The sequence below is a fragment of the Anabrus simplex genome, chromosome X (assembly GCF_040414725.1).
Source record: "Anabrus simplex isolate iqAnaSimp1 chromosome X, ASM4041472v1, whole genome shotgun sequence".
NCBI lineage: Eukaryota > Metazoa > Arthropoda > Insecta > Orthoptera > Tettigoniidae > Anabrus > Anabrus simplex.
In genome coordinates this window covers 34509164-34581252 of record NC_090279.1, presented here as the reverse complement: position 1 = coordinate 34581252, position 72089 = coordinate 34509164, and the positions used below count along the sequence as shown (strand labels likewise).

Below are 72089 nucleotides of genomic sequence, written 5' to 3'. Positions count from 1 at the left end.
GCCAAAACGAGATATCCATGTTGAGACTATGGCGAATGAAACTGCTTCTGCTGTGATGTCAGCTAATGGAACTGCTTCTGGCCATCAGGAGAAACGATCAATAATTGTTAGTAAATAGCGATATCCTTGTGATGGAGGTAGTGGTCCAATTATGTCCACGTTAATGTGACTGAATCTTGCTGCCGTTGGAGGATACTGTCCCACTGCACTGTTGGTGTGTCTCCAGACTTTACTTCGTTGGCAAGGAATACATGCTGATGTCCAGGTCTTTACGTCCTTTCTTAGTGATGGCCAAATGAAGTGCTTTTTTACTAAATTAATGGTTGCTTGAATACCAGGGTGAGCTAGATTGTGTAGCGAGTTGAAAATTGCCTATCGTAGTTGTCGAGGTACATATGGGCGAATCATATCTTCAGTCATGTCGCAAACGAGTTCTTTACCATTGGGCAACATTATTGTTCGAAGTGCAAGTGACGTATTCCTAATGTGTGGAAGTTCTTCTTCACATTGTTGGCTTTCTGCTATTTCTTCCATGGTAACAGTTGGAGGTATAGTGATTGAAGCAATTCGTGAACAAACATCAGCTGCGATGTTCTCCTTTCCAGTAGTGTAACGTATGTCTGTGGTGAACTGTCCGATGAAACTAATGTGTCGTATCTGACGTGGAGAAGCTTTGTCTGAGCGTTGCTTGAACATGAAGGTGAGTGGCTTGTGGTCGGTGTAAATCGGAAAATCACGTCCTTCAAGCATGTACTGAAAGTGCTTCACAGCTGAGTAGGCAGCGAGGAGTTCTCTGTCGTAGGTTGAGTAATTCCTCTCTGCATTTGTCAGTTTCTTGGAGAAGAATGCTAGTGGTTGCAGATTATTGTCTTTGATTTGTTGCAATGATGCGCCAATAGCATAATCTGAGGCATCTACCATTAAAATCAGAAGTAAATTTGAAGATGGATGAGCTAGAAGTGCTGAATCGGCCAAGCTATTTTTTAGGTCATTAAAGGCTTGTCGAAGGTTTTCTGTCCAATTAATTTTTCTGTTGTCATTTTTCTTAGTCCCGTGGAGAAGGTTCAAAAGCTCTGCTTGTTTACTGGCTGAATTTGGCAGTGCTCATCGATAAAAGTTAATGAGGCCAAGAAACCGGCGCAGTTCTTTTACTGTTGTGGGTAACGGATAGTCAACAATGGTTTGTACTCGCTCTGGTAGTGGTCTGATTCCTTCTGCAGATATCACATATCCCAGGAAAGGTACTTCTGTTGAACTGAAAATGCACTTGTTCAGATTGATTCTGATGTTGAACTTACTGAGTCGTTCGAAAAGCATTTGAAGATGCTTCTTGTGCTCTTCTTCATCTTGTGATGCCACTAGGATGTCATCAATATAACAGTACACGAAATCGAGGTCTCTGAGTATACTGTCGATATATCTTTGAAAAGTTTGAGCCGCGTTACGGAGTCCAAATGGGGTGCGCAAAAATTCGAACAAACCAAATGGAGTTATCACTGCTGTCTTAGGCACATCGTCCGGATATACAGGGATGTGATGATAAGCTCTGATCAGATCTATTTTTGAAAATATTCGTTTTCCATGTAGTTGGCTGTTAAAATCTTGAAGGTTAGGAATAGGATACCTGTCAGGCTTGGTGATGTTGTTGAGAGCACGGTAGTCTCCGCAAGGTCTCCAGGATCCGTCTTTCTTGGGAACTAAGTGGAGGGGACTTGCCCAGGCGCTCTTTGATGGCTGGCAGATTTACATATCGATCATTTGTTGGAACTCTGCTTTAGCTGCTTTGAGTTTATCTGATGGTAGTCGTCGTGCCTTTGCTGCTACAGGATGTCATTCTGTGACAATGGTATGATAAACAGAGGTATCTGAGATGTCGAAATGAACGTTTTCATGGAGCAAGTTGGGAAATTTTTTAGAATGTCAGCATGTTTTTGATCTGGTGGCATTAGATAAACTGTTTCTATGCCCGAGACTTTAATCAATGTGCCAGGTGTCTCTGCTGATGTTAATGGGTCAATGAGTCGCCTGTTCTTTAGATCTACGATAAGGTTGTAATGGTGAATGAAGTCGGCTCCAATAATCGGTGATTGCACATCTGCAATTACGAATTTCCATGTGAAATTGCGCCGTAAGCCCAAACTGAGTACTAGTAGACGCTCTCCGTAAATGTTAATACCAGTGCCGTTTGCTGCATAAAGTTTACGATCTGTCTTTTTTGGGCGATCACTATCCGAAGGCGGAATCACAGAAATATCAGCTCCGGTATCGACCAGGAAACGACTTCCGCTACTTCTGTCTGTGAGAAATAGGCGGCGTGAAAAATGACTCCGATCACCTGCCGCCGCTAGTGTGGAGCGTTTTAGTTTGACTGCTTGTTGGAATTCTAGCGGAAGGTGGTTGATATGAGCATGGGCTCTGACATTTCTTTGCCCTGCTGCGATATTTAGAGTGATACCAACATAGTGCTCCATTAGAATTAAAAGACTGGGCTGACGGGGACCTGTCTCGTGATCTTCTTGGTGAAGAACGAGATGATCGTGAGCTACTTCTTGAAGAACTTGACAACGTTTTCAATTCATTGATTGCCAGTGTTAATTCAGTGATCTGCATTTCTAGTCTTGAGATAGGATCGTTACTGACATAATTTATTTTATCGACTGCAATGGTGGGTGGTGCCTGCGCAGTTTGAGCACAAACATTTAACATCGGTTGTGAAATTTCAACGATTTTGTCAGCCATAGTAGTTATGGTGTCCAGATCATCTTTACTCGTAGCTAATATAGAACGTGCGGTAACAGGAAGCCTCTGCATAAATATGGTTTTCAAGAAATCGTCCTTGACTTGCGTAACGGCTAAAGTTCGCATCTCACGCAAGAGCTGAGTTGGCTTCTTATCACCTAATTCTAATTCTGTTAATAATTTCGTCGCTTTCCTATTCTCTGACTCGACAAATTCCTGAATTAGTCGTGCTTTAAGCTCTGTGAACGGAGTGGTAGATAGTAGTCGAGATAAAAAGTCGGAAATTAATTTTACAATATCCGCTTCTAATGACGCAACAACATGATTAAATTTCGTGGTTTCGTTAGTGATACCCAACATAGTAAGCTGTGTTTCAACTTGAAGAAACCATACCTTTATGTTTTTCTTCCAGATGGGCGGAATCTTCACTGAAATGCGAGCAATACCCGCTTCGTTCCATACTGTTGCTGGCGGTGGATTTGTTTCGTTGCTGGCATCGGTCATTTTCACACTTGACTAACCACAAAATGTGTTCCGCGCCGTATTTTAATATCACGTCGTGAGTCACCAATGTAGTTATTGATGATGATTATGTACTTGAATAATAGAACAGGGATGGTGTATTAATGTGTTTAATTAACACTCCAACTATCGTGGGGACGAAAGTAAAAAATGAATAATAATCAGACAGAATAAAGATAATATTAGAAGCACAGAACATCAATATATAAAAGTCTTCGAAACCCTAACAAAGTTCAAGGAGTTTATAACACATATATGAGTTTATACGCATATATTGATAGTAGAGGCCGCCACAATACCAATGAATAATAAAGTGCGGACTCTCACTCCGCGGCGCGTGTAACGGCGGGTTAAGGTTAACCATTGTCACCTCGACCTCAAGAACAGTCCTACGGCCTTCCAGCTGCTTTATTTTGGAAGGTAGCTGTTCCAAATTTTAAGTAATGTATGTGAGACCATTGAAAATCTGCGGGTTGGCCAGTGCAGCCCTAGCTCCTACAATGCTTACACCATCTTCATCAAAACTGTCCACTACCTGCAGAATTTCATAAAATATCACTTACGTAATTTATACAGTGTTATATGTACTACACGTCCTCAAATAACTGCATTAATACACCTAGGATTAACCAATAAATATAAAAGAAGTATATTCCTGGGAAAACTGCTGAAAAATTGTTTGATAACCTGAACCATAAAAGTTATTTTTAGACCGTTAATGCTACATACCTCTCCAATCTTATTGACGTTCTCAGCATAGTATGGGGCAGCATACAACCATGTGCCCCAATGGGTCAGAACAGGTTGAGGTGGAAGGGGGATGTCAGGGAGTGCATTCTTAAAAGCTGATATCTTGGAAGGAGCCTTCAGAAACACGTTCTTCACGCTCGAGATAACTGCATTTACCTCTCGGAATGTGGCTCTCACTTCCTCGGCAAGTCTATGAAGTGCATTAGCCAGGCATGTAACATGTATCACCTTCGAGAAAAACCACTTGTAATGCCTTTCCGGATTTCAGCATATATGAAGCACTGTCAGAGAGAAAAATTAGAAGATTCTCGTCATTATCCTTTCCTAGCCACAAAACTCTTTCAAGAGTAAATAGAGAAACTGAATAAAACATACATGACAGTTTATATACGTTGCGCATTTTTAAATTAGAACTGTATTATATTATTTATTGAATGATCTGGGTGTGAAATACTTACTTACGCAAAGCGTCTCTGAGCTATCATGGCATAATTAGTGGCCTCAATTTCCTTTGCAAGGACTAAGTGTTGTCTCCCAGGCTTGCTGGACGTCAGTTTACAATGACTATATTCGACCACAGCTGTCTGTAGTTTGGTCAACCGAGAGCCCAAAGGGGGAGTCACCCACGTAATCCCTTATGCTTTGTAGCACCTAAAACCCAGTATTTATTAAACTTAATTGTCATAATCCTAATACTCTACACATACATTTTACTGAAGAAACAAACAATACTGAACACCCAGAGTTAAAATAATATTTAAACTTACAGATTGATAAGATGGCTCCAGATAGTTTTTTTCTGAGAGTCGACTGGTCGGTAATAATTCTCTTTGTATGTTTTTTCAAGAAACCCCTGAACTCCTGGTTGTCCAGCTTCCTCCCTGGGATATTCGCTGCGACCAGTGCACGGCAGTGCTCTGTATAGAAGGTTTTCTGAGAATTGTCTTCCATTTGGTGGAGAAATGGCTGCAGGCCTGTTGCTTGTTTTCTTGTCTTCAACATATGTGTAGCAGTATTCTTGTGCTGGTCCAGACAGTATTTCTTTACGCATTTTATCTGAAGGGACAGAAAACAAAACAGAAAATTAACTTTGAGAAATCGTGTGAAAAACATTAGTAGGTCTGCCGTATAGGAAATAAAAGTATTAAGCATTTAATAAACACTGTACTTACTTCTTTTGAACAGACTTGGCAAAATATCACTTTCCCATCCGTAGTGAAATTTGAGTCGCCATTGATTCACTGACGATACATAATAGATCTGCACGATTTGTCCTTCGGCATTTGCTCGAGAAATTATTGCACTTCGTTTACAGAATGGAAAGCACCGCCCGCTATTTCCTCCCTGACACCTTCAACTGTATTAACACCAATGTACGTGGTCCACTCAAAATATGGCTTTAACAAATAGTTTTACGAGTCCTAGAATTCCAAAATTACTTGCAGCTTAACGCAAAACGAGTAAACTGGTTTGTAAACAGCTCTTCCCACCGTGAGCGTTCTCTTTCTCTCTCTCTCTCTCTCTCTCTCTCTCTCTCTCCCACAGCAGGGTGCAGATTCAAGGCCACCCCGCTCCAAGCAGAATCAGAAGATAGAACTCTGTTGTCCACTCTAGTCCCATCTAAGTGCCTGTCTTTGGTAGCTATCTGCAAAATCTACCTGCTTTCTCTGGTCAAGACTTAAATCTTAATATTTTTCATTTTTGGCACTTAACATGCAAATATATTCAAAATAAGCACTAATGCAGGAATTGGGAATTTATTGGCACTATAAAATCCATAAAAAATGCTACGAGAGGAATAGGCAGTTGTGTTTATGTTTCGTAGATCTAGAGAAATCATATGACAGGGTACCGAGGGAAAAGATGTTCGCCATACTGTGGGACTATGGAATTAAAGGTAGATTATTAAAATCATCAAAGGCATTCATGTTGACAATTGGGCTTCAGTGAGAATTGATGGTAGAATGAGTTCTTGGTTCAGGGTACTTACAGGAGTTAGACAAGGCTGTAATATTTCACCTTTGCTGTTCGTAGTTTACATGGATCATCTGCTGAAAGGTATAAAATGGCAGGGAGGGATTCAGTTAGGTGGAAATGTAGTAAGCAGTTTGGTCTATGCTGACGACTTGGTCTTAATGGCAGACTGTGCCGAAAGCCTGCAGTCTAATATCTTGGAACTTGAAAATTGGTGCAATGATTATGGTATGAAAATTAGCCTCTCGAAGACTAAATTGATGTCAGTAGGTAAGAAATTCAACAGAATTGAATGTCAGATTGGTGATACAAAGCTAGAACAGGTCGATAATTTCAAGTATTTAGGTTGTGTGTTCTCCCAGGATGGTAATATTGTAAGTGAGATTGAATCAAGGTGTAGTAAAGCTAATGCAGTGAGCTCGCAGTTGCGATCAGCAGTACTCTGTAAGAAGGAAGTCAGCTCCCAGACGAAACTATCTTTACATCGGTCTGTTTCCAGACCAACTTTGCTTTACGGGAGCGAAAGCTGGGTGGACTCAGGATATCTTATTCATAAGTTAGAAGTAACAGACATGAAAGTAGCGAGAATGGTTGCTGGTACAAACAGGTGGGAACAATGGTAGGAGGGTACTCGGAATGAGGAGATAAAGGCTAATTTAGGAATGAACTCGATGGATGAAGCTGTACGCATACACCGGCTTCGGTGGTGGTGTACTGAAGATGTGGCATCCAGTAAATGGAACAGCAACCCGAAGTGGCAAGAAATTTCTCGGACAGTAAACATAAAACACTTTGTTGGTGTAGCTCTGAAGATGCAGGAGAATGAAACTGCCGTGAAAGTGGGAATCTGGCAACGCTTGTTGCCAACGACTGGAATGGATGTGTTTCTAGAAGCAGTGGCTCAGCTTACCTCGCCTGCCCGTTATGTATAATAGAGAAAGAACTGTTTACAACTCAGCCATGTGTAGATACTTGAAACTGCACTCAACATACAACAGCCACACCCAGAAATCTCCTGAGCTGTACAGTGATTACCTTCCTCATGACGGAACTGCAACGTGAGTAACAATTAGCCAAGTCTACTTCATGGTGTGATGTGATGATTGTTGTTTAAAGGGGCCTAGCATCGAGCTCCTCGGCTCCTAATGGTACGAAATGTAATAACAATTTAAAAGTCCAAAAATGACCAGAATTCAAATCTTGATTGTAAATAATGAGTGGACGAATACGATTGTAGGATAATCAGCGGATCCAACTCACAGTATAAAAAATTAAAAATAGTTCCTAAATCAGTCCCCCGACTTGAATTCAAAAACACGACTATGAGCAATTATTATGAAATTATAAGAATCAGCGGATCCGGTCCGCAATGGCCCACCTTCCCTGAAGCAAACTTATAACAATGGTATATACTGACCAAGAGGCTGCTTCTAAAGCTAATCCCTGAATCGATGTTGCTTTTTGTCTAAAGTGGTCCAAAATCCAGGTCAGGGAGCCCTTATAAATCTACGTAACGCTAGTAAAGCAGAATCACGGTATTTGTTTTAAATCGTAACTACTGAATTATAAGAGGACTTCACCGTCGTGTTCACAATATCACGTTTATTATTATCAACAACACACATACGTCACGGAGTAATGAAGGCAACTATACATATACAAAGAATACATACATATTTCGATGTTGACGTAACCAATGTCAATCCGCGACATCCTCCCCACCCTGGTCTATCTCCAAAGGGATGACCAGCTGCTCTGGCCGAGTAATGAGCGTGTTGTCAGGCTGCCACAGAACGACCGTTCTTGCATGTCCGTCTCTTCCTGGGCGCATCTCTTCTATCCTCGCTTTCTTCCACATGTGGCGAGGTCTGACGTCTTCTTGGAGGAGGACGATGTCTCCGATCTTGGGCAAATGTGTATTGGTCCTTTGATTTTTGACCTCATGGTGACTTCTCAGTTGAAGCAGATACTATTTTTTCCAGCGTCGTGAAAAGTCCCCCAAGAGCTTTTGTTGTAATCTGTATTCCTTTACGAGATTTTTCCTCGTGCTCGGTTCTGGCCCTTCCGGGATGGACGTTAGTTTTCTTCCAACTAAAAAATGGGATGGTGTCAGGAGATCGCCCGTGTCTGTGGCCTGAGTGATTGGTCTGCTATTGAGGGTGGCTTCAACACTTGTCAATACTGTATTGAGACTTTCTTCGTTCAGCTGGGAATGGCCGAGTACCTTCCTTAGACATCTTTTTACAGAGCCAACCATTCTCTCCCAATAGCCTCCCCACCAAGCCGCCCTCGGTGCGATAAACTTCCAACGAATAACATTGTGAGCACAGTGGTGGTGCACCTTGGTGTCTGCCACAATCTTATTGAGTTCTATAAGCTCGTTATGAGCAGTGAGGAAGGTCTGAGCGTTGTCAGAATATATGGTGTGCGGCACACCTCGTCTGCTGACAAACCTCTGCATGGCCATCAAGAATCTATCCGTAGACATATCCGTAGATAGCTCGAGATGGATAGCACAGGTGGTGGCACAAGTGAAAAGAATGATGTACGATTTGTTAACATTGCTGCCACATCTAACTTACAGGGGTCCAGCGAAGTCGATCCCAATCTCAGAGAAGGGTTGTGTCAACTGTAGGCGGTCTGCTGGTAATGGCGCCTCAATCACCACTGGTCTGCTGTTGCGCGCTAATTTGTACGGTAGACAAGAATGCAGAATCTTCTTAGTTATTTGTCGAGCTCGTAGAATCCAGAATTCCTCACGTAGTTCTGCCAGTACTATGCGTACTCCAAGATGGTGAAGTTTGATGTGGGTCTCTTGAATGATTAACTCGGTGAACCTGTGACGGCCGTCCAGAATTGTTGAGTGTTTCTCAGTTTGAGACAAATTTGAGAATTGTAGTCTGCCACCATGTCGGATGATACCTTCATGTAGAAATGGGTTAAACCTAGCAATCTGTGAAGTGCCTGGTAATCGTTCACCATTTCGCAATGCAGCTAGTTCAACAGTGAACCGTTCCTCTTGGACCCGTTTGATCCAGTACGTGCGTGATGCACGTAACTCTTCAGCCGTTAGTGCATTGGGGTATTTTGTATTCTTGCTCAACATACTGACGAAACGAAGTACCCAAGCTGTGACATGTAGCAATTTCCAGTATGAGCTATACCTCGAGATATCCAGTAGGGGTTCCGCTATAGTGATCGTGAGAACTTGTTGCGTCTTCCTGGCTTCTGGCAACTGCGTGCAGGTGGGTGTTGGGTCACGTGGCCATGCGCCTCTGTCTTTGATGAGCCAGCGAGGACCATGCCACCATGTTTCTAAGGAGGCTAGCTGATCTGCGTATACTCCTCGAGTGAGGTGATCTGCAGGGTTCTGATCTCCAGGACAGTGTCTCCATTGACTGGGGTTTACGTGATTATGTATTTCTGTCACGCGGTTGCAGACAAAGGTCTTCCACTTATTCGGATCGTTGCGAATCCACCCAGGTGCAACAGTAGAATCGCTCCACAGCTGAGCCTTCTTGATGTCACAGCCAGTCTCTTGGCAGAAGTAGTGAAGAAGGCGTGTACCAGCAAGTGCGGCTAGCAGCTCTAGTCTTGGTAGAGTTAACTTCTTCACGGGTGCTAGTCTGTTTTTGCTGCAGACAAGTTTTGTGACCGGAGTGTCGTTAAGCGTTGACTTCGTGTAGACGACAGCTCCGTATGCTCTCTCCGAAGCATCGCACAAGACGTGCAGCTCTGGTTCATGTCCTGGTCCTGTAATGCCAACCCACCTGGGAACGGATATGGTTGATAGGTGCTGAAGTTTAGAAGTCCACAAATACCAGTTACGTGCAAGATCTGATGGAAGAACTTCCTCCCATGATAGGCCTCGGAGCCACGTGTCTTCGAATATAAGTTTTGCTACGATCCCCACAGGTGCGAAAAGTCCGAGAGGGTCATATAATCTGGCAGTGGCGCGTAGAATGTTCCTCTTTGTCCCTGGTTTGTCCACCAGGTCTCTTGCTATTTCCCACTTGTCGGTCGAAATGATGTCTTCAGAGGTATCCCGATCGATACCCAGCACACTCGTTACGGATCTCGTTTTCACCCAATCATTGCGCAAGGCTTCCTTCAAGGTCAGTGAATTGGTAGCCCACTTACAGAGTGGGAGTTTGATCTCCATCAAAAGGTCGGTGAGTTCGTGATATAACCTCATCGCGAGGATGTCGTCTGCAACACTTGTTATAAAGTCATCCATAAATGTCGATTTATCGAGAAGACCCGATGCAAATGGATAATTATCTTGACGCAGTGTTGCCAGTTCCCTAAGACTAGCGGAGAGAAGAAATGGGCTCGATGTAAGTCCAAATGACAAACGTTTGAAACGGTAGGCAATGACCTCGTCAGTGAAATTGTACGCATCATCTCCTGTATTCTCGGTGCGATACCACAGAAACCAGGCGAGGTCTCTGTCGTTTTCGTCTAACGCTAACTGCAAAAATGCTTGGTGACCATCACACGCGATAGCCTTCGGGTGGCTCCTGAAACGTAGCAGGGTTCCCAATATTTCAGGGAGCAAGTTAGGACCTATTTCCAGTGTGTCGTTCAGTGAAGGCAAGTCTGGTTCATGTGACGACGCGTCGAAGACAATTCTGTACTTTGTGATGTCACCCCTTTGTTTCTTTACAATGTGGTGTGGCATATAGTAAACATTATAAGGGGTGACGTCCTCGGGTGCAACTTCCACGTGCTCTTGCCTTATGTAGTCCCACATGTGATTGTAGTAGATGTGTTTCAAGTCTTTGTTTCTCTGCAGTTTAGCCTCTAACAGGGAGAATCGTTTTTCAGCGGTGGTGCGATTGTCAGTTAAGGGAATGCCCACCTTTCGAGGTAATGATACAACTCTCCGTCCATGTTCGATGCGGTAAGAGTCGCGAAACTCTTGAAAAATAGTGTTTTCTTTAATGGATAATTTTTGCTCTTGGTTATCCACAATTCCAATAGTTTCTAAGTCCCAGAACCGTCGCACGCTTTCACCAGTTATCTGATCCGTTGTGAGTGAGACATGATGGACCATTATTTGGTTGACCGTAGTGCCAGATCTACTTCCGCTGAGAAGATAGTAGGAAGAAGAACCAGTGATGTTGATACTCTGATAGGTTCTTTCATTGTTACTATCTTCCAGTATGAATCCGCACCTATGAGTACCTCGATCGGGAGATCTTTGTCAAGGTCGTCACTGGGATCAGCCAGCTTCATCTTCCTTAGCCATGCTAGCGCGGTTATGTCTTGGGGTGCAGTTGGTTGAAAAGTGTAGGAGCTGTGACTTTCAAAGGCGGTAATTGATACTTGAGCTCTGGTTGAGTAGCCCATAATGTCGAAACAAACCTTCCGTCTAATATCATACATAGTGGAGGGTGATTCAAACGTGCTTAACCCAAGAGTCTTGCGATCAGTAACATTAAGCTGCAGCGCACCAATCAGAGAATTGTGGATGAAGCTCGATTGACTCCCTGCATCCAGGATATAACGAATTAATCTTTTTCGCCCTGTCGGCCCCTTGATCCATACACGGGCCGTTTGCAGGTGTGTGAAATCGGACGTGATGACCCCTATCTTGCCCACGGAAGTGTGTTGACTGCTGCCCTCGGTACAAATGGATACATGGTGTGACCCTCGACATTTGTTGCAGGATGCCTTCCCCTTCTTAAAACACTGTGTCTTGTTGTGTCCACGGCGTAGGCAAAGAAAGCACCGGTTTGTGGCTTTCAGTCTCTCGGCTCTCACCTGGGGATCCTTCATCTGTTGACAATCCTGACCCCAGTGACCTCGGTTTTCGCAGTACACACAGAATGGGTCTGGTTGAGGTGTCTGCTTCCCCTTTTGTTCGTTTGGTTTTGTGTTTACGTGAAGAGTGGCTGCTGTGGGTAATGAAGAGGTCGTTAATGGGGCGTCACCCCATATCTTTTGAGCGTTAAGAGCTCCTTCCACTTCTTCGTTAAGGAACGCCATTAGTCGAGTCGTGTCCCCTTCTTGCATGCCTAGTCTTTTAGCGTGGACGAGCCAACGGCGACAGATGTCCTCTGGAAAGGCTCGTAATAGTTTGGGTGCTAAAATTCGACCATATGCGTCGACGTCTTCCCCTAGTGCTCTCAATGCTTGTATCCGGCGATGGCATTCAATGTAGGTCGTGTTTAATACTTCGGGGGCCTCCGAGACTGCCACTTCGAGATTTTCCAAGTAATCGAGGTGAGACTGAATAATCCTGTTCTTATCACCATATCGTGCTATCAGAATTTGTTTAGTTTTTTCGTATGTGTCTGCCGTTATAGATATACCGTCTACAAGACGCCTTGGTTCTCCCTCTAAATACCCACGGAGAAACACTTGTTTGTTTACGACGGACACCGACGAATTTTTGTCAATGGAGGACTCGAACTGCTCCCAGAATCCCGGCCATTCTTCTACGTTCCCTGAGAATGACTGCAGTTTAATGGTTGGAAGCCTTATCTCCGCTGTAGTCGTGGTTTGAACAAGGACACTCGGATACGTAGTGGTAGAGTCGGCCTCATTCCTCGCGCTTTTCTGTTGTATAAGGCCCGTGGCCTTTCTAATCGCCCGTTTGGAGTTGTCCAGATATTCTTCACAGGCTGCCACGTCGTCTTCGTACTCCGCGTCATCGAGTAAATCTTGGATACTGTCATTTAACGCATTTAAGGACGCTAACGTTTCCTGTAGACGCTCGCGGATATGCTCTATTTCATCTAAGTCCGTGGATTGATTGAACGAATGAATCTGATTAATAAAACGCGTAGTGTTCGAACGTTGAGTTACTCGTCTACGTTTCAATTTCGTGAGCTGATTCGCTATACTGCCTTCCATAATGTCTCCTGCTAGTAAATTAATTCTTCATTGATCTGGATACTATTACTCCTTGAGATATTCAGACAAAAAATAAACATGTGAAATGATTGCGCTGCTCAACGTTACGTCATACACTATTGTCAATGAAGGGTTGCCAGAGATGTCTTATTAAAAGTTCAAGATCATAGCTTAGTTACTCCCTTTTTACAACAGACGGCGCTAGTGCTCTACTCGAGTGTTGCATGCATAGATCTCTTTGGAATGGAAGCCATTACGGATATTTTGACATAGGTGGGGTTATATTTCTTGTTACGAGTAATATTGAAATTCCTTCGAACTTCTATGCATTAAATGTTCAGAAAAAAATACCAATCTACGGTCAACACTACGTATACTGTAATTGTGTTTCGTCTTATCTGTTGGTTTGAAGTTGTAGCTAGTTCTGCGTTGGTGATCCTTTCTTCTCCTCAGAGATGCGTAGATATGTCGAGATTTAAGTCGCTCAGCATCCGTGTCCGTGGTGTGAAAATCCTCTTCTGTTCTCTCGTGTCGCGTTGAACTCGTAATATTCCCGGAGGTTTCGGCACCAAGATTTGTGTTATAAATCGTAACTACTGAATTATAAGAGAACTTCACCGTCGTGTTCACAATATCACGGTTATTATTATCAACAACACACATACGTCACGGAGTAAAGAAGGCAACTATACATACACAAAGAATACATAGATATTTCGATGTTGACGTAACCAATGTCAATCCGCGACAGTATTCCTCATATAGCGGTACCAATCACAAGTAACGTAGACTTACGGTGTTCCACACATAAAGGCGCCACCCATACCCAACACAAACCCTTGGTGTTCCTCACGTATGGGTACATACCTCAGCGACCCGTACTATAGCGTGGTGTTCCTCACATAAGGGTACAAATCTCAAGGACCCGTAAAACCTCGCGGTGTTCCTCACATAGTGGCTACTAATCACAGTGACCTGTACTATCCCGCGGTCTTCCTCACATAGTGGATACTAATTACAGTGACCCGTACTATCCCGCGGTGTTCCTCACATAGTGGATACTAATTACAGTGACCCGCACTATCCCGTGATATTCCTCACATAGTAGGTACTAATTGTACCGGAGGTACACCCACGCTGTACGTTTAAATGAAGCGCCTTGGAGAATGCTCTCTGTAATATAAAACTTGCAACAACTTGCGCAAGAAGTTTAAACTTTTCTTAACAGATGTCTCTACTATAAACTTAAAGTATGCCCTCTGTTGTGAAGATGAACTATTAAAATTGTAGAGTAACTTGTATGTTAAGGTTTACTAAACTGAAGTGTTTATTCTTTGTCTTGAGCCTGTTAAAGTTTACAGTACTACCATCTCTTCCCGCCAACTGAAGATGTGGGCCAATGAAACATTTTGTACATGTATTTTTCTACTAATCAGAGATTTCCTGGTATTTATTTGATTATGCAATTAGAATTCGGGGTGTGTAGGGCCTTAATCAAGATTTTTCTGGAACTTTCACGTCGGGCATAAATGCTGGTATATTTTCGGACCAGGTTGTCCTATTCAACGCTCCAGTCTAGAGTGTGTGTTGATAAAGGAGGCGAGGGTGCGAGAGGTCCACCAGCAGTTCAAGCTTTACTATGTGATTGTCTTTGAAAGCCAGTTCGAGGGGAAGGTTTCCAATCTTTAGTAATGCAACTTAAATTTTCTAAAATGTAGATTTCAAACTTAAATGTAAATTTCAATCAAACCAAAAGAACTTTGATGAAATCAGGGAACAGAGAGTGAGATACTATCTCGTGTTACCTCTCAACTTGATCTTGAGGTGACTATGATTTTGTAACCTTTAAAATCTATCTTGTAATCTCGGTAACTTAAATATTTTTCTCCATCTCGTCACTTCCGTAGTATAGACTTAGCCTCTGTAACGTACAGCCATAAGCCCAAGTAGGGCATTTAACGTAAAGTCTAAGGAGTGCAAGAGTTCGCCTCCTAACCGTTTTGGTTTTTGGGCCAGTAACTTTAAACTTATGTTTTTACCCAAAGGTTTCGTAGTATGGGTACGTGTTACCTTTGCTGAACTTAGTAATTATCATATTAAAGATATTAGACTGTTGAGCTTTTACGACAGTGAATACTGTGGGACTTTTTTACATGTACGTTGTGCCATTGATAGGCCTGGAAGATGTGAAATTTTGGAAATAGATTCCTAAGGTTAATTTTTTGAGAAACGATGCTCTCCCTTCTGATGTAAAAATTGGGAAATCCGTCGCCTTGACTGTTTGCTGATGTAAAACTTGTAAATAAGGAGCTTCTGGCTCATGATGTACGCAAGCTCTCTATCTATTGTTAATTACTTGGCAAATTATAAAGTTTTAAAAAAGAAATTGAACTACAAAATTTTAAGTGGTGTTCCTCACAGAGTGGGTACTAATCTCAGGGACCCGTACTATCCCGCGGTGTTCCTCACAGAGTGGGTACTAATCTCAGGGACCCGTACTATCCCGAGGTGTTCCTCACAGAGTGGGTACTAATCTCAGGGACCCGCACTATCCCGTGGTGTTCCTCACAGAGTGGGTATAAATCTCAGGGACCCGTACTATCCCGTGGTGTTCCTCACAGAGTGGGTATAAATCTCAGGGACCCGTACTATCCCGTGGTGTTCCTCACAGAGTGGGTATAAATCTCAGGGACCCGTACTATCCCGTGGTGTTCCTCACAGAGTGGGTATAAATCTCAGGGACCCGTACTATCCCGTGGTGTTCCTCACAGAGTGGGTATAAATCTCAGGGACCCGTACCAACCCGTGGTGTTCCTCACAGAGTGGGTATAAATCTCAGGGACCCGTACTATCCCGTGGTGTTCCTCACAGAGTGGGTATAAATCTCAGGGACCCGTACTATCCCGTGGTGTTCCTCACACAGTGGGTACTAAACTCAGGGACCCGTACTACCCAGTGGTGTTCCTCACACATTGGGTACTAAACTCAGGGACCTGTACTATCCAGTGGGGTTCCTCTCACCGAGGGTACTAATCTCAGGGACCCGTACTATCCAGTGGGGTTCCTCTCACCGAGGGTAATAATCGCAGGGACCCGTACTACCCCGTGGTTTTCCTCACAGAGCGGGTATAAATCTCAGGGACCCGTACTATCCAGTGGTGTTCCTCACAGAGTGGGTATAAATCTCAGGGACCCGTACTATCCAGTGGTGTTCCTCACATAGTGGGTACCAATCTCAGGGACCCGTACTATTCAGTGGTGTTCCTCACATAGTGGGTACCAATCTCAGGGACCCGTACTACCCCGTGGGGTTCCTCTCACCGAGGGAAATAATCGCAGGGACCCGTACTACGCCGTGGTGTTCCTCACAGAGTGGGTATAAATCTCAGGGACCCGTACTACCCAGTGGTGTTCCTCACACAGTGGGTACTAAACTCAGGGACCCGTACTACCCCGTAATGTTCCTCACAGAGTGGGTACTAATCTCAGGAACCCGTACTACCCCGTGGTGTTCCTCACACAGTGGGTATAAATCTCAGGGACCCGTACCATCCCGTGGTGTTCCTCACAGAGTGGGTACTAATCTCAGGGACCCGTACTACCCCGTGGTGTTCCTCACAGAGTGGGTACCAATTTCAGGGACCCGTACTACCCAGTGGTGTTCCTCACAGAGTGGGTACTAATCTCAGGGACCCGTACTATATCGTGGTGTTTTTCACATAGTGGGTATAAATCTCAGGGACCCGTACTATCCCGTGGTGTTCCTCACAGAGTGGGTATAAATCTAAGGGACCCGTACTATCCCGTGGTGTTCCTCACACATTGGGTACTAATCTTAGGGACCCCTACTATATCGTAGTGTTCCTCACATAGTGGGTACTAATCTCAGGGACCCCTACTATATCGTAGTGTTCCTCACATAGTGGGTACTAATCTCAGGGACCCCTACTATATCGTGGTGTTCCTCACAGAGTGGGTACCAATCTCAGAGACCCGTACTATCCCGTGGTGTTCCTCACAGAGTGGGTACTAAACTCAGTGACCCGTACTATCCCGTGGTGTTCCTCACACGGTGGGTACAAATCTCAGGGACCCGTACTATCCTGTGGTGTTCCTCAAACAGTGGGTACTAATCTCAGGGCCTGCACTATGCCGTGGTGTTCCTCACATGGTGAGTACTAATCACAGGGACTCGTACTATCCAGTGGTATTCCTCGGAACGCAAGCCCATGGTATTCCTCTCATAGTTGTACAAATCTCATGGCCCCGTATTATCCAGTAGTATTCCTCGGAACGCAGACCTATGATGTCCACAACCAGATGCTGAAACACCCGAGCGAGATTAGCCTCTTTGTTTCTCCCTGGGATCCTCCAAGCGAATCGGGGCAAAGGGTTAGCCTCTGTTATAGTGGTGGGTACTATACATGGGTACTGTAAACACATTGCGATCCTCCAACAGACACACTGTATTCCTCAGTTTGTGGCACTAATCACAAGGATAATGGAACTAAACACATGCAATTTGTTTCTAATTCAGTATCCCTTGGCCTCGTCCCCCAGCCACAGAGGATTGTGTGATTGGTCCGCGAGAGCTATTTTATTTCACTCATGTCGGCCGGCAAATCTGGTAGAGCCCACCTACCCCCCACCTGGGAAGCAGCACCTGGGAGTAACACCTCTCCCCCTGCTACGACAGCGTAGTTGGTTCGTGGTTAATCTGTTGTAATCTGATGTCGTCTATCCCTCCTGGCTTACCGCTCTTCAGCAGTCAATTGCTGCCATGCAGAAGAGCCCCATAAGATGACTAGACTCTAATTCTTCTGACTGTAAAAATTTGAAGTCTGATGGCAAGGTTTACCATTTTCCACGAGCTCGCGGGCAATCTGTTCAGCTGTTACATTCGCATGACCCTCTCTAGCTGTAGGGTCATAACTCAGACGGTTAAGAAACCTCCAGCCTTGCTAGCTACACTTCCTTAGATCAGTCTCCCCAATCGTCCTGTTATTGGATATTGCTTTGAAGATATCTTCACCAGCCTTGATGGCACTGGAGCTCAAAGAATCGTTGTCAAAGAGATTACGATAGTTTCACAATATTTCCCTACTTTCTGTATATTGTGTGCAGCCTCGGGGAATTCAGATACGAGAACAATGCTTCACGATATTTACATAATCATATTATGATTCAGGAAAAAGGCTCTATTTCAGAAAGTTCTTGTCAAGTGAAGCGGTACATTTCTCACAATCAGCTTTCTTAAAATAATACCTTATTCGAATAGGAACTCAGATTTTAACGATTTAAGGATAAGACGTATAGAACTAAGACGAGGCCACAGAACTAGTTGCAAATAGAAGATTGTTGTGGTGTTTAGTAAATTCCCAGTGGGTCGCAGACTGAACGCTGAAAGGAATAACAGTCTGTAATGAAGATATATGAAAAGTAACTCTCTCTGGTCAGATCGTAGCATATATCTGGCATATAGCAGGACGATGCGGGATTGCTTGTCCCACTGATTTCGCTGGTAACTGAGGTATGTGTTTGCTTACGCAAATACTGTAAGTTAATATCTGGATTATATGCATGCCTCCATCTCGCACTGTTGAATGATGCTGGAAGTTTTTTATCATGCAGCAGAATTAGATCACACGTATCTGCCCATTCTACCCCAGCCTCTCCGCTTTTGTCGCTAGTGGGTAGCCCCATGGTGTATTATGATTGTTGAAATCACCAACCACACACATCAGATATAGATGCTGGAAGGCTCCACTAGTCTAAATACAGTACCTGGTGACTAATTAATTGAGATCTACTGTGAGAGTTCCAATGTCATCAGGGGAGATGGTCTCGATGTTGGATAGCACTGATGATGTTCAACCACTAAAAGGATGCCCTTGATTTTTGGACAGCGAAGATTCTAGTTTCGGTGAATTTCCTGAATGCATATTATTAGCGCGTGGAGAAAATTGCGAGGGTATATATTTTTGTTGTCCTTCAGATTCCTTGAATTAAGCCAATAATAGAAGTAAACAAAATGCAAAATATTATTATGCAAACTTGCGTAAAATAAACCAATAAAACCATACATACAGAAGACGACACTGAGCAGAAAATGGGTGCTGATAAGAGATTAAGAAGTCTGCGTATTCCAGTAACTTCTACAACGTATTCCGGTGTATTTTGCTATGTGTAGGGCTGATTTGACCGTGTATGATTTTAGGGGAAGTTTATCACAGTTTCAACTATTAATTTTTGTGCTGAAAAGATACGAGGCGAAATCAGTTGTGTATGCAAATTGGAGAGTTTTTGTCAACTTGTAATATGTAAATGTCAATTATTATAATAGTTATTATTTACTTATTTGGCACATGGCTACATCACTAAAGACAATTAATATTTAAATAATTATCTCATACCGATAACAATAACAATTGATTCCATCCGGTTAGTAAGTTGAGGACAGGGGAGAATATGATTTTAAACTATCTCAGCAGTATAACTAAGGTATTTAGCATTAGAGGTTGCCTCAAAACTTTTTCTGGCATGCTAGTTAATCATAAAATTCATACCAAATGATTGGCCTTCACAGACAGTCTAGTTATTTTATCCAACAATAGGAAAGAATGAATTCAGTCCCTGGAAAACATAATCCTATTATGATTCAGGAAAAGGCTCTATATTCAGAAGGTTCCCGTCAAGTGAAGCGGTACATTTCTCACAATCAGCCATCTTAAAAGGATATCGTATTCGAATAGGAATAAGATTCTATCTAAAACGAATTCATATCTCATACAAGATAACCTGATACATGGAAAGATCCCCCTCGATATTTACACAGACAAAATCTTGTAACTCAGTTTGGTAAAATTACTCAGGTAAATAATTTTAAATACATGGGGAAATCATCTAACCATCTGTATTAAATCATGAGGCAAACAGGGAAAGATATCTATATTACAAGTAGGCCATAGAATCACATGGAAAATGTACAACAAAAAGTCAATATCCTGGAATGCTAAATTAAAAATTTATAACACCATAATTAAGCCTGAAGCATTACAAACATCAGAAACTTTCATCAATGGAGAAAGATATCTAAAATTATTCAAAAAGAAGAAAGAGGAGTCCTCAGGGAAGTTTTTGACCCTGTTTGCATAGAAGGAGTGTGGATGAATAGGAGGTCTCCGGAATTATACCAACATACTGAGAAAATATCAGACACAATTGGAAAGAGGCGACTGAAATTTGATGGCCATATTCATAGAATGGACGATGAAAGACTCACTAGAAAGATATTTAATAATGCCTCCTCAATAATAGTCGAGGATAACTGGAAAATCAAAATATAGAAAAGGCCTTTCAAGAAATCAGCATACCAGATGAAATTATATGGGGGCACGCCTATCTCTAGAATGTTGGTGAACAAACATCATTTTGCTAAAAAGCCAAGATGAGAACACCACTGCATGGACTGAAGAACAGATGAAAAACACAGCAAGGAAAGTAACCCCACTCCTGTGCAAAATAAGTAGAGTCATGCTCCTTAGTTAGGCACATTTTGAAATAATAATAATAATAATAATAATATTAAGCAATGGAATGATTAATAGTTACTATCTGCGTGGTATGCTTTGTTTCGCGAAAGGTCAGTCCGCGATAAATTTGACAGAAGATGATAACACGTGGTTCGGTCTAATGAGGTTTGAGGTCGATGTCTGGAGTCTGGAGTACTGTATTTCCAAGTAAAGTGAGATACTTCGTAACTGTCTATAACTGTCGGTGGTAGATACGTTCCATTTTTCCATGTAGTTATGAAACCATGTGATTCAGTTAGTGAGATATGTTCCTAGTAGATATTCCAGAGGTAACAGTGAAGAATGCGCGAGGGAAAATCGTCAGGACAGAATGTTCTGAAATATGGTAAAGTCCATGGTTTGAACACTGAATTGGATCCTATATCCAGAGAGATCATTTGTTCATCTAATAACACTATGAATAACAGTGACACTCATGTCATATTCTACAGATCCCATTAGACTCGAGTTCATTCGTGATGGCAATGATGTTGACCGATAAATTGTCTGATAATACAAGGATTTGGATGTAGATTTATGCTGTAGTGGCGAGATTTGTTTGCTCACTTGTAAGCCAGTCGAACGCGGCAGGTATAAACCTGTTTGATGAGATAACAGGTGTTCACATTTATATGAGGCGGACCCTGTTTGGAAAAAGGGCGTGCTACCAGATGATTGATGTTAAAATAAAGAGGGAGTTACTTGAATTTCAATTCTATTGCATAGGAAAATGATAAACTGGATTCTCAGTAAGAGTTCTGAACATTTGACCTTTTATTCCAGTTTTGATGTTACCATAACACAGTCATAGTTCATATTCCCACTGAGCATTTAAATAATTATTTTGGTGTCAGAAGGACGTCCTTAAATATTTAGGGTTTCCACTTCTTCATATGTTCTTAGTGCAGATAAGGGGATACGGAACGGTTAAAATGGTCAAAAACGTCAGTTTTTATTTTATGAATCTCTGTAGTCTGCTCTTTAAAATGATGTATAATACATTATAGTTTAACAATTAAAAGTTGCCACAATTTAAATTTAAACTTGCGCTAACAACGGGAAGATCATGTGTGTGGAAAGCTTTAACTGCAGTTTTCTCAGTTTCCAATTTTTTCAAATGTATGTTCCTTTTTCTACGTGACTATTTATCACAGAGCTGTGTAATTTTCATCATTAATTTGTCCTGATTTATATAAATACTGCTTGAGATTTGGCCGTTTTTAGCAAAAAAATATTATTCTATTTATTGACTGTTTAAGAAAAATATGTATCTGAGTCCCCGTAAGTCCAATTACAAAAAGCTCCGTCAGTATGTCAAATAAGGTTTGAATAAAATGTGACATAAATTTCATTTTCACAACTTTATTAGATCCTGAGAAAAAGGAACATGAATAAAACAAATTTAACATTGGTAAGATAGGCAGCTCCGTATCCCTTTAAGGATTGTCGTTGGTATGTCCTCCTGTGGAAACATAGAATGGAGGTTGAAGTGCACAGAATGGATTCTCGGGATTGCTCGGCCATGCTAGGACTGTAAAGTAACGTAGCTAGCCAACTGCCCTTAGATGAGAGGTGAGTATTCTAGTTTGACACAAAGAGTACAGTATTCCATCAGATGTAGTAGCACTGTGCCATTAGTCTATGGGACACCCATGATTTATGGCCATGTTGTTCATAGAGACTTTGAAATACTTTGCATGTTTATATTTTAGCAGGACTATATAAGTGGATATAGTTTAACTCCGTGACCAATAATGTTTAAGGGTCACCCACGAGTTGAGTTTATTTTGGGGTTTGATTGAACATTATAACAAAATAATAGCATCGGTAAAATTGTAGTAGTATAGAATTTTTTTTACAGGTTTTCATAGATTTATTCAAATCACAGACTTCAACCATTTGTTTAGGTTTTTGATATAACTTCATACATTTAATATAAATAATACTATTTTATGTTGTGTAATATTACACCATTGATTCACTGGCACTTGAAGTACTCGAATTTTTGAGGTTCACTTTGGTCATCAGGCACATTCAATTAACTTCAGTGAAGGGTCACTTTGGTCATCAGCCACATTCAATTAATTTCAATGTGGGGTCAGTTTGGCCATCAGGCACATTTCCTTCACCTTAAACATTTACTTTATTGGATGACAGGTAACTTATCCTATGCTGATGGTCAGTTAGTGGACAGCCTAAATTAGAAATGGTCTGGAGATCACTTTCTGATATTTAGGCGATTGAGAAATCGGAAGAATATTGCACAGTTTTTTTATGGAGCTGGGCAAATTGAATCTCATGCTGTTATTTTCCATTTATCCACAAAGTAGTTTTCTGTAAATAGCCCTTCAGGTTTTATTTGTGGTGGATTAATTTCATCCTGAAATCACCAAGCTGCATTGTTATATTAATGTCATTGTCTACAGAAAACTGTTTATGGCCATATTTGTAAGTACACCCGCCATCATATTTCACTATTTTTGATTGAATAAACATAGTCAGATTATGTAAGCTTTTAATTTAAGTAAGTAGGCCTTTCTTGATACCGGATAATCATGTCTGGAAGTGACCAAATTTCATTAACATCTCCTGTGACACAAGAGTTAACGATTCATTCTGAAGACCAGGAACAGGCAAATAACAGTTTGATATGACTCGCTATGTCCCTTCAACACTTGCAACGTTTAGTTGTAAGAGATTTTTAGTGACTTATTTGAGGTTTGATTACAGAAAATTGAGTGGCCATTTCTCTGCCACCCAGTAAATGAAAATGGAGAAACTTTTGCGAGAGTATACAGCAGCTGTCGACATATGAGTCCTTACTTACAGACGCCTCCTGGAAAACTACATGATCTTCATGAATAGGTACGGGCACTGAAGTTGAACTTTCAATTTGCATTCAGAACAGGTAGACAGACAAAATATTATCGTACAAGAGCCGAGGGAGCAAGTACAGTATTGAGCTAATGGTCTACTCATAATTAAAGTAACGCACCAGTGACGTATGTAAAGGGGAGCAAAGGTGTGCTCAGCCTTCAGCAACAATTTCTTTAACTGCATACAATATCTGACATGATTTGGTACTTATTTATTCCCTTGAATTTTTTATTCAACGTTTTAATTTTTTATCCTGCGCCTCTGGTCTTTTACCACTTGCCTTTGTCATATGATTCCTCTCTGTTCACCCGGATTACTCCTTATCCGCGCATTTGGACGGCTCCTCAATGTGTGCTACTGAGTATTCTTCCAGTGATATATGAAAACAGAAAAAGTGTTGTCAATGGCTTAGAACAAGCGGCTGTCATATATCTGTGACTGATGAGGAGATAACTCATGAAACATCCTCTGCTCCTTTTGCACACGGACCTGGGATTGTATTTCCTGAGAATTACATCTCCGAGAAAAAGGCAAAATGGGAAGGGGCACTCTCCGGTGTACATCAAAAGTTGTGCTGAAAATGTGCCGTTCTGGCTGAAGAACTTCTTACTCCTTTGCTGTGTGCGGTCACATATGCCTAGCTATATTTCCAGAATAGGAGAAAGTCTTGTGGAACTCCGGACACTCGTACAGTGTTAATGGTACATAAAGCAAAATAACATTATTATTTAATCCCGTGCGGCTTCATTCCGGCGTGACGTGACGCTCGTGCGCCGTGTGCACCGACAGCTTGGTACTCCGTGCGAACGATTTGCCACAGAACACGGAGCAGTGCGCCATTTCTCCAGTGAGGTTGATATGCGCACGCTAAGTTACATGATTCTTTGAATATTTTATCGCATTAATGATCAGCTGTGTGTCTCGACAATCGGGAGCATTCGGATGTGAAATGAAGGATAGACCCTGGCTGAAGATTCGTTACAGACATTTTAGCAGTATGGCTACTCGTCACTGTGTTGCGGGAATGCAATTCTCCCGGTGAGCAGCTTATTGTAGCAGCGTGGCTACTAGCCCATGTGACCTGCAAGGTTGCATTTCTGGATGAAGAATATCGAACAGACATTGAAACAGTGAGGCTTATCGCCCATGTGAGATGCTAGGGTGCCTTTTTTGATGAAGGATTTGCCACACATTATGCATTATTATGTCGTGTCGCCCGTATGACTCTGCAAATGACGTTGAAAGCGATATTTTCTGGTGAACGACTTTCCACAGACATTGCATCAGTACGACTTCTCACAAATGTGATTGCGCTCGTGAAAAGCTAATTGCCCTTTCTGGTTGAAGGATTTGCCACAGAGATGGCATAAAAGCTGCTTGTCGCCTGTGTAAGTGCGCATGCGACAAACAAGAATAGCTCTCTGGGTGAATGATTTGCCACAGAGATTGCAGGAGTGTTGCATACAGCCTGTCTGAAATCGTAATTGCAATGTTAGGTGTGATTTGCTTATGAATGACTTTTCACATATCTTGCACAAAAACGGCTTCTCTCCTGTGTGTGTTCGCATGTGATATGTAAGATGAGATTTCGTTGTGAGTGACATTTCACAGATGTTACATAAAAACGGCTTCTCACCTCTGTGTGTCGCATTTGCAATATTAACTCCGATTTCCTTGAGAACGACTTTCCACAGATATTGCAGAAGTAACAATCCTCGCCTGTATGTCTGCTCATATGACAAACTAGATCATATTTCCGCCTGAAGGATTTGACACAAACATTGCATCTAAAACAAGTTGTTCCGCCAAGCCGAGGATGATGATCTGTGTTGCTCACATCGGGTCTCGACCTACAACGACAAAATACAAACCACGTGGCCAATAGTTCAACAGCCAACTCCACTACAACTCTCAAACAAAGGAATTGCTACTGAACATTCCTCTCACTGATATCCCATGAAGGAAGCTCGTTACTCATGAACACCACATTCCTCAGAGAAAACCATATCAAAGGTCAAATTCAGAGTGTAGTCTTAAATTTCAAAAGCTCCCAGATGCTACAAGGACGTGGTATATTTTTTCTCTCGAATCAGGATATCACGCGCAAGAAACTTGTGACGATTTACGAACGTGCGAGCTCATTGACAACATCAATTAGAGAATGCATGAGAAGTGATCCAGCCTAAAAGCAAGAAATGCAACCTGTATAATCTACATATTCTCCTACATAAATTACGGCATGGTTTGGAGTTTTCATCTTCTTCAACCACTGTGTGCTTTGTGGCAAGCAAGTAATAATGTTTGTAAATACCCTTGTTGCTGGGGTAGTTTTAGAGAACCAGTATTGTAGATATTAATAAAATTGAGAACATTGTTAGCCGAATCAGCCAGATCTGCTGAACCATGGCTAATCTTTTATGAATGTTACTTTCAGTCATGCAAACATACATATTTCTTTGTACATTGTTGTAATATCGGTGTAGCATTCTATTAATTCACAGTGTGGTTATATCTAATGACATAGCTTTGGCGTGCAATCAACAGACCGCACCTACAAATAGAATGGCTTTGGTAGTAGTGTTTTATTACAATGTTCTGATATCCTGAATTTGAACCCAAATGCAAGATATCATGTCATTGAATATTCTAATAGTGTTCCTTTAACACTACAGCTAGAAGGAGCATAAAAAATCAAGTCTTGAACGAAAATTCAAGAATATAGGACACTGAATTTCACCGTAGTGGATACTGGTGCAATGTGAAAGAAGGAAGGAGATTCATTTTATTTGACAAGTTCACAGACAGTGATTATTTTCAGTGGAATGAAAACATCGTTGGATAGCATCCAAGCTTGTGCCTGTCTCCTCATCACAGATTGGTTATGTATATTTTACGAGGGAAGAGCAAGAAATACAAATTTCATGGTTAAAGGTGAGATCAGGAACATCGGAAAAGTCGATCGCGCAGGCGAAAATACATTGTAACATTAAGTGGCACTTCCCAATTCATGCTGTATGCACTGAATTCACATGGCCCAGTCAAATGCAAGGCTTCCTCACAACCAAAGTAGTGGGAGCTTCAACCATGTGGTGTTACAGCACTCTTAGGAGAAAATAAGTGGAGAAATAAAAGTGGGACGTTGATTCCAGATACGACAGGCTAGACCTCCTTATCATCTAACAAGATATTGATGTTGACACCACGAGACAACAGGGGGAAGAAAACATGTATTGGCATATCACGCCAAGCAATAGGTTCAAATGTCTGCGGCCATTGTTCTTTATGTGATTATGTGATTTTTGTCAGAATTGACTTATCAGGTTCACAATTAGTTTTTCAATAAAATGGTAATTCACTTTGCCCTGATAATAATTCTGCACGAACCAGCTACATTCCTAAACACGTGGCGCATCCCAGGTTGCGGATACGGGTTCCCACCGGCCTCCCGGCAGAATTGAGCGAAATATAATAGCCCTCGCGGACCAAATACGCACAAGGTCCTTAATGGCAACTTTGGCGGACATCGAGACGTTTGGCACGAAGCAGTTGGCAGAAAGGTACTCTAGTTTTTTGGAATTTAATGCAGAATGAAGGTAGTGTTTCTTCTCTAGAAGAGTGGCTACAAAAGGCGCCTGTTCCCCATGTCCGGAGTGGCGTAACTATCTGCTGTCAAGAGCTCTAAAATGCTTCAAGACAAGCCGGCCGTGAAATAATACTGACACATGATTACAGAAATATGTCTCATGGAATCAGAACCATGGTTAGGGCATACTCTTGAAGGGATGCGCATTGCCAGTGTCCAGTCAGAATGAAAAGTATGCAAGGGTTACCGTCCCACGGGATGTGACGGCTAAGCAAGCAAGTACCCCCATTCTGTATGGTATCACTGAACTATGTCTGGATGAAGTAACATATTACAGTAGCCACAGCACTTGAAAGAAGGCATATAGGCATCTGTGAGGTGCAGGAAAAAGATGGAGTGGTGAGAGTCATGCGAAATCGTGTGCGGATACTAATTGATGTAAAACGGAAGTCGAAAAACAAATAACGGCGTTGGCATAGTTATATCAGCAAAATTTGACGGTTCCGTCGCCGAGGTGCAAAAGTATGACAATCGCTTGATGTAACTTGTCTACATTGAAGACAGAAGGAAATCCTAATTTTTCAGTGATACGCTCCAAAACTGGCCAGGGCACGGGAACCAAAGATGCCTTCAGGGCACTGCCTTACCAGAAGACCGCTGACTATCCTATCTTTGCTGGTGATATGACTGGACGTGTCGGACGGAGGAAAGAAGAACACACAGTCCATGGCGCACATAGATATGGAGAGAGGAACGACATTGGCGAACAAATTCCCGATTATGCAGAAAATGATCATCGCGTCACGTACTACAGTGGCTCCCATCCAACTCACATTGACTACATCCTTGTGAGACGAAGGAATCTCAGGCATGTTCTAGAGACAACAGTTGTTCCTTATGAAACGTATGCGATGCAACCACGACCAGTCACCTGCAAGCTGCGGATAACGTCACTAACAGCCCTACACTTCACTGGAAATGGACGAAACGGGATTAAATGGTTGCGCCTGACGAAGGAGGCCAACGTTGTTGCAAGTTACATTGCCTCAAATCACCACAGATGAAATGAGCCAGAATAAAGTTAAAGACGCCGCACGCTCTATTCCTGGAAAACTAAGTCAGGGCGACGACAACGAAGGATTAACTGTGACGCGTGTCTTCGGAATAACGATGTGCTGTACGGTTGAAAGAACAGCTGTACCGCGAGTTTATAGCTCGCTGGAATGCCTACAACGAAGCCGCTAGTAAAGTGAAGGAGATCGTTGCTGTAAGCAGGTCTACATGTGAAACTTGACACGCACGAAATCGAGCGGAATATTTAACAGCTAGTCAAATCGAGGCATCGCAAAACGGAAGAAGTCCAACGTTCCTACATCATCAATGAGGAAACAGACGATTTGCTATTCGACTGGTGGTAAGCGCGAGTACACCGGCGGAACTATTTTGACTAAATTTCAATACGGGAGTTTCCATATCTACCAATCCCCATCACCTCCGCTCTTAAGGGGGCAATGTAGGAATTTGACGTCACCGAATTTCAGGCCATGCTGAAAGAAACGAAACCAGGGAAAGCCATCTGTCCCGATTATCAACGGCAGAGTTTTGTTTCTCTAAATGGGGGGAAGCAGCAGAGTGGTTAAAGCAAGCTTTTCAACCAGATCATCAAAGAAGGTCCAAAAACCAACAGACTGGCGACGGAGTAGCCATTCAAAGTAAGGAAAGCACTGCCGATTTTGCTAATAACAAGCCGATCATAATGACCGTACCCAGGGGTAATAACCCTCTAGGACGATGCCTCCATTCCTGATTAAATATCCGACTAACTCAGTATTGGGCAGAGAAGTGGGTTGATTGTCGAGGGTAAGTCTAAGCGTCGAAGTTTATCACTTAACTATGAGTATATAACAGGAATAATGGAGGTTTATTTCGAATAAGAAACAATAATATGGGGTAAGATGAGTCTATTTCATGAAATAACCCAGAATCATACTAAAACAAAATATAAATTGAAATAATAAAACGATCAATGAAAATTATCAAAGAAACAAAATTGAAATAAATATGGACAACGATCATAGATCACGCAAAGCAAGTAAATAATAAATTGAAAATGCAAAATCATAACATATGAAACATTTGTGAGCTTCGAAATATCTTCATATCATTGTCCAATATTCATGTTCGTATTCGTATGGAGTAGCACGATTTTATGTATCACCATAATACGGATTAAAATTCAGGGAGGTTGCCGCAAAAGGTACCATTAAACGAAAATTAAGACGCAATGGGACATGATATGAACTACGAAAAATACTAGTGGCATTTCCCTACGCTATATTTACAATAATCATAACATAATTAAAATATCTTAAATACTTACATTGGATTATGAAGGGGAAAATTATATACTACTGTTATGAAGAGACTTTTAATTTTTGCAAATGTATTTCATTAATTGAAGTTGGCACTTTCCAAGCCTATTACCGATAGGTCAGATGATTTTGTATTGTTGTAAATGGTTACGCATGCAACAGTCATGTTCGTCATCAAGTTGTGATGTCGCATCATTAAGACATATCAAATGCAATAAAGTATAGAAGGCACCAAGTTCCTTTATTTCAAAATCAAAAGCAAACATTGGCGCCCAACACCACGGCTCTAAATAACCTGAGATGTTCAATACAAGCAAGATCATGAAATGTGAAATGCAGAAGTGAAAACAATGCGTCGAAATTGAGGTTAAGCACCGGAGTATAAATATAACACATCTCGAATTCGTGGAATCATTCACGGATATTGCATTCTCGTTCATAACGAAAATCAGACCGCTGAGGCCAACAACTTCAACGGAGTGCAGCATAAATCGGTAATCAGGCAAGTACGATTCGATGTTACGTACATACAAAGAAGTAAAGACAAGATTTCAAGTTTTACATTCTTCTAACAGCTCAATGCAAGAATCTCCGTGAGAGCGTGAGTCTCTTTGACATATAGACCATCCTTGCTATACATACGGTACTCATATATTCTAGCCTCTTTCTCTTAGCGCACATTTTCGTAACATAAACATGCACTGATCAACATAATAATAATAATCATTGAAGTCCATTGATCCTCCTGTTGTCATAAATATAAAAGATCCAATTTCCTTTGTCATATAACCTCAAATCAGCAACACGATTTCCTTGAACTTATATATAACCTTCACGCAATCCCTTCGAACTTTCACAGCATAACCTTAATTTCAATATGTCGCAACTAATGAAATTGAAACAATCGCATGGCCAAGTAAAGGGCACGTTAACAAGAATAATAAAGTAGATTACAGCTGACACGTCAAAATCAGAGGCGAAGGTTAGAATTAAAATATGTGAAGAGCTATGGAATTCTTTTGAAGAAGTACAAAGTAAAATTGAGGAAACAGAGATTACTGATGAAACACCTGCACTACAGTTTCAAGAGGAAGAGCGAGAGCTTTCCGAATCTGTTTACTTCAGCGCAGTTACACAACTGCAAACTATAATAGATGAAGCAGAGGATGTTCAAAATAATTTACTAGCTCAAATGAACACGGCAGTAAACAACGCCGTTCATCAACAGGAATTTCCACAACATCATAACAGAAAAATGCAGAAATTACCAGAAATTAAATTACCGGAATTTAACGGCGAATTCACAAAATGGTTGATTTATAAGAACAGTTTTGAGTCAACCATTCATAATGATACTCAACTAACAAATATCAAAAAATATCAGTATCTGATCGGTCTTCTGCAGGGCGAGGCACGCAAAGTCATTCAAGGTTTTTCCATTTCAGAAGAAAACTACACAAGTGCGTGGAACTTGCTTGTAGATACATATGATAATCAAATGATGATAATTGAGACACATCTAGATGAACTTTTCAAGTTTCCTACAGTTTTTAAAGAGAACAAATCTGAATCACTCAGGCAATTACAATTTCATATTCAAACTCACATGGCTTCATTAAAGGCAATGAAGCAACCAGTACAATATTGGAATACATTGGTTATTCATCTAGCAAAGAAGCAGCTGGATTTCATTGAGCAAAGAGACTGGCAGGAAAGGGTGAAAGGCAACACTCCAGAGAAGATGCCAACATTGGATGATTTCTTGAAATTTTTAACTGAGCATTCCCAATCATATATGCTGTTAAATCACAACAAAACTAAGGCATTGAACATGAAGGCAAATCCGAAGGACAGACAACCTAGCAAGAAATTTGTTATGACGACGTCTCAGGCAAGCTGTATTCTGTGTGGTGGAAGTTACCCCATTTTTACATGTGAAGAATTAATTAAATGAGCAGTTGAAGACAGAAGAAAACTGCTTCGAGAAAAAGGACAGTGTCATAACTGTTTGAAACCAGGACATATTGCAAAAAATTGCAGAGGATCAAAATGCAAGAAATGTGGACTTCCTCACAACACACTTCTACATGCTGAGGAAGATGACAAATGGAAACAAAATGATAAAGAAGATCAAGTGCCCATAAAGCTGTGTGTCGAATCTCAGCATTCACCTGCTTCACTCAATGTGAGCTTGGCGAAAGGAATAACATCACAAATACTTTTGTCAACAGCTTTAATTGATGTGAAAGATGTTCACGGAAGAAGAATGACACGCCGAGCCTTATTGGATGCGGGATCTCCGTCGCATCTAATAAAGGAAGGTCTGTATAAGAAACTTGGTTTACCGAATGCCAAGACAAACACACAGATCATTGGAGTTGATTGTTCCAAAGTGGAAACAAAAAGGATTACGAGAGTACATCTCGCTTCGAGGAATGACGGATTTGAGGTGGAAGCAGAATTTCTAGTTCTGCCAACTATAACAGGACGATTGCCACAGCTGGAGATCAAGAAGGACAAAATTATTATTCCAAAAGACATTCGCTTGGCAGATCCCATATTCAACAAGCCTGGAGACGTAGACATGTTAATTGGTGCATGACCCAAGAATGAAGCTGAAGGACAACCAGCTCTGCAAAACACCCGATTAGGCTGGATTATAGGCGGTGAAGTCTTTGAGAACAAACAAGGATCAGCAACAACATGCATGAAAATTAGCAATCAACAATTATCAGATCAGATGGAAAAATTTTGGAAACAAGAAGCTATTCCAGAGATTCAACATTACACGTCAGAAGAAAGAATATGCGAAAGACAGTTCACGGACACCGTTTCGAGAGATACAACATGTATATTCATCGTAAGGCTCCACATTAAGCCAGATGTCATCCTTGGGGAATCAAGAATACACGCACTAAACAGACTAGAATCATTAGTCAAGAGGTTAAGCAGACACCCCGAACTCAAGACAGCTTATGCAGATTTCATGGATGAATATGAAAAACTAGGGCATATGAGCTTGATTGAAACAAACCAAAATCAAGATGTACCAAATTCATACTTCAAACCCCATCAACCAGTGGTACGTCCAGATAGTGACGCCACAAAGGTCAGAGTGGTATTTGATGCCTCGGCAAAAACATCACTCGGGACATCACTCAATGACAAGCTCATGACTGGACCTAATTTACAGCGAGATCTTTTTCACATTGTACTTAGATTTCGCAGCCATAAGTATGTCATGACGGCAGATGTGGAAAAGTTGTTTCGGCAAATACTCATCCATCCTGAAGATCGAGCATTACAGCAGATTTTGTGGAAAGAGGAATCTTCAGCCCCTGTGAGGATTTATCAGTTGAATACAGTAACATACGGAACAGCATCAGCACCTTACCATGCCATGAGATGCCTAAATGAATTGGCTACTCTTCATGAACACGAATTTCCAGCAGCAGCAAAGGCTATTCGCGATGATTTTTATATGGATGACTGCTTAAGTGGAGGAGACATTCTAGAAGGCGTGATCGGGCTACAGCGGCAAATACAAAATACTCTCAAGAGTGGTGGAATGCATTTGAGGAAATGGAGGTCCAACAGCAAAGAGATCTTGCAGGATTTGGAGAGCAACAGCGACGAAGGGACTTTACTGGTTTTAGACAAAGGTGAAGCTAGTAAGACTCTTGGACTCCTCTGGGACTCAGCACAAGATTGCCTTCAGTTTCGAGTTGGGCTGGCAAAGCAGTCACCAAGATCCAAAAGAGAAGTCGCCTCCAAAATCACACAGATTTTTGATTCACTAGGACTCGTGGGTCCAGTACTGATCAAAGGGAAGTTGTTGATGCAACACTTATGGGTAGATGGATTTGAATGGGATCAGCCATTGTCTCGAGAGCACCTTCAGATTTGGAACGAGTATTATACTATGTGCATTTATTTATGAACAACACAGGCGATTAGCCCCAATACATGTTCACAATAGAGCATAATACTAACTAACTACTACTACTGTCCGGCCATGTCATCGCCCTTGGTGAGAGAAAGGCCACCCTCCCGTCGATGACATAGCCGGCCCTCTCCCTGGGGTCTAACTATGGACCCCCATAATCCTCACAGATGACAATGTGATTCCCTCTCACCAATCCAATGCGGCCCATCCACTTAACTGGCGCCGCTCCCTTCTCCTATTCCTCTATTCTCATCTTATCTTCTTAACTCTAATCTGCGTGCCCCCCCCCTTTCTTCATTTGGAATGGGCCCACCCCCACTCCGTCTTTATACATGACTAGGGAGAGAAAACCACATGCCATCCTGCACTCCTTTGGGCGCGCCATGGAGTCCATCGGATGCTCCGGAAACGTGCCTTCAAATATAGGTCACCACGGCAACCATCCTTTTTTCCCCATGTCACGTCCATGCTTTCCTCCTAAAAAAATACTCAATTCCTAAGCCACCCTACACTATCACGTCAAATAAATAATTAGATGAATAAATAAATAAATAAATATAAAATACCCCCTACCCACATATAAAATAATAATAGTGATATCAATAATAATAATAATAATAATAATAGTAATAGTAATAATAATAATAATAATAATAATAAAATAATGGTAATAATCATAGTAATAAAGTAATAATAATAATATTCATAATCAACTGGCCAACGGTAGATTCCCTCTATGAACCGTTTGCCTTACTTAAATAATAAACTTAGAATATCATATATGCGATCCCGGCGCAAGACTACACCTTCTACCAACTGTCCTTGTTTACTGAGCACATTCCAACACCGCCATTGTTTTTCTGCTTGACCTACTCTGCTTTGGTGTGCTCAGGCCAACCATGCCTATGTTTACCTTACACCTCACCTGTCGCAACTTATTCTTGCTTAACTATGCTTGATCCACTTCAGGACCGCAAAACCACAATTTGCTTACTCTCACACATACACATAGACCCCTATGCACTACTTCTCTAATTACAATCTAATTAACAGACATACTTCTACTCTCTCCACATTTTAACAATGAATACACCATAATACCTATTCCACTCTCACATATACATATAGGCCCCTATGCACTACTTCTCTGAAATACACTATAATTAAAAGACATACCTCTACCATCATTTCTCCCTCTCCACATTTTAGCAATAAATACCTCATACACCCCTCCGTCTCCACAATTTCGCCACAAATAGATTTATATATTACAACAATACATATTCAGCACTTACGTCTCCTACAATGTAATCTAAACCAAAACAGACAAAATATCACTACTTCTCAACATTGAATACTCCTCATACCCTACTCAAATGCTACATCAATAATAACTAAAGTTAACTACCCAGCCAATTTTTCTTACCCTACACAAGTACTCTATATTCCGATGTCCAAACCCTACCAACCATTCTCGCTTCTCATCTCTACTTTCAGTAACCAAACCACCTACTACTGTTTTTTACTTCTAGTAACTACCCCCCTCTCATATCCACTTGTACCCCACATTTCTGTCAGATCTCTGTTCCTGTATCTGGCCCTACTCTGGTCAAGACTCCCCAAGTTTAACCTTGCCGTTACCTTTTTACCTTGCGCTTCCCTTACTTCACTGCATACACTTCCCTTACTTCCCTCTTCACTGCAAATAGCCATATTCTCACTTCGCCTCTCTACCCGCACTTCTTCACTCCGAACACTGTTATTGGTCACTTTAGCACTTGGCACTTCTCCCTGCCTCTCTTCACACGGTACACTGTTACTTCTGGTATTTTGCCTATCATCTCCACTAATCGCCGCACTACACTCTTTTTCTTCGGCCTGCTTTGACTTCATCCCTACTTCCATCCTCAGCACACTGTTATTTGTATTTCACCTCACTTGCCTACAGTTTATTGCACTACTCTCCTTTTCCTCATCTTGTTTTAACTTCAATTCTAAATCCATCAATCCATCCACAGACCAGATCTTCTTCCAGCTTCTGTCTGACACCACTAGATTTTGACCTCTAATAGTTGCCCTCAGCCCCTGTTTTACAGCCAGTATCTTGTGTTTTCTGAGTATCCTCTCATTTCTGATCGCGTCACTTCCCACGCCTCTCTTTATCCATATTTTCTCCCTCTGGACGTTTCCCGCTTTTGTTAACACAACATCCGCCATCAACATTGAAAACAATTGTAGCTTTATAGGCCTGTTGCCTCTAGTTCTCCCCACTCTCTGCACATCGTCAATATCTACTTCACTAAAATTTATTTTCATTTTCCCCTGTATTAGGTCCACTACTTTATAAGTTGTAAGTACTTTGCCTTCTCTCGACTCCTCAGGCACTCCATAAATAAACAAGCACTTCTTCCTTCTGTATAAAGTATTTGCTTCCACTTCTGCTTTCAGCTTGCAATTCTCCTCTTCAAGTCGTCCTACTTTTTCCCTTAATGCTACCACTTCCTCGGTGTTATTTCTCGCCTGTGCAGCTATACAAATATAAATGGTCCGTTATTGGATATTATAAATTTTCCAGCTAACTCATTCTTGGTTGCCAGCGTTTCGCCCTTGTGTGCTAGGGTGGGTTCATCAGTTGGTACCTAGCACACCTACCAATACGCTGGCTAGTGCATACCGTGGAGGCCACTGCGTAGGCTAACTGGAGCCACCGGCAGTGCCAATGCACTAAGAGACTTTAGGGAATCAACATCTGTATCATCTGATGGCCAAGCAGGCATCAATTTTTGATAATGAGACAAAGTCTGACCTGAAGGAAAGAAAGAAAGAAAGATGGAGTCGCCTCTACTCGGAGTAGCATTTTTGAATTATCGATGGGTTTTTATCAGGTTTAAACTCTGCCTGTATGGTAACGAGGTAACTGGGTCTCTACTAGAATTGTCATTATGTGCACGACATTATACTTCTTTATTGCCACCATGTGTTAGTAGGCTCTGGGTGTCGACACGGAGATACGTCGTACCCAGCGCCTGTGTTGGTGGGCTTGTACGTGGGCCGTGGGTCCATATCGTCCTGCTTATAACATATTTGCAGTGTGCACGTTTCTACGTCCTGTGTGGGAACTTACTTATGGCCAGGTGAGTCATACTACATGTGTTTACGATCTGTTTTGAAAAGAGGTTATTGACCCTATTGTTGCCCGATATCGACAATGCCTGAATGTTTGTGTGTATGTGTGAGAGCGAGCGAGGGGCTAAAAGGATGTCGTATCGGTCAGTTAATTTATGTTTCCTTTTTATTTATTCCTCGTACTCTTGTTTTTTCACTTCGAGTGCGGCGTTTATTATTTTTGTCTTGGTCTATTTTATGACCGTTTCGCTCGTTCTTATGGCCGCCATTTTTGGTTTCATTTTAATTCGGGTGATGCGCACACCCGCTTTATTTTCTTTGCCTTTTGTGTGCTCCTTGGTACAGAGATGCTGCACCCCCGGCCATCTCGATACCTGCATTGCCTTCATGTAACTATTGTTCGCTCTACTCCGAGAGGCTGCGTGATCTTTTATCCTTGTGATGGTCATTGTTGATGCTAATAATGATGGAGGCTTGAGTAATGTTTAGTAAATAAAATGTGAACTACTTCGCGGAAAGAAATGACCAATATAAGTCCGTGAGGATCTTTTCTGTTAATGACTTTTTTAATATGTTGTGAATATATTAATCAAGCAGTGAGCACATCGTAAGGTATTGTTTATCCATATGTTTATGGTATGTTGAGCTCAAACGGTTATGATGCTAGCTTCTACTAACCTGAAGGACAAAAGCACGTATGTAAAAATGTTTCACTTTTTCTTGGGTGGCTTCCTTTCTTGCATTTACATTTTTATCTTAATAAACCCTCATTTAATTTTATTTGATTTTTATTGCTGGTAGTTAGTTTCTTTTTCCTTGTCATGAATTATTATTATTAATCAACGTCTTCAGTTCGAGGCTGTCATCTGCCTCTCCTGATCGGAGTCCACGTCCTCGAATCTCCCGTCGTGTTTTTACGTATTGGGTTCGGTGCAGTGCTTTGAAAGAAAAAAAATGGTCGGATCAGATTATGGAGTGACAGTACAATTGTTTTGGGAGGGATCAACACTGAGCCAAGGCGTCTGAAGACATTTGTGGCAAAAAGGATTGCCAAGATTCAAGAAGTCACTGATGCAACCACCTGGAAGCATGTTCCTTCGGGTGAAAATCCAGCTGATCTTCTCTCAAGAGGAATTACTTCAGCAGAACTCGAAGATAAAAAGCTGTGGTGGAGTGGACCTCCTTGGCTTCGCACACAACGTCAACAACCAGAGCATTCAGAATAATTTGAAACAGAACTACAAGAGCTGAAGGTCACAGCAGTTACGTTGACAGCAACATCAACCAGCATTATACTGAATGAATTCTCGTCATTTCCGAAATTATGCCGTATCGTAGCATATGTCAAAGATTCATTTATAATTGCAAACTCAAACCGCCAGAAAGGAAAAAGGGTTCACTAGAAATACAAGAAACTTGTAAAGCAGAGAAACAGGTAGTCAAATGGACACAATTAGAAGCATTCCCTCAAGTACTACATTGCTTAATTAATAATAAAGACCTCCCAAAGAAGAGTTCTCTAAAGTCACTCAGTCCGTTTCTGGATAGTGACGGATTGATTAGGGTTGGAGGAAGGCTTCGTTTTTCGGAGCTAACATCAGAACAGAGATATCCTGTGCTTCTACCAGCAAATCATCACATCACCAGAATGATCATGGAAAATGAACATCATCGTCTGAAGCATTGTCCCCCAGAGCAAATGCTACATGCAACTCGACAACGATATTGGCCTATTAGCGGCAGAAGAGAAGCGAAAAGGATTGTCAAGAGGTGTCTGAAGTGCTTTTGTTACCATCCTACAGTTCCAGAGCTACGCATGGCAGATTTACCAAAAGAAATGGTTACGTTAGTTGTTCGACACTTTGTTACCACAGGAGTGGACTATGCAGGTCCAATATCTGTAAGAGAAGACCACAGAAGGGGCCTCATTCATACTTGCAAGAGTTACGTAGCTGTATTTACATGCTTCAGTACCAAGGCAGTGCATTTGGAGTTGGTGTCGGAGCTAACGACCGAAGCTTTCTTAGCTGCATTGCAACGATTTACGGCGAGAAGAGGTTTGTGCAAGCAGCTTTTCTCTGATAACGGGAAGAATTTCGTTGGAGCAGCCAACGCACTCTCTCTCTCACCTCCTCTCTCGCTCAGCAGCAGATACAGTGGAGTTTTATTCCTCCCCGGTCACCCCACTTTGGGGGATTGTGGGAAGCAGCTGTAAAGATGATGAAAAGACATTTGCTGACTGAAACACAGGGACGCGTGCTAATTTTCGAAGGAACCTACACTATTCTTTGCGATATAGAGGCTGTATTAAATTCACGTCCCCTTACTCCCTTGCTAAAAGATCCAAATGATTTAGAAGTCTTAACAACAGCACATTTTCTTCTAAGTGACTCGATCGTGCAATCTGTGCAAAGGGATTTGTTGAGAGAACCCGATAACCGCTTGTCACGTTGGCAGCACTTGCAGGGAAATCGGCAGCGATTGTGGCAGAGATGGCAGCGAGAATACCTGCAGGAATTGCAAAAACGCGTCAAGTGGCATGATACCAATCGACATATTGATGTTGATTCTTTGGTGCTATTAATTGAGGACAACATCCCTTCTTTAGAGTGGCCCAGAGGTAGGATAGTTCAAGTTCACCCTAGACGACATGGTGAGGTGAGGGTTGTCACCGTTTGGACGGCTGGTAGAACTTTCACCCGAAGCATCAAGAAAATATGCCCTCTTTCCATTGAAGGGGATGACAAGGAGAACTGAATTCAAGATTTCCTGTGATATTTCTAACTTTGTGTTATTTTTCATCCAAGATATAATTTGAATATTATTTTCTTTTAATCATAAAAATATGATGTATAGAGTTTTGTATTAACGCATATGTTAAGAATAAGTATTTTTACAATAGGTATAAGATTACAATAGTTAGTTGAAAGAACTCCTTTCAAGGGGGGCAAGATGTTATGAAGAGACTTGTAATTTTTGTAAATGTATTTCATTAATTGAAGTTGGCACTTTCCAAGCCTATTACCGATTGGTCAGGTGATTTTGTATTGTTGAAAATGGTTACGCAAGCAACAGTCATGTCCGTCATCAAGTTGTGATATCGCATCATTAAGACATATCAAATGCAATAAAGTATAGAAGGCACCAAGTTCCTTTACTTCAAAATCAAAAACAAACAGTAAGAATACTTGAATTAATCTGCACATATGAATGTATATAATTATAATAAGCTTGATATCAGTATCGATAGGTACATTTATAGTTGCATTGATATTTTTTAAAACCATAATTAAGAAACATATTACTTATCTCATGTCGTGAAGTAGTTATAATGAAAATCCAAACCAAAAATTTCAAATGAGAATCCAGTGGATGTCCCAAAGCTAGCCCAAATAATACTAACAGGAAGATATACCACTCCCTCCATGATAAATCAAGAATTATCCCTCTCTTACCCAATGAAACATATTAAAAAAATGAAAATGGTTATATGACCGGATGATATTCAGTTTAATGAATATAATATGATGAATTGAATTATGTTTACCATGAAGATTACGAGTTCAAGAATGATATTATAATATGAATCCAATTTCTTTTCACTATTGCTGATAATTTAATTCCTATTTTAATTATAAAACATTAGCATGTTAATAAATTAGATCTAGGCTTATTTATCTGTTTCTTTTCCCAAAGTAACTTATAATACGTAGAAATAGGATAGTATTAGAGCTATTTAAGGTTAGATATGCTGAGTAATGAACATCATATCAGGTTTTCACCTACTTGCGGGGGAATTGAATGATTGATTAGAATCATGACTACTCTTCAACGGAACCTACGACTGTTTTGTATAATTTGAGAGTTTAATGAGATGTTTTACCCTGAGAACCAAATGTATACCTCCGACCATCGTACTTATACATGCGAGAGCCCCCCGCGTACATGATGGTTATCTTAGTTTTGGGTCATTTGCAGCCGAGGCATGATATTATGATCGCCCAACGAGAGTTATATGAGTAGATAGGTGCCGATGACAGGAGAGAAGATGATAGGAAAGGTGTAATACGTAAGTAAGGATATGACGCTGAAGCGAACTCACGACTATGGCAAGATACTACACTGTAAGTGTTTTTCCAACTCATCCTTAACTTGTTGCAACTAGTGAACTGAATATTTCAAAATGTGAAGTGCGTACCGCAACAGGACGTAACTTTGCATCAACTAAACTCTACGTTTAAGCCCTGCGGTGTTTGAACACTTTTCGAGTCAAAAAACTTATATATAAACTACTTTTGTTTACCAGGGACTTGCACCTGCTGTGAATTAATATTAATTCTTATTCTTGGAAATTGTAAATTTAATACTCAATGATTGGTAGCGGCTTTCTAGCCCTAATAAGTAGGGGTTAATGCAATGTTTTGGCAGGGTTATTAACCAAGCGAGTTGCTGCAAGGATGTGGAACAAATGTTCGTTTTCCATCTTAATTTTCCTACTTCTGTGTTATATTATTAAATTAATTTGTTTGGTATTTTCGTGATTTTTCGACGTCCTGTTTTTCTTTTGTCTCGTAATATGTACATGCCTATTGTTGTTTGGTGGCCTATGATTGGCCATTTTCCTTAACTACCTAGCGTATTTCATTCCCATGGGAATTTTATGTTGATTGATGGTGATGCTGATTGTTGATGGATGTTGGTGGAAATGAATTGATTTCCCTGTTATGAATTTAGTATTGTGGGTTGTTTAACCTGTTTTTCTTTTAATTAATTTTGGCATTTTTCTCTCCCTGCTGGCATATTTTCCTACCCTGTGTCGCGGACCTTATTATTATTATTTGGGGGTAAACTAATTCTTGGAAAATTGATCGTAATATTTCACCCTTCATTGTGGGAGCTCTTTGGAATATACCCCAAATAACGTTTCAGTGTCAAGAAAATCACTATTTAAGTACAACTATATAACCATTCTCTAAAAGAGGGAGTGTTTCACTGACATGGACATGACACATATGAAAAAGATTTCAAAGTTTTTTAAGACTTACTGGAATGAAAAATGATAACCTCCCTAAAACCAGTAGCTAATTATAATGAAACTGAAGCAAAGATTTATTTAAATCAAGAGAACTGGTCAAACAGACAAAGGTCTGCCTTCCAAAAATTAAAATTACCAAGTTTCGACAGAGACATAATGTTGTGACTATACTTCAAGGGCAATTTTTAAATAAGATCACTAGAAATTAAGGCCTAACTGGAATCAAAAGTTTCAAAATATCACCTTGTTCCTGAAAGTTTAGACAAGGAAAACCCTAGTAAAACATTGCCATGATTGAACCAAATATAACCATACTGTAGAACTTAATTCATAACCACTACCACTGCCCTAAGCTGATTGCATTGGAGTATGCGAAGCACATCCTTGAATGTACAAATAAGCTCTGCCCCACTTGTAGCATTATAATGAAGTTAGACATTATTATCAGCATCTCGACATGTTCATTAAGGCTCGTCTCTACCCCATTTAATCCTTCTAATCTGAATGGGTTGCATCAACCCAGATTTAATATTCAATTGCTTGTAACTGACAAAATATGAACTGTATATAAGAAAAAACTTGAGTATTTGTTCATCTCCTTTAGTAGGTATTGGCATGATTTAAAAATATTTTTCAGTTGCTGACTACACTACCAGTTCAAAAAATTACATATATGATGAATGGATCAAATGGACATATCCATTAATATCAATGCTGCCCTACATGCTGGTCACTACACAAACCATGTTGGACTACCTCCACGACTAGGGAGTGCTGCATTGTTTCTGTGATCAAATATGGCTGGTCATCAGCGGTTAATGAGAAATCTATATGAAATTAGTGAGAGTAAACATGAAGAGGAAGCTGATGATGCATTGGCTGATCCTGAATTTGTGTTTTCCAAAAAACTGATGACGATCACGTTTCTCTGGAGGGAGAAAAAATGACGAGCTCCAAGTATCTGGTTATAAACTACAAGATGAGATTGACTCTGTACAAAGAGAAGTGTACATATCTCGAAATGAGACGGAATGGAGAAAACAACCATATTGACAATCAGGTGTAAGGTACGTTCCACATTCAGCAGAACCCCTATTTAACGTTTTTACAGGGACCTGAATTTTTATTGTTAAATGGGGGTTAACATACATTGTGCCATCATACGTTATTTACACAATGACAGCAGTAAAAGGAGATATCTACATTATACACTGTACCTTGTTTTTCTTAAAATCTACATAAATTTAAAATTTGAAATAAATTAAAATCAATGTGGATGGTTGAATGGGGTGGTAAAATGAGAGGGAAATGGATCTGTTTATGGTTAGCCGATTAAACAAAATCTATTCACTTGAACAGAGGTCGTAAAAAATGTTTCCAGCATTTTTATCACCAAAATATTCTGCTTGTCTCCTAATAAAAAGTTTTTTTTGAAAATATAACTCTCCTTTGTCACTGTTCTGAATATTACAAGGTGTTCTCTTTGTTTGCTCCTTCAAACGTGATTGCTATTTGTTTTAAATTTACAAAAACATCTCTTGAATTCAGTTAGTTCAGGATCCCTGAAGCTGATTGCTGTTTTACTATTAATAAAAGAGCTTCCCCGTAATCTTGTTGCTAAAATCTACTATGTCCTTGGAGGAGCGCAGCTAATGCAGCCTTTGACCCCATTCAACCATCCACATTCATTTTAATTTATTGCAAATTTTAAATTTACGTCGATTTTAAGAAAAACAAGTTACCTGTTTGAGATATTCTTAAAAAGATAAATACTTAGTGTTTGCACCTAAGCAATGCAATACAGCTGAAGATGTTCCAAAATGGAATGAAACATGTACTGTGTATGATTAATTGATTTGCTTAATGCAAATATAAGTATCAAATAGGTGGAAATTTTTACTGTTATTCTTTCTTTGTAACATAGGTTTACTGCGCACATTTTATAAAAATAAATTTCAAGCTCCCTGTAGAATAATAACAATTTTACTATAAATATACATGGGAACAGCCATTCTGAAATTTAACAAAATGCAAATGTACATAACCTAACCTCTGAAATTAGTTATGCACACCACTGTATCTTGAGAAGTATCACATTCTTATTTTATTTCAGAACATAGTAAATTAAGCAATCTTTTACTTCAGCTTTTATGTCTAAGAGTTAACAAGTGCTGTCATTGCACTTATTGCAAAAATATGTTATCCCGATGTTTAATACAGCAGTCTGTGTTGTGAGAAGACCTCAGACTCACTCAAGATCAATTCACTCACGCGTAGCAATGAATCAACACAGAAGACGATTGATCACATTCAATATAAACCCTGGAGTAGAGTGTATGAATATTGGTAATGGATGAAAACTAACATGCCTGAATTTGCCTGTGATAATGGATGAAACGGTAAAAGGATTCTCATTGTATTGTAACTAAAGGATATTGCACAGATTAATACAGGAATTTTCATCGATTATAATAACATTTAATAAATATCATTTTTGGTCCGTATTGATGATATTTGATTGAAATAATAACATTAAGTTATTTATTAGACCACCTAATCAATACAAAATCGTCTTGGATGATTTACAGAGATTTGTTAGCTAATAGTGGTACATGTTATAACACACGTAGCAAGAAGTCTACTGATGCAAATACTTCTAACTCATAATGTTACAAGCTATCTTTGTCACCATCAAATGATTCCACTTTCATATGCTTTTTCAACTAGAATATCTACAAACTCACAATTCACAACGTTTGAACATCACTTCAAATTTTGAGATGGTCCACAGTGATCCTATTTGAAACTGTTCTTCAACTTCTATTCACCAACTTCATAACCTCAACGTGTTCTACAACTTCACCATATGCATCTGACTTTCGTCTTTTATCTTCAAGATCATGATTAACTCCGGATCTCTCGACTAACTTTGACTTTTATTCTCTCTTCTTTACTTTGATTATATACGATTTTTCGCCATCGTCTAATTATAACCGCCAGACTATCAACTTTACTTTTATGGAATCTTACTACTTGTTGTATAACAATCTGTTGTTTTATCCATTGTACTTATTTTAGCAGCCTTCTAAGTTAATTTTGTCAATACTTCCACTATTATATCTCATCACATTGTATTTTCAAACCATCATTGTTATTTTTAATGTTATTTTACTTCAAATCTCTTCAAGATTTTAAAATTCATTTCATTACTACATGTTATTCAGACGCTTACTTTTAATTTAAGGTTAAGACTATGGCTGATGATGCCTTCAGGGAAGGCGAAACATGTACCACTATTAGCTAACAAATCTATGTAAATCATCCAAGACGATTTTGTATTGATTAGGTGGTCTAATAAATAACTTAATGTTATTATTTCAATATAATAACATTGTCATTAAAACGGGGGTTCTGTTCTACTACATCGGCCGCGAACAGATGTCAATCAGAGTCAGACATCTCACTTTAGCTCTAAGTGCCCATGCTCCAAATTCCTCTTCTGCCTTGAATCATCCTTAGCAAGCTTATGATGTCTTTTGCAGTGGTTCTTAATGTCCCATAACCAAAATGAATAGAAATATAGAAAAATTTTAACATTTCCTTAACGCTAAAAGCGAGTTCTGCGCTACAGTATTTTGAATTATGTAAAATTGAATATAAAATTGCATTGCTCTTATGGAATAATTTCCAGGGCCTGAAATTTCTTCCATTAAATGCGGGTTTATGCTAAATCGAGGTCACACAAAACTGGGGTTGCACTGTAATATGAACAATGCTATTGCTTCATTTACATCATGGACCTATAACTATAGGCCTATATGCTCTTCAATATTTTAGTTGTTTATATTAATAATACTTCAGAGAAACGTAAATTTCAATTATGCGTATTCCAGATTGAGTAACATAATGAGAATTGCACCTGGACCCACGAGATATGCTCTTCAGAGGACAGGTGATCCCAGATGTTGGCAATGAAGTTATTCATCATTGATAAAATGCTGGAAACCACTTATGGGAAACAAATTTTGAAATGAAGAGGGTTTTTGCAGATAAAGGGAAAGCTACAAGCCCATTTCTTTGATAGAGTTTGAAGCATTTCTAGATATGTACGATTTACACAATTTGGAAACAATAGCAGTTTCTGTTTTTTGTTAACTGCTAATAATCACAATCAACAATAACATGCAGTTATCTATATTTGCAGGCTTGATTTTGCTGGAGTCTACAAATCAGTGGGCAAATCACTTCGAGAAGTATGGAATGAAGCAGACGGTCACCCTATCCTTCGAGCTACAATATCTCTTCAATGGTCCCAAATGATAACCCAGTTTTGAGCTTCGATAATAAGGAAGAGAGACCAGCCCATAGATGTAATGGCAAGTTAACAGCAATAAGAGAAGTTCATGACATGTTCGTTTCACAACTAACAAAAGTGTTTGTTTCATATGAAAATAATACTGTGGATGAACATCTGGCTTCCTTTAGGGAAAATGCCTCTTTAAGCAGTATTTATCTACCAAACCAAGAAGAAAATATGGAACAAAATTATGGCTCCTCTCGGATTTGGACACGGTTTATGAATGCGCCTCTACAGTTGACAACGCTACACCAGTAAACAGAGAGAGAGAAGTGAACAATGGAAGGAATGAGGTATTGAGACTTGTCAAAGATATTGAGGGAACAGGGAGAAATGTCACTACAGACAATTTCATCACCGACTTTACCCTGGCTAGTGAGCTTCTGAAAAAGAACCACAATTTCAACAATGACAATTTCCTACTGGAACATTCCTAGAGACTTAACACTTGCTGATCCCATTTTGCATATTCCTCAAACGGACGTATTCCCAAAAACTCAAATTTTCATACACCATTTAATAATGTATCAGCAAACTCATAAAAACTAACCAGTTCTCCAAAACACAAAATTGAGATGAATCTCTGATGGACAGGTTAGTACAATTACTTACGAAAGATAAAAGGTGAACATCAAAGAGACATATGCACGTGCTGGCCAAGAAAGGTTATACTATGGATTGTACACAGGGGTAAGATATAAATAATGCACAAGCAGTCAGAAAAATACAAGGACACTAGTGCATGAACAAGAACTGGCTACTTCAGATGTATTGAAAGACAAGGCACAACAACTTACAAACAGTACAACACAAAAAAATCAAAAGGTAATTCACAACCAAACACAAAGGAAATACTACAAAGATCAGTGAGAGTGTCACTAACATTTACAATTAGTTTCATTAAACAGAACAGACATTTCCTAACCATCTGTACAAAGAGAAATAAAGGAATATTATGTAACAAATGGAAAAAAAATAAGAACAGGTGACTGAATAAAAGATCAGCATTTTCAATTACAAAATCTGGGCATTCAGTAAGAATTGAAATGACTAGAAAATATAAGCGTAAGCAAGTTCAAGATAAGACTATTAGGCCTATGCAGTTCAGGAATGTAAACAAATTTTTAATTCCAGGATTTTTGAGATAATTGACACACAGAAAGTTCATTTTCACATAAATTCCAAAAGCATTCCAAATAAAGGAATTAGACATGCAGCTGCACCTTTATGGATACATAATCAAATATTACCACTCAAGAGTCTTGATGATGATGATGATGACGATGCTTGTTGTTTAAAGGGGCCTAACATCTACGGTCATCGGCTCACTCGAGAATCAAGCGCAGTTTACAATACCTTATGGTCAAGAATAAGTCCCATACCAGTGTGAAAATTTACACCAGCATAAGACAAAGATTTCGCCCTCTGTCCAACAGCCAAAGAGTGCATCAAGGTAACAGGTAAAGACGACATGAAGAGGGGAGGTAGAGGAAAAGTCATGACACATGGCACTAGAAACGCCGAAAACATCCATGAAGAGTGTAGAGTGTACAATCTAAACCGATGATGCCATCCATGTTTGATGCAGGTAATCGGCTGACTGCAGTCCCGTAACTGCAGCAGTGTGCACATGTCAAATGCCAGGAAGAAAGATGTGGTAAATGACGAATGCGGCAGAGGTGAGTTGACAAGATAAAACCTATGCCTCATCAATCTCTACTCGTATGCAACCTACAAAACAAAATTCACTATTTTGGATAACATAAGAGAACAACACCAATGGAAAAACAGCATGAAGCAAACTTCCAGCAACACATGATGACAGACACGTCAGTTAGATACACTGTATAACTCCCTGTGAAGAAATGCTTTAAAACTTGGTTGATCTAAACAAATGGCAATTAAGCATGTCCTGTCCCTGGAAAAAAAGTCTGAAAAATAAGAAGTTTTGCCAGAAATATATTAAATTCATGTTAGAATTCAAATCACTTGATAACATGAGAGGAATGTGAAAACCTGCAGGAAGAAAATCACTATTAAATTCCACATTACCCTGTCATAAATCATTCAAGAAAAACACTTGTTAAAATCAACGCTTCAGTCAAGACTGACAATGGCATTAGTCTCAACTACATACACCATGAAGGGTCATCCACTCAAGAACATCTCTTCTCTATAATCATCTGACTGCGGGCTCAACAAATAGCATTTACGTGTGTATGTCAGATTGTTTAGCAATAAAATGTTGCTCTGTGTAAAATGCAAGGCAGCAAAGCTTTAAAAAAATTGGTTTCTTATAACTCTCCCTTCAAAGTCTGAGATTTGCGGAGCCTTTCTCTTGACAAGACTACTCAAAGAAAACATTAAAGGCTCCCAGTTTGAAGTTGCTAAAGATACAAATGAGTGGCACCATGTGCCTTCCAAAGAGAAACCCGCTGACTTAGTGTCCAGACGACCACAAATTAACACAATTGTCAACAATACAGTTTGTTGGCGTAGTTCTGGATGGTTGAATCAAGATCCTTTGAGTAGGAATAAATGAAAACGTGATGTTCGAATTAATCTCCCAGTTCAAAAACTCAAGATTAAAAGTTTCAAGATTAAAAAAGGTACAGAGAGTAGCTGCATATTGTTTTTGATTTATCTCAGATTGTTATAAACAAGAGTGAAATTCAAGTCCATTGTTCATATCAGAGTTGAACCCTCCACTCAAATGTTGCATTAATGTTCTGTAGGAAATATTAAATCATGTTGATTATAACCATAATCATAGATAAAGAAGCCATCTCCTTGTTGGCAGAAGACTGCACAATACCTTGATTCTAGTGGGGAGGAAATATTAGATCATTCTGTATATATATCATCATCTCACTAATCTAATTATCATTGCGGAACAACTTCGACTACTTCATCATGGCACTCAACCCTTAATCACATCTCTGAGAGGCAAGTTTTGGATCCCTTCAGCAAGGGGGGCGGTAAAGAAGCAACATTTATGCACGTCTCAAGGGTCGTAAGTTGAATGCAGATACTTCTGAACAATTAACGCGAAATACACAAAGTGTGCATGTACCCATTTCTTAACACTAGAATAGACTATGCTGGCTCAATTCTCATAAACATTGGCGTGAGATGGAACAAGACCAGACTGCCTAGCTACCAAGTCTCTCTACATAGACATGATACCTGATCTCACAACAACTACATTGCTCGCCTCTCTTTGTTCACTTATTTTCACAGAGGTCACCCCCTGAACATTTACAGTGATAATGGCACAAACTTCTTCAGAGCAGCTAAGGAAATCAAGGCCTTTCTGAAAAACAATCCTGAGAAAAACCAGCTCTTCCCTGCAACTGCAGGCATGGGACTGATACAGCATTCCATCCCTCCTGCAGCACTACACTTTGATAGAAAACGAGAAGCAGCTGTCAACAGTCTGATATATCACCTTAGAAGAGTGATGAATTCTTATTTCTTGACCAAGAAAGAACGGACCACTCTTACAACACATACTCACATCTCCTCACTAAAGTTAAATGACGACACTTTTGACACTTCTTACCTAACTACATCCAATTTCCTTGTAGGAGAGAAAAATACTACATTCCCTGATCATGATTATACTTCCTCTCTCATTATCCAGATGGCTGTATATTCAGCAGCCAACCCAGAATTCCTGAAAGAGATTGTCAATTAAATATCCCAATAAATACCCCATAACAACACAGTCACACGGAAAGAAACACATGCTATGCAGTGGACGATGGCAGTGATCAAATGTGTATCCTAATTCATGAAACAAATGTTCAGGTGAGTAATGGGGAACATACAAAGCCTATTCACAAACACTGTCCTTTACCACATATGAAACAGAAAGGCAAGATCACTCTTGAAGGGCTCATTTATTCATTGAAAGTTTAAGTAATATTATAAGTCACCATAGACTAGTATCATCACAGACCACATTAGGAAGGATAAGAATGTTTTCTACTTGTAAGTGAATTCTGACAGTAAGCAAGCAATCACCTGCAACTTGTATCTACAAATAATTGTATTATCTAGAAGTCAATAATTAATATAATCAACAAGATTACAATGGTGTTTCATTTGGAACAACTAGTAAAATACCCAGGAACAGTAAAAAAAAGTGCTCCTTATAGCAACTCCGTGTTTGAAAATATTCACTAAGTCAAAAATATTAGTAGCAATGATACCACCTCCCAAATGATATACAGTAGAGGTCTTTGGATCTACCCCAACTGCTGCGTGATACATAATGCAAGATCTTAAAGAACATGAAGGAAACGTGAAAATTAGGTTTGTAAACAGTCAATCTCATTAAAAAATGTATCAATCACATGTACTGAAATGAAGGGTCAACCACTGATATCTGTTCAGCAATTTTCTATTTTCAGTACCTAACAATGGCTTATCAAATTATGTACATTACCTCAAGTGAGTTTTCCTGCATTGGCCCTGGCTCTGTTAATTCTGATTTGGCTTCTTTTTTCAGTGGTATCATTTCTGATACATTTTCAATATTTTCCTGTGGAAAATATGATACATAAGTTATGCACGTAACACACATTTACAAATACTGTCACCAACAAATGAGCGTGATAATTTACTACTTCCAAGTATTACAGTTACTTTCAAAATTTTACTACTGTTTAAGAGAGATTTCTACCAGCAGAGGATTTCAAAACCAAAGGCTGCACTGAGAATGGTGTTATCATCCTTGTTCAAACCTAATGTCAGAGAAAGCATGAGACTCAGAACCAAATATAAAGTGAGAAGCATTTTCTAGCCATGGAATTGGGACCATCTCGCACAAAATTTTGGAAGGAATCTGCCACAGACATAAACACTAAATTATATTAACTGATTTTGTGTATCCAATTAGGTCTATCAAATCATTGAGGTTGTTTGAATCATATCCAAGTATTAAAACTGTCCTAAATCTTTTGCCATACAGTGAGAAATATTAATACTATGCTCTTGACATACATTTTGTTTAGACAGACTGATCAAAATCCCTTGAAACATTTTAATCACTTTCTAATAATCTGGTTTTGCCAAGCTCACAGGGGATAAACACTGCATTGAGACAGTTCTGTTCATCCAAGTATAAAAATAAAAAACGAACATGAAAGAAGCAGGCTTATCACAGTCATAGACCAGGGAAAGATGTGATGCAGGTCAAACATAAAGCAACTACAAATGAAATGTTTTACGACTACAAGGATGTTATGCAGTGTTCAGTGAAGAACTGTGGGGATGAGAACACCATCAGTGTTGGAGTGTACATCTGCAGTTTCAGAAGCTCTTTCATGATCTACGAAGGTCATCCAATAAATAAGTTTCCCTATTTTTTCTCTGCAAACCACATGTTTTAGAATTATGTTGGTACTGTAGGAACTTCCACTGGCGTATGGCCGGGGTAAGGTGATCTTCAACCGCACGTGCTTGCTCTGTGTTCACCAGTACGGCGCTACCTGCCATGGAGCTACCAATTGAAAGCGTGTCCACTTGTGAACTCTCTTCTGTTATTCGCTTTTCCACGGCAAAAAATGAAGTGGCTACCAATATTCATTGTCATTTGGTGTGAGTTCATAGTGAAAAATGCATGCTGGCGTTCATGGTTCCTGGAACGACGGCACGATGTACATGATGACAAGCGCAGCGCCAGCCCCAGTACAGCCACTGTTGCAGGTCGGAATGTGGTGGACGAAGATTAACGCGTCAGCACTGATGAGATAATGAATCTACTGCCTCCCGGCACGGAAACTGGGCAGTCCTTTATTGCAATGATATTGTTGAATGTCTTGCAGTATTGAAAAGTCTGTACAAGATGGGTCCCAAGTTTCCTTACTGATGCTCACAAGCAATAACAGAACGAGGTAGCCTGAGCTTTCCTGCAAAATGCTTCAAAGAGAGGGAGATCAAATGTCTTCCCGCATTGTTACTGGAGATGAAAGCAGGGCGCATTTTTCAACTCTAAAAACAAAACCACAAAGCATGCTATGGAAGAAACTTGGCGAACATGCTCATGAAAAGGGCCAAGACCTCAGACTCTTTTTTACAATTTACTTTACATCGCACCGACACACATAGGTCTTATGTTGACGATTGGAGAGGAAGAGCCTCGGAGTGGGAAGGAAGCAGCTGTGGCGTTAATTAAGGTACATCCCCAATACTTACCTGGTATGAAAATGGGAAACCACGGAAATCCATCTTCAGGGCTGCCGACAGTGGGGTTCGAACGCACTATCTCCCAGATGCAAGCTCACAGCTGCGCGGCCTTAACCGCATGGTCAACTTGCCCGGTTAGACCTCAGCCTCTGTAGGCATAGTTTTGGCTACTGCCTTTTGGGACTGTAATGATGTTGTATTGGTTGACTGACCGCCCCAATGCACTGTGGTCACACATGAGAGGTCCTGCACGGTCCTTACGAAGCTCAGAGTTGAAATCCAACGAAAACGTTCTGGTCTTGTCTCAGAAAATATTGCCCATTGAGCTCAAAGGACGCAGGATTTGCTGCAGAACTTCAAAAGGGACCTTTTTCCCCATCCACCTTATTCTGCAGAACTTGCCCCGAGTGATTTCCATCTCTATCCACAGCTCAAGTTGCACCTTGGAGGTAAGCGGTTTGCAACTGATGAAGAGGTGGAAGAGGAAGTGCACCGCTGTCTACAGAGATGGGACCCGACCCGGTATGATGAAGGTATCAAGAAACTGCTGCCAAGATAACAAAATGTTTGGACTGAAATAGTGACTATGTGGAAAAGTAGTGTACGAGTTGTAGAATGAAAATTAAATATTTCTGAAAGGTAAATAAAACCAAGCACCATGGGGCAACAGCCCCCGTAGGGCCATGGCTTACCAAGTGACCACTGCTCAGCCCAAAGGCCTACAGATTACGAGGTGTCATGTGGTGATCACGAACAATCCTCTCCGTCGTTATTCTAGACTTCCTAGACCAGGACCACCATCTCACTGTCAGATAGCTCCTCAATTTTAATCACATAGGCTGAGTAGACCTCCAACCAGCCCTCAGATGCAGGTAAAAATCCCTGACCTGTCCAGGAATTGAACCCGGGGCCTCTGGGTAAGAGGCAGGCATGCTATCCCGACACTGCAGGGCCAGCACAAGTGTAAATAGCCTGCTTGTATTTTTTGTAAAATAGGGAAACCTATTTATCGGATGGCCCACGTATACTATGAGACCTTTAAATTTTTCACTTGGATTCATCAAACATTTTGACACTACAGGGGCGCAGGAGGGACTGTGATCAAAATCATACATTCTATTACAAGTTAGTTTACTAATAAAAGCGAATTAAAGTATAAAATTCCAGAATATACTCACTTATCCCATTTAATACAGAAGAAATCGAACAGTAGCTGAACTAAGGAAAGGAAGATAAAATGACGCACAAAATGGAGAGTTTGTTAAAGATGAAGCCATACTTTCCATTGTAGACTTAGTTAAATGTAACAAAAAACTTTCTAGTTTGTCAAACATACAATTTTAACATAAATTATTACACTATAAACATACCCGTAATAAATAAACACTCTATTATACAAAGAATGACATGTTTCATTCTATAAGAACATCCTCAGATTCTATGAAATTACACAAAATATGCATATATGTACAGCATTGTTTACGTTGCATAAACTTGTCAATGATAGAGAGTTCTGTGATATTATGAGCCAGTACTGACAGATAAGAAATTTACAAGTATTAATATATCGAGAAAACTCCTGAACTTATCTAGACTGCCAATATCAACTTTGTTGTCACCAAATACTATTTCAGGACTGTGGTCATGGAGAGGTAAATGGAAAGTTTTGAGTATAGCACAAACCTTACGGAGAGAGGAAGGAAGCATGAGAGGGGAGTGCCGAACGTTGTGGATCCCTCCTACTGGATGTTAAAATCTAGTACACTGTACCATGGAGAGGAGAGGGGAAGTAGGATGGAACGAGTGGAGCACTGTGGAATACTCTTTCCACACTGGAGAGGGGAGAGAAGGTTATTAACCTACTTCATGTTATAATGTACTTTTATGTAAGATGGATGAATGCAACTGAATGATTTTAGATGAATAATGTATGGAATTGAAATAGAGAATATCTATAGGATATTATTGTGATAAATGCCAATTTAATGAGTAAGTATGGTCCAGATATTATGTGAGTAGAGCGATGTGCGGGGAATTTTTTAAGTGTGTATGGTCATTTCAGTTGGTTACATTAGCACTTTTTGGGATGTAGATCTCGATTGCTTCCCTCATATTCGAAGATTTGATTTTAATTTCAATGTGTACAATTTTTAGATCTGTGTTGCTGTCTGTGAAATAGTGTAAACTGTCGTACATATGCTCCCCAAAGGCTGAATGCTGATTATATCTGATCGTTTATTGTGTTCTTTGAATCTTGTGTGGAAATTTTGTTTTGTCTGACCTATATAGGTGGCATTGCAGTTAAGTTCTTGGCACTTGAGTTCATAGAATCGTGACTTCGAGATAGGGTCTTTTTTGTTTAGGTGCACTTGTTGATGTGTCTCTGCAGAGTGTTGTTCATCCTAAAGGTTAATTAAAACCCTGTTTCCTAAAGATAAAACCTACTTTTTATGTGATATTATTAATGTAGTTGAGAACCAAGTGTGGTGGTTTTCCAGGGAATTTTCTTTTGTTTGTTTAATATTTTATCTACTGTGCCTGGAGGGCGGTTGTCTTCTTTCATGATTTGTTTAACAATTCGTGCCTCTTCATTGAAATTAATTGTGTTCATTGGTATGGAAACAGCTCTGTGTATCATTGTATTCAATCCTGCTATTTATTGTGTATGCATGGTTAGACTCTTCAATAGCATGCAACACCTGAGTGGGCTTGCTGTACACTTTGTAAGACAGGTTGCCATTATTCCTGCTGATTGTGGTGTTATTTTCTTATTAGATTCTTGCTCCATTGTGAAGCTGGTGGAATTTTGTAAATAATTTAGTGTGTTTAATAACTGGTGTGCATTAGTGAAGTCATTATCATATGCACATGATGTCACCTACATACCTGCTCTAGTATAATATTCCTTTTGAATGCTGATACGTTCAGAAGATGTTTTCAAAGTTATTCAAAAGAATGTTTGCTATTATACCTTATAATGGTGAGCCCATGGCTAACCCTTCTTTGTGGTAATACATCTTGTCAGTGAATGCAAAGCTATTTTGGTGTAGCATTGTTCTAATAAGGCTAATTATTTCTTTGGTTTCCTGCAGTGAAGTATTTTCTTTATGAAGATTTTCGATAATTTTAATGGATTCATCTATTGTTACGTTGGTGTACATGTTAGTGGTGTCAAAGGGTAGCTTTAACCCTTTACCACCCACACTTTTTTTCCGTTTATCCCCAGATTTCAACCTATTAATTAGGAAACATTCAAACAGAGCACACCGTTTCAGAAAAGGTTAAATATTATAAAAAATATTGATCACAATGTATTCACATTTTCAATAATATTAGAAAATATGCCATCATTTACAACCTTTAACATACCATCATGTCCATTTCTCTATTCATTGAGTCATAAGTTTGTCGGTTCAAACCCCCACCCGTGCTGGAGATACTCAACACTGGGGTAGGCTGTACTTGTCACATTCTCATGTTGGCTAAATCCCCCTAAGCCAATAAAGATGAGATTCTGGAAGTGTAATGGTGACCTTGTATATCAACTTTCATTTCCTCTAGCAAGTGTCTTCCCATTCTGTTTCTATTTTACTGAAATGCGCCTGTTTGATTGCTGCATTAATATATATGCAATCGGTAATGCCAATGAATAGATTGTCTCCGCCTAACATATGTAAAAATATAACCTATTTCTCATAATACTCTTTTGAAATTATTGATAGGTTCAACATCATCCGTATAATCATTGAATAATGACACAAAATGTTTGTGTTATCTGAATTGCAGCCGCATCATCATCATCAGGTCCGATTTCTAGATATCCATTTTCACTTATATCACAGTTATCAGTAAAGTTATCTTTGTTGATATGTTATTTACTCACTAAAAATTTACCTCCACCCCTGCTCAACAATTCTGTGTTATTTCTTATGCCGTTATTCAGCTCAGTCTCAATATCCGCAGTATTCAATCCCGTCATGTTTACGAACTAAACAGCTGACCAGCACTCGCGGAAGTTCAAGACCGTTGCCTAGAAAACTTCAAGACAAATTCTCACTATTCTTTTATTTCCTAAGGCTAGTATATTGTACTGCATGTTCATCAATGTCTAATAAAAAATTCACCACCAAAAAATACAATAACTATTGCATAGATTGCACATGTATGCAGATAATGCAGCTGGGTGTTTTCGGGCAATAAGGACCGTAAGGCAAAGTGAACAGTCGGGCGCTTTCGGGCGGGAAGGGGTTGATTAGTTCTAGGCTGGTTTTAATTTATCTGTCTTCTTTATGTGAGACTTTCTCTTTTAGGATTTTTTCAGTTGTTAGCTTAAATTGTAAATTGGCACATCATAATTTACTATTGGTCTAATGGGACATGAGCTTTTGTGTATTTTTGGGGATGGCTCTTACTGTGGGGAGTTTGGGATTTTTTGATGGTGAGGCTTTCTTTTTCTTGTTCTGTGAGAATGAAGTCTGTTTGCTGGATAGCTTGTTTTATTTTGTTTTGAAATTTATTTGTAGGGTCACATTGTAGTTCTTGAATTCCGTTGTTGTTGATGACAGCTATTGTTTTTTTTCTATATACCCAAGAATAGAACATAACAAGAAGTGTCAAGGGTATAGATCTTAAATAGCAGTGCACTCGCATCTCAGATATGTTCAGACACCGTTCTCTTCTGTAGCGTCTGTAATTTAGAACTCAACCAGCACACATTTATTCAGAGAACAGTGTGCATAAGCTGCAGAATTTCACCTTTAAGCAACTCCTGGACAATATCACATCTATAAATTGGCAGTCACAGTGTTGGGTGTAGATTTTTGCTGTCGAGTCACAATTATTCATTGAATATCCCTCTTGCAACTCTCAAGGTTTTCAAAGACTCTGAGGTGCAAGAATGATGTGCAGGAATTCACTTTTATGCCAGTATAACTACAGACGTGTGCTGGGATATTCAGATTCATCAAATACCTCTAGAATGGACCCAAATTACACTCCCCTACATGAAAGTAGAATGTTATCACATCACCATGTAAGCTATCAGATGAAGAGAGACTGAACTGTAAGCCACACATTCAGAAGATTACAATGGACTGTTTACAGTAGCAACAGACAGAGCAAGGAAAGATGATGACAATAAGTCGCTTCTTCTCCAAAATTATTTCACAGCTTCTCCGCCAAGGCAGAGTTTTACTATGAGATCACCCAACATCAGTAACATTGTAAAGAAGTTTAAATGATGCAAATCTTACCTGGAATTTCTTTTGGAGGAAAAATATGTTCACTATGAGATTCAAAGACCTACTGGCCATAACCGAATTAAATCCATCACCCACAATTGTCCTTCAGTTTAGCAGCTACTAGCACTAAAATTGGATAATGTATGATAGGAGATGATGTCAATCCCACAACGATACCATTACCAAACCATGGAGAATAAAAAAATAACCATACAACCTACAGAAATCCATTTCAATAAATGCCAGAGGTAATCAATAAACAATAAACAGTCATTTGATGGGTACTTAACTCATGAAATGTCCTGATGCCTCGATCTTGAAACGCTGCCTGTCAGAACTTCATTGGTAGCTGGACCTAACCAAGGTTCCTTCACTATCAAGTCCACAACCTTAATTCAGCTTTTTGCCACTATCAAACATAGCATGCACTGCCATCTCCCTAGTAAATGCTAGAGGCCAATTGTCCACTTGGCGACCATAATCTGGGGGCATGTGCCACCAGAACCCCTTCCCTTTCCCCATGAACAAAGTTTCTGTCACTAGTTGGACCTATAGATGTATATAAATACTGTTGTTTGTACTTCGTAAGAGTTGGCTGCCTTGCGTAGCACATTATCACATACTCCCAGACAAAGAAACAAAAGAGAGACATACTTTTCCTAGATGCCCATGTAGAAAATGGCGACTGCTGGGGTTAATATTGGGGAAGCACATAGTAAATTATGCCCCTGCCAAACTTATTCAGCTACTAAGGGTTAAATTCTGATTTCTATAAAGTTATTTGCCATGAGATTCACAAGTGATGCATTTGTTGTTCTTTCAAGCCAGGCTGGTTCCTCTTTGATTTTTACTTGCAGGTCCATTTCACACTGCAACTGAAGTAGTTAGAAGGTACTGGGGTTCATGATTACTTCCAATGATTTTACACTGAAACATAGCCCAGAGAAATATATTACCTTATTGCAGTCATTGCTACTTAGGTTATCTGTCAACAGACTAAGCATTATGCTTGAAATTTTACATGACCGTCAATATTATGAACATACCAAATAGACTCAAAATTTTACATGACTGTTAATATTGTGATCATACCTATTACACCTCAAGATTTCTATGACTGATACTATGCACAACAATCTCCATAACAACACTGATAACCATAACAAGATTTCTACATATGATATCCTAAACGGAAACTTCTCAAAATTTCGAACCCTACTACCATATGTCGCAGCCTACAATGTAAAGAACAACTCAACATTCACAGCGTCACTATTAAATTGCAAACATAGGTAAATAACACAGCAACACAATAATTAAAATTATGCACTACATATTGTAATTTCTTTCTGAAACTAATATCCGCAATTCTTCACCTGCGTAGCCCTTCAGAAAAATTCTTCACTCCAAAAAATTTTGATAGGTAAGGTAAGTTACGTTATATTGCTACAACACACGAGGAACAGATTTGCCGGCACTTGTGACACAAAGGCCAGGAGTTCACAAAAAGAATGCCAGTAATATGTGTATACAGTTTTAATGCTTAAGTAAAAATTAAATTTAAGAAAATTAAAAATATTAAATGTTGAAAATATGTAGAATGCTGAAACTGAGAAAGATTAGTATTAACTTCTTACTGTTCCAAATTGAGTTCTATAATTTTCGCAAAAGTAAATTATAGAACTTGAACCTTACCGACATTAGTAATTGTGGAGACAGTATAAATGATAGAAATCACAATTTCTCAATGAAGAAAATCTGTAGCACAATCAATTAACGGAATAGGCTGTACAAATGGCTATACGCGTCTTATGTAACACATACCTCACACCTAGAGACAAAACCTGATATTTTAATTCAGTGTAATCACTTAAAACAAACACTTAAAGAACGGATTTGATTTGTATCAGTCAGTAGAACGGGCTGAATTTAGGAAAGGATGAATTACCAGTGAGAACTCCAGAGTACACGACACTTCTTGAGAACAGCACTGGGTGCAATGTCCCGTTATATTTCTAACTATCAACTATCAATACAGTCCTGCTCTAGTTGGCTTTACACGTGGTCAAAGAGAATGTGTGAGGGATGACTCTCAACGTTATTTTTCACTTCTGAACGCAACGGCTGCGCATAGAATGCCAGGAATTGCACACCAGCGCCTCTAGTGTAAACAGGGCTGAACTAAAATTACCGGGCGGGTGTTTTAAATCGTTTAGCGCGCGGAGTGTCCCCAGGTTCTCGTCCCCCCTCCACTCTTAAATATTATATTAAATATATTTTTCTTTTTTTCTTTCTCTTCTATTTCTCTTTCATTTCGTTTTCTTTCTTTCCTTCCTTCTGTTACCTTTTTCTGAAATACTGCATTCTGAACAACAATACACCTGGAGGTTGGACTGTGCTTTATTATTATTATTAATAAATTTTTTGCTGGAGAAAAGAAGCTTACCAGCTTCTGCTGCTTATTATAATTATTTCAATTATGGAGCTATATTTTATTTTTACTAATTCACAAAGCCTTGAAGGATCGGAGTGACTGGCCTTGCCTGTGCTGCTTTTGTTTGTTTCTGCTGAGGAAGAAGGAAGCTAACTCACAAAGGGAGGAAGGAAGTGACCTGAAGGTGAGTGGGATTGGCAATCCTTATCTCAGATTAAGACCTAAGACAGAAATAGACACTAACATCCCCTCGTACAACAGTCCTCTTCAACACTACTTAAGCCAACTGTAACAGTCAATAGTATCAAGATATGCCACTTATCCAGGAAATAAAATATAAATACAATGTATGAAAGAAAACCATATACAGGAACCAAAATGATGAAAGGAAACTCATATGCTAAGGAGGGAGTTTGTAGGATTCAAAGGTAAATTGAAATGAAACATGATCTTTTGATTTATGGAGCTATATTCTACCTACTATCCACAGTGTTACAGGTATAAAATTGTGTAGAAATTATATTCAGCAGTGTTAATCATCAATTAATATTCATCAGCCAGAAAACTATTCAATACAACACAAATACAAGATCATTCATTTATGAAAGAAAGACTGGAACTGACAAGGTACAACATAATACTTTTCTCTCTTATTGCAGTTTAACGTTGCACTGACATTGCAAAAGTTTTCAGCAACACCATTTGTATTTTCCCAAGGAACTTACTATATGATACATCTTTCAGTCTGTCAAAAGAGACACCTTGGGCTACACACTGAAAAATATTGAGATTTGTACTTCTTTTGCATCTACTAGAGGATGGCAAATTTCTGGCAGAGTAGTGTTTGAAGAAACCAAGACATGATAGCACATACTCTGTCCCTACATACTGCACCAAAACACAACATATCATTCAATCAGTCATCTGCATTTAGATGATAAACAATGTCAAGCTACAAAATTATATGCATCCTTTGTATTCATTGGTCTACACTGTTTACAATAAAAAATGTCTTTTTTTATGTGACAGTAGGATATATCAAAATTTTCTGCTACATGGAAAAGGATGGAATCATGAATATATTTTAGGGTTTAAAAGACAAGAGAGAGCTTACAGAATCTGTGACTGCTCGCTCTTACAACATGCAGGAGGTACAAATAATGCTTCCTTTCAGTCCATCCGCAGGAGAGGAGTTCTAATAAATTTACAGAAATATGTAGCATCAGGTTCTACATACAATAATATGGCAGCTGATCCACCACAAAACATTCCCATGCCAAGTCACAACATAGCTCCACCTATTAAGAGCTATGTCCAAGGAATTGCTTGCTAATTTAGTACAGTATTATGAACAATATGCTGCTACTTTCACAACATTACGGTGTGCAAGGGACTTTGCTGTGACCTAGACGAAATGCCAGTTGAAGACAGTGGAAACTCACTTCAGACAGTGCCATTTGTACCTACTGTATATCGAAGGCAGAAATCTATGTTGGTGGTTGCAGAGTAGGCTGATCTGTGGTCTGACAGCATGCACTCCAACCGGCCAACCAAGCAGAGGAGGGGTGGCTATGGTTCCACCGTGTTTCTACACCTCTGCATTTGGGACACAGAAACGGGCTGTTCCCCTACCACTGACTGTCCTGAGATTGGTTTTTCCTTTCGCCTGCAGTAAGGCGAATGATGGGACAGTTCCTAGTATATGTCATGGCCACCAAATATCTTGCCCTCACCACAAATCTCCTTGCTTAAGATGATGATGCCTGTTGATTAAAAGGGCCTAAAATCTAGTTCAATGTTTTAAGAGTAAGTACAACTAGGCAACCATCCCCTATATATATATTAGTAATCGGAGAGAAGAAATGGAAGGGGGCTGACACTAGGAAAAATGATGGTATCAGCTATGAAGGACCATGCCCTTTGAGGAAAATAAGACTCCCTAGGCCGCCATACATAAGACAATCGGGGGCAGAAAAGAACAGGTCGTGATCGAGGTAGATCAGATAGGATAGATGAATGTGGGGAGCCTGGCACAAGTAAGCGGAAGCAGTGCCAAAATTCAATTAAGTGCTCCGTGGTCGCCTACCCAAGCTCCCAAGTACAGAGCCCACATGGGACCCATTTAGTCGTCTCTTACAGCAGGCAAAGGATGCTGTGGCTGTTATTCTACTGCCCCTACCCACAGGGGGACAACTATGATAAGGCTAGTTGCTTTACGTTGCACCGACACAGATAGGTCTTATGACGATGATGGGACATGAAAGGCCAAGGAATGGGAAGGAAGCAGCCGTGGCCTTAATTAAGGTACAGCCCGAGCATTTGCCTTGTGTGAAAATGGGAAACCACAGAAAACAATTTTCCGGGCTGCCGATAGTGGGGTTCGAACCTATCTCCCGAATACTAGATACTGGCCGCACTTATGTTTCAAAATGTCCGAAATTCATTTGCCTTGGTGTGGTATGTTTTCATGTTCTGGCCTCAAGAGATTAGTAAAACAAGAAAAGTAAGGATGCTTACCTCAAATATCTTGTACTTTTTCATCAAACACGCAAACGAAGATAACAGATATACGCATACAAACCAAAGTAAAACAAAATGTCACAAACGTCAAAAACGTGGTCGTCCCACGTGGTCCAAGTTGTCAAACTCAAATCGACCAATAGCAATGGGGAGATGTTTCTACCAATAGGAGCTGCCGTATTCGTCACGTGGGCTTAGGGTGAGGGACGTGATGTACAACAGCGCGCCCACGCTGGTGGAGGGCAAAAGTATTCAGTCTTAAGCCGGGCCCTCGGAAGGGTAGGACCTATGCCGCTGTCAAACCCTTTCGCGTGGTAGTGGTAAGGTTCGGCAGTACGGTTCACTGCCGTCTCAATCCTACATATATAAAATGACACGGCGGTGGTTCAGTTATTGATGTTGGGGAGGAAGGGGCGTTATCGTTGAAGGAGGGATTGGATATGGGTGGGGTATGGTAGCCATTACTGAATGAAAACAGCTCATTTGCGAGCTTTAATCTGAAAAGGCAACAACCCGACAATATTATCGAGATCATTTTGCAGTTGCTCACAATCTTGTCACTTATTTATTACTCTGTACAGAATAACATCATCTGCGAATAGCCTTATCTCTGATTCCACTTCTTTACACAAATCATTGATATATATAAGAAAACAGGAAGGACCAATACTACTGCCATGAGGAATTCCCCTCTTAATTTTTACAGGCCCAGATAAAGCTTTACCTACTATAATTCTCTGAGTTCTATTTTCTAAAAACAGAGCCACCCATTCAGTCACTCTTTTATCTAGTCCAATTACACTCATTTTTGCCAGGAGTCTCCCATGATCTACCCTATCAAATGCCATAGACAGGTCAGTCGCCATACAGTCCAATTGACCTCCTGAATCCAGGATATCTACTATATCTTGCTGGAATCCTACAAGTTGTGCTTCACTGGAATAAACTTTGTAACAGTATGGCTTCTCTTCTGTGTGTGTCCGCATATGAACAGTTAGGTTAGACTGCCTTTCTTTGTGAATGATTTGCCACAGACATTGCAGCTGTTTGGTTTCTCGCCTGTATGGGTCCGCATATCATCGGTCAGACTGCCTTTCCTTGTGAATGATTTACCACAGACATTGCAACTGTAGGCTTCTCGTCTGTATGGGTCCGCATATGATCGGTCAGACTGCCTTTCCTTGTGAATGATTTGCCCCAGACATTGCAGCTGTACAACATCTCGCCTTTAAGGGTTCGCACATGATCGGTCAGACTGACTTTCGTTGTGAATGATGTGCCACAGATATTGCATTTGTAAGACTTCTCGCCTGTATGGGACCGCATATGTTCGATTAGTTTGCCTCTCTTTATGACTCGCCTGTATGGCTCCGTATACGTCCGGTTAGTTTGCCTTTCTTGATGAATGATTCGCCATAGACATTGCATTTGTATTGCTTCTCGCCAGTATGAGTCTGCATATGACCGGTTAGAAAGCCTTTCTGTATGAATGATTTGCCACAGACATTGCATCTTCATGGCTTCTCGCCAGTATGGGTAAGCATATGATCGATCAGACTGCCTTTCGTTGTGAATGCTTTGCCACAGACACTGCAACTGTAAGGCTTCTAGCCTGTATGGGTCCGTATATGTACGGTTAGTTTATCTCTCCTAATGAATGATTTGCCACAGACATTGCAGCTGTATGGCTTCTCGCCAGTATGGGTTCGAATATGTTCGGTTAGTTTGCACCTCTTTATGAATGATTTGCCACAGACATTGCAGCTGTATGGCTTCTCGCCTGTATGGGACCACATGTGATCGTTCAGATAGCCTTTCTTTGTGAATGATTTGCCACAGATATTGCAGCTGTATACGATCTCGCCTGTATGGGTACGCAAATGAATGGTCAGACTGCCTTTCGTTGCGAATGATTTGCCACAGACATTGCACCTGTATGGCTTCTCGCCTGTATGGGACCACATGTGATCGTTCAGATAGCCTTTCTTTGTGAATGATTTGCCACAGATATTGCAGATGTATACGATCTCGCCTGTATGGGTACGCAAATGAATGGTCAGACTGCCTTTCGTTGCGAATGATTTGCCACAGACATTGCACCTGTATGGCTTCTCGCCCGTATGGGTTCGCATATGTTCGGTTAGTTTACCTCTCTGTATAAATGATTTGCCACAGACATTGCAGTTATAAGGCTTCTCGCCTGTATGGGTCCGAATATGTTCGGTTAGGTTACCTCTCTGTATGAATGACTTGCCACAGACATTGCAACTGTAAGGCTTCTCGCCTGTATGAGTCCGCATATGTTCGGTTATGTAACCCCTCTTCATGAATGATTTGCCACAGACATTGCAGCTGTATACCTTCGCGCCTGTATGGGTCACCAAATGACTGGTCAAACTGCCTGTTGTTGCGAATGATTTGCCACAGACATTGCAGTTGCATACCTTCTCTCCTGTATGGGTCCGCATATGACTTGTCAGATTGCCTTTCGTTGCGAATGATTTGCCACAGACATTGCAGCTGTATGGCTTCTCGCCTGTATGGGTCCTCATATGTTCGGTTAGTTTACCTCTCTGTATGAATGATTTGCCACAGACATTGCAGCTGTATTGCTTCTTATCTGTATGGGTCAGCGTATGACCGGTTAGACTGCCTTTCTGTATGAATAACTTGCTATAGACATTGCACCTGTTTGGCATCTCACCTGTTTGAGTCAGCTTGTGACAAGATAAACTGCTTTTCTTGAGAAATGATTTGCAACATACAGTACAAAAGTGAGGCTTGTTGCTTGTCTGAATACCCATGTGACCTGCTAGTTTTTTCCAGCTGAAGGATTTTACGCAGACGTCGCTGCAGTATCGGTTCTCGCCCGTGTGAGACCTCATATGTTCTGGACTTTTCCTGAAATTTTTATGAGATACTGAGCATTCGTTTATAATCCCACCTTTATGCAATCGCGTGTCCCCAGTCAGCATTTTTCTCCTTGCAAAGCAATTATCAGAAAATCCGCACACTTGGAGCGGGTGGATCCTGAAGTGTTTCAACAAGCTGCTTCGGCTACATAACATCTTTCCGCAGTGATCGCATTTGAAGGGTCGATCTTCCTTGTGTCTCTTCAGATGTCTCAAGAGGTCCAACTTCCTAGCCAGGACTTCACCGCATACACTACACCTAAAACTAGATGATCCGCCGTCCGGAGGTTGATGATCTCTATAGCTTACCTCGGATCTCGATCTACAGTGACAAATTAAAACCATGTGACCAATAGTTCAACAGCCAAATCCACTACAACTCTCACACAGGGGATTTGCTACTGGACATTCCAACCACTGATATCCAGTGCAGAGAGCCCGTTACTCATACACATTACATTCCTGAGAGTAAACATCATCTGAGGTTAAATTTCAAAAGCTCTCAGTTGTTACGAGAATATGTTGCGTCTTTTCTTAATCACGATATCAGGCGCAAGAAACTTGTCACGCTTTAGAAATGTACGAGTTAATTTTGAAGAAAGCATGAGAAGTGGTCCAGCCTAAAAGGGTAAATACTCATACAAGCTCATTAATCCAGCACATATTATTCTATCGAAATCCGTAGTCTGTTCTCCTACATAAAGAACGGCATATGCTTTGGAGTTTTGATCTTGTTGAAGCACTCTGCGCTTTGTTGCAGGGAAGTAATAATATTTGTAAAGGACCTTGTTCTTGAGGTTGTTTGGGAGAATGTCTGTGCTGTAGATATTAATAAAGTTGAGAACGTTTGCCGACAGTCAACAACAAGATCTGTTGAAACACGGCTAATCTTTTATGAATGTTATTTTGTCCCACAAATATACATATTGTATTTGTACATTGTTATATCACTATAGCATTTTATTATGTCACTGTGTAGCTTTTCCGAAATATGTATCTTTGATGTGCAATCAAACATAGCCAACCTATATATAAGACGGTAGGTTTATACAAGGACGTTCATACTTACTACCATGTACTACATCAGTCTACGTCTTAATTCCTGTATTTAACACGGTAGCCAATAATCCTGATGAAATCCTGGCAAAGCTGAAATATAACAAGTATACGACGGCTCTCTCGCTAGCATTGATACTGTCTTTTCTCCTCAAACACTGCTGTTAAAGACATTATGAAGGCAACACAGAATATGGCATTGGTGGTAGCGTTTTATTACAATGTCCTAATATCCTAATTTTGAAACAAAACGCAACCTATCATGCCCTTGAATATTCTTACAAGTATTACTTTAACAATACGGATAGAAGGAGCATGAAAATCAAGGCTTGAGAAAAAATTCGAGAAGACAAGACGTTGAATTGCACCGTAGTGGATATTGCTGCTATGTAAAAGAAGGAATATTATTCTATTTATTTCAAAGGATCAAGGGGAACGTAATTATTTATAGTGGATTCATAACATAGTTGGATAGCATCCAATTCTGAGCCTGTCTCCCCACCACAGAGTAGTTCTACATATTCTACGGAAAAAGGGCGGGAAATGCAAATTTCTTGGTTAAAGGTGAGATCCGCTTACAACTGCGAAATGGGAAAATCGATCACGCAGACTAAAATATATCGTAACATGGACTGGTACATTCCAATTCATGCTATATCAACTGAATTCACATGGCCCAGTCGAATGCATGACTCGCTCACAAGCAAAGTAATGGGAGGCTCGACCATGTATTGTTACTGCACTCTTTGGAGAAAATAAGTGGACAAATGAAAGGGGGACATTGATTCCAGATATGACAGACTAAATCTCTTGATCATCAAACAAGATATTGATGTTGACACCACTAGACAACAGGGGGCAGAAAATACGACACTGGATGGTATGTCATGCGTTCTGTGGCATATCTCACCAAGCAAAGGTGCAAAAGTCTGTAACCCTTCTTCTTTACGTGAATACTTGATTCCTGTGACAAGTAATTTATCAGGTTCACAATTAGTTTTCAGTAAAATAATGTTTCATTTTGCATTGATAAATATTCTACACCAACCAGCTATATTGCTGTAACACGTAGCGCTTCCCAGGTGACGGATACGGGTTCCCCGCTGGCCTGCCGATGAACTTGAGCAAAATATAAAAGCTCTCGCGTACCAAACATGTACAAAGTCTTTAATGGCAACTTTGGCGGAGATGGAGAAGTTCACTAGGGACCAGATGGCGGAAAAGGTACACTAAATTTCTGGAAGTTAATGCAGAAAAGAGGATAGCGTTTCTTCTCTAGAGGAGTGGCTGCAAAAGGCATCTGTTCTCCATGTCCGCAGCTGCGTTACTACCTTCCGTCATGAGCACTTAAATGCTTCAAGACAAGCCGGCTGTAAAATAATGCTGTTACATCATTACAGAAATATGTCTCATGGAATCGGAGCCAAGGTTAGTGCAGCCCCTGGAAGGGACGCGCATTGGCAGTGCCCAGTCAGCATGAAACGTATGCTAGGGTTACCGTCGCACGGGCTGTGACGGCTAACCTTGCTAGTACCCCCATTTTGTATCCCATCATTCAATTATGCCTGGGTGAAGTAGCGAATACGCCACTGCACTTGAGAGAAGGCTTGTAGGCATCTGAGAGGTGCGGAAAAAAAGATGGAATGGAGAAAAGTCATGTGAAAAGAGGTGTGGTTACTAACTGGTGTACAACAGAAACCGAAGAACAGCTCATGGTGTTGACATTGTCATATCAGCTAAATTTGACGGTTCAGTCTCCGAGGTGCAAAAGTTTGACAATCGCTTGATGTAACTCGTCCGCATTGGGGAGAGAAGGAAATTCCAATTATTCAGCGCAACGCTCCACAAATTGACGGCGCTTGGAAACCAAAGATGCGTTCTGGGCACTGCCTGACAAGAAGGCCGCTGACTATCTTATCGCTGCCGTTGATCAGAATGGACGTGTCGGACCGAGGAAAAAAGAACAAAGAGTCCATGGCGTTCATGGATATGGAGAAAAGAACGACGATGCCCAGCAAATTCGCGATTATGCAGAAACTGATCACCGCAAACACACGGTTCAAAAAGAGTGATATTCATCTACTCTGTACTACAGTGGCTCCCATCCAATTCGCATTGACTACATCCTTGTGAGAAGGTGAAATCTCGAAGATGTTCTAGAGATAACAGTTGTCCCTTATTAAATCCTTGCGATGCAACAACGACCAGTCATCTAAGCTGTGGATAAAGTCACCAAGAGCAGAATACTTCGCAGGAAATAGACAAATTGGGATCAAATGGTTGCCCCTGAAGAAGGAGTCTAACGTCGTTGCAAAAGTTACAGAGTCACAAATCACCATAGTTGAAGTGAGCCGGACTAAACTGAAAGATGCCTTTCGCTCTATTCCTGGAACAATTAAGTCAGGGCGACGACAACGAAGGATTAAACATGATATATGGCCAAGGAATGAAGATGTTAAATATGCAGTACGGTTGAAGAAGCAGCTGTACCACGAGTTTCTTGCTCGTTGGAATGCCTACAAGGTAGCTACTCGTAAAATGAAGGAGGTATTTGCCGTAACAAAATCAAACCGGTAGGTAGGTCTACATGTGAAACATGACATGCGCGAATTCGAGCGGAGTTTTTAACGCCTAGTCCAATCGAGCCATCGCAAAACGTCAGAAGTCCAACGTTTTTACGGCATCAATGAGGAAACAGACGATTTGCTACTGGACAGGCGGGAAGCGCGAGTACACTGGTGGAACTATTTTGACAACCTTTCAATCATGGAATTTCCGTATCTACCAATCCTAATCACCTCCGCTGTTGAAGGTCCAACGTAAGAAAACGACGCCACTAAACTCCAGACTACGCTGAAGGAAATGAAACCAGGGAAAGCCATCTGTCCCGATTATCTTCCAGCAGAGTTTTGTTTCTCTCAATGGGGGATGCAGCAGTGTGGCTAAAGCAAGCTTTTCAACCATATCATCAAAGAAGGTCAAAAACAAACATACTAGCGACGGATTATCAATTCAGAAATAAGGGAAGCCCTGCCAATTTTTCTAATCACGGGCCGAACATACTTCTGAGCCTCGCAATGAGAGACTTAGAACAAATCTTCGACAAAAGGATTAGCGATTTAGACAAACACACAACAAGCCAAGCTGGATTTGTGTAAAATTGTGGCGCAATAAGAGAAACCCATGCTGCCGGACTATTAAGTGAGAAACACTGGGAAAAGAATAAGAGGCTTCGTCACAAATTTCTGGACCCTTAGAAGCCCTTCCATCGGGTACTTCATGACTTAATCAGTCAGCCTTACAAGTACATGGCATTCCAGAGAGTAGTATAATAGGCGGATTCGGCGGCCACCACCACCACAGGCTCCCAGAGGCCTCCTCAACCACCACCACAGCCAGAGGCCTCCCAGAGGCCTCCTCCAACACCACCACAGCCAGAGGCCTTCCCAGAGGCCCGCTCCACCACCCGCGGAAAATTTGAATTGGTTACAAATCCGCGTGCTTTTTTGACAGCTGTCATCCGCCATCTTTAAACTACAGAGCACCGTGCTGCCCTCTTTATCGCAGTAGCTGCAAATTCGCCACCTGTCATCCGCAGTGCTGCCATCTTGGCGGGCCGAAACCTTAGTGCTACCAACTTAACCTCACTAGCGCGAGATAAACAAATCCACGTGCTTTTTTGACAGCTGTCATTCGCCATCTTTAATCTATAGAGCACAGTGCTGCCCTCTTTAGCTACTTACCTTTGAAATGTGGTGGCAGATAATTTGAAAAATTCTTTTTGACAGCAGCCATCTTTAATCCAGAGAGCACCGTGCTGCCCTCTTTAGCTAGATACCCTTGAAATGTGGTGGCAGACAATTTCACGTGACAGCAGCCATCTTTGAGCACAGTGCTGCCCTCTTTGTGGTGGCGGGAAACTCTACATGCTCTTGTTTGGAAACAAACTCACGCACTTTTTCTGACAGCCGTCATCCGCCATCTTTAATCAACAGAGCACAGTGCTGTCCTCTTTAGCTAGATACCTTTGAAATGCGGTGGCGGCAAATTCCACGTGCTCGTGTTTGGAAACAAAGGCATGTGCTTTTTGGACAGCTGTCATCCGCCACCTTTAATCAACAGAGCACCGTGCTGCTATCATGCGGGCAATTTCTTCAGCTCTCATCCGCCATCTTTAATCCACAGAACACCGTGCTGCCCTCTTTATGGTTACTACATTAAGCACGTAGTAGCCGGCAATTTGAAAAGTTCTGTTAGCTATCATCCGCCATCTTTAATCAAGAGAGCACCGTGCTGCCATCTTTAGCTAGATACCTTTGAAATGTGGTGGCGGCAAATTGAAAAAGTCCACGTGCTCTTGTTTGGAAACAAACTCATGTGCTTTTTTGAGAGCTACCATCCGCCATCTTTAATCAAGGGAGCACCGTGCTGCTCTCTTTATCTAGATACCTTTGAAATGTGGTGGCGGATAATTTGAAAAACTCTATGTGGTCTTGTTTGAAAACATACCTACGTGCTTTTTTGACAGCTGTCATCCGCTATATTTAATCAACAGAGCACCGTGCTGCTATCATGCAGGCAATTTCGTCAGCTGTCATCCGCCAACTTTAATCTACAGAGCACCGTGCTGCCCTCTTTATGGCTACTACCTTAAGCATGTAGTAGCGGGCAATTTGAAAAGTTCTGTTAGCTATCATCCGCCATCTTTAATCAAGAGAGCACCGTGCTGGTATCTTTAGCTAGATACCTTTGAAATATGGTGGTGGATAATTTAAAAAAGAAAAATTCTACAGCAGCCATCTCTCGACGCAAATTGCACAAGATGGTGGCTATACATGACTCCTTAAGGGTGCTTACGCAAGATGGCTACTATACTTAGGTCCTTATCAGACGCCCTTGAGATGCTTGAGCAAGATGGCAGTTATACATGGCTCCTTATGAGATGCCCTAGGGATGCTTGCTCTAGATCGTGGCTGCTCTTATGGGACGGCTTAAGGGTCCTTGCACAAGATGGCTTGAGACGCCCTAAGGATGCTTGCGCAAAATGGCGGACACAAGATGACGTCTATACACAACTCCTTATGAGACGCTTTAAGGGTGCTTGCGCAAGATGGCCGCCGCTCTTATGAAGAAAGCTAGCTTAGAGGCTAACGTGTCTTGCTAGTTCGATTCATTAAACTTAGGGCTTAAATGCAAAATGTTAAATATCTCGAAAACGGTGCACCGTAGAGCAAAACGGACAAACTTTTTCTGCCTGGTACCCAGGTTCGCAGTATGAGGAAAATGATAGCATAAGAAAAACATAGTCTAATGATGGGATCAACGGTTCGGTTCCTACTTAGGCCCTTTGGCATTTGCTCTGTTTTAGCTTGTATTAAAGCGCGTCCTCGTAACATGATCAGGTCTAGCTATGGTAGAGGGTATAACGTACCGTGCTGGTTCGATTCATTAAATTTGGGGCTTAAATGAAAAATGTTACATATCGCGAAAACGGTGCATCGTAGAGCAAAACGGACAAAATTTTTCCGCCTAATACATAGGTTCGCAGTATCAGGAACAAGAAAAACAGTCTAATGATGAGATCAGCACGTGGCTATGTTTACCAAACAAGAGCACGTGGTCGTGACGTCACGGCCACGTAGTATGCTGCTTCACATTGCTTTTTTCACAACTGTCTTTTTGACGGACCCTAACCTCACTTTGAAGGACAATAGAACCTCACTGCTGTCATCTTTACGGCGGTAAACCTCAAGGCTGCCACCTTATGCATGTTACAGCGCGGAATTTAAAATTCAACAACAGAACATCGCTAACCTCACTCTTGCCATCTTTACGGCGGTAAACCTCAAGGCTGCCACCTTCTGCATGTTGTAGCGCGGGATTTAAAATCCAACAACAGAACATTGCTAACCTCTCTGCTATCATCTTGAAAAGTTCAGTGTTCCAAACACTAGTTAGAAAAACGTAACTCATCACACCTCGGGGATTTTATTAGGTAAGACGTAACCGCAAGGTTCCATTC

General features: G+C 40.5%; 1 protein-coding gene across 1 annotated transcript; it reads right to left on the bottom strand.

Moving 5' to 3' along the window:
- Positions 1 to 27458: 27458 nt before the first annotated feature.
- On the bottom strand, positions 27459 to 64903 carry LOC137503252 (zinc finger protein OZF-like). Its single transcript, XM_068230793.1, has 2 exons — positions 64124 to 64903; positions 27459 to 27752 (listed from the first exon to the last, which is right to left on the bottom strand). Exons 1-2 carry the CDS (start codon positions 64901 to 64903, stop codon positions 27459 to 27461), a joined length of 1074 nt encoding a protein of 357 aa, XP_068086894.1.
- Between the last annotated feature and the right edge of the window lie 7186 nt (positions 64904 to 72089).

What these genes read in the sequence shown, in the direction of transcription:
- LOC137503252 (XM_068230793.1), bottom strand. Translation starts at nt 64,903, where the DNA reads ATGGGTATTCAGACAAGCAACAAGCCTCACTTTTGTACTGTATGTTGC. An exon ending in GTACCCATACAGGCGAGATC is followed by an intron (nt 27,753 to 64,123) that starts GTATACATCTGC and finishes TGTTGTCTCTAG; the next exon opens with AACATGCCTGAGATTCCTTC.